Source organism: Homarus americanus, unplaced genomic scaffold (assembly GCF_018991925.1).
Source record: "Homarus americanus isolate GMGI-L3 unplaced genomic scaffold, GMGI_Hamer_2.0 scaffold46197, whole genome shotgun sequence".
In the NCBI taxonomy this organism is placed as follows: Eukaryota; Metazoa; Arthropoda; class Malacostraca; order Decapoda; family Nephropidae; genus Homarus; species Homarus americanus.
In genome coordinates this window covers 35,635-107,723 of record NW_024723050.1, presented here as the reverse complement: position 1 = coordinate 107,723, position 72,089 = coordinate 35,635, and the positions used below count along the sequence as shown (strand labels likewise).

The window sequence follows — 72,089 nt, the reverse complement described above, 5'->3', positions numbered from 1 at the left end:
CATACTTACTGGCAGTGTGTTTGTGGTAGAGCTCCTTCGTGATTATTTTATGTACTATAGAGGGGGGAGGGAGGGAGGGAGGGAGAGAAGCAAGGTATTGATATTAAAACAGTTTATTTAGCCAGAATAACACAGATACAGAGTCGGCAAAAAATAACAATATTGAACCTGTTGAGTATGGGGAGAGTGTCACCTAGCAGGGGATTAGGTTAAGGCTGGTAGGTTATTTTTAGTACTGAGTTGAGCCTTAACCAGAGATGTGTATATCACGTGGCGTCCTGCAAGGTGGTTGTCTGAGTCAGTGTAAAAGGTCAGCGCGTGGGAACAGTGGTGAGTGTCTTACCTGGCCATCCACCCACCTGTGCTGTGATGTTGATGTTTTTGTTATTATTGGTGTTATTGTTATTGTTGTCGTTGCTGTGTATGTTAGTGTTGTTGTTGACGATGAGTTCTATGGTATCGACGTTTTATCAGTACTAGTATTTGGAATTTTGATATACGAACCCTTATTGGAGACAGTGTATATTAAAGACGATTTCCGTAACGATGGCATTATGTCTGCAATAGGTTAGGTTAGGGATCAAAACATCCAGTCACTCTATTCAATGACCCTTCCCCTACAGTTCTCTCTCTCTCTCTCATCAACGACAGATCCAATATAGTATAAAATACCTCCACCAACAACTAATGCTAATTGTTCTAAAAGTTTTCCGCCTTAACTCTACCGTATAATTCTTACCTACGGGCTTAACTATTAACAATAAATAATAGACTAATAATAACTCGTCATTAAACTGTAACATAATCATAAATATCAAGTAAATATTCGTATAATTTCAGTACATGATTATTTACCCAATGATGTTTAGATACGTTTTAGTCTTATATCTCTCATAAGTGAATAATATCTACCAGTAAGGTCAAGATTCCTAAAAGTATATCATTATAAGAGGGATATTCATGCAAGTATATACCAGAATAAATTGTAGACGTTTTACAATATGTAATTAGTAATATTTATCAGTTAGCTCATAGGAAAAGTGGATAAACTATTGGGACACTATCCCCAGGTGACGTCATGGGTGGGACATTATCTCAAGGTGACGTCATGGGTGGGACATTATCTCCAGGTGACGTCATGGGTGGGACATTATCTCAAGGTGACGTCATGGGTGGGACATTATCTCAAGGTGACGTCATGGGTGGGACATTATCTCCAGGTGACGTCATGGGTGGGACATTATCTCAAGGTGACGTCATGGGTGGGACATTATCTCAAGATGACGTCATGGGTGGGACATTATCTCAAGGTGACGTCATGGGCTGGCTTAGTTCCGCGCCTGTGTGACAATATAATTTGATTAATCTGTGGATCGATCATTTCAGGCCCAGGTCTTGGACGATGAGATATATTGAAAAAGTTTTAAAAGGAGCTTCCTCTTCTCTCCCACCTTCCCCTCCCCCACCACCCCTTCTATTCTCTTAACCTTCTTCTTTCCCTTCCTTCATTTCCCTCTCCCCCTCCTCTCTCCTCTTCTTTTCTCTCACCCCTTTTCCTCCCCCCACTCTTTCACTCTTTGTATTTCCTCTTTTCTCTTTTTCTCTCCTCTTTACCTTTTGCCCCACCCCCTCTCGGTCGCACCTGCTTCCTCCTCCTTCCCCTTTTCTTTCTCTCTCTCTATTTCTTCTTCTTCTTCCTCCTCCTCCTCCTCCTCCTCTTTCTATCTCTCTCTCCATTACCCCAAACAAAACTAACTACCCGGATCTTCTCGAACTACCCTGATCTTCTCGAACTACCCTGATCTTCTCTAACTACCCTGATCTTCTCTAACTACCCTGATCTTCACTAAATACCCTAGAATCGATCAAATACACTACAACTACTTCACGTCATCTTTTCCAGGGTTTGTAAATACGATCACTGTTGAAACTACGAGAGGCCAACGCACTACCACAGAAAATAACATCTGAAAGTAATGTTTGTTTTGCCTTTTAGAATGTTAAGCGAGTGACATTATTTAGTCGGATTTTTAAATTACGTAATGAAGTTTGGTGGGATTTTGACCTCCCAGATAATGGAGGTGTCGAGTGCAGTGTATGTTGTCTCTCAATGCACAGAAGACTTAAGTTTACAGTGTACTCTCTATCTACACTGCCTATGGGACCAGCTTTCACTCCACTCATGACATAGATATTTAATACACTTCTTGTCACTTTTTTTTTTCAATTCTTTATCACATAAAAATTCCTGAGAAAATTTCTTACTCAGTTTCCAAGAAATTTTCACGTCAACACTTAAGTAATTTTACATAAAACTTTGACACGTTAACGACTCTTTCAATAACATTTTAAGTCTCCTTTTCTTTCCTTTTTTAATTGTATTTTTATAATATTTTGTTATCAAGAAAGTCGCCCCCAAGACCCGTCACACCACTACCGGACCGACAAACACACACACACAAAAGTTAACTCCCGGAGGTCAAGAAGCAGACTCTCCCGCTCTCTCTCAGTAATCAACATCCCCTTCCGTACACTTTAACAGCTGGCGTCCAAAACCTATTTCCGGCAGCGGGTTTGGTCATTCCGCTCATCCGTCACTCTTACATAATGGACACTTACAGAAACTGCCAGATGCGAATTCCGTGTTTCCACTATGAGCGTTAAGCTACGGATGGTACCTATGTTCTCATATGTATAGGCAAGACGTGTAGAACCACAATCAGTAAACACAGCTGCTACTTTTGTGGTTTGATTTTAAGTACATAGAGATCTGTCCATCCCTCTGTAGTACCAGATACCTTCTATAGAAAAGCTCAAAAGCTATATTGTTGGATTTATGATCTGGTTCAAGCCCTTCTAAGACATTCAGGAGTATCCACAACCTGATACCATCCACAAGAACGCTACATCCACTCCATTACAAGTGGAAAAAAGAGAAAAACATCCACACGCTCTTACATAGGCAGCACCTAACTGCAAGTGCCCATAATCGGCTTTCAGACACAAACAGGTCCTTAGTTCTCTCGCCCTTCAACCGTGGACAGCTTAGGCCGGGGTGCTCACCAGCCCAGAATAAGTCGAGGAGAGCAAACATAAGCGGGCATGACAGGAATCGTTATCAAGTGTGTGTGTGTGTGTGTGTGTGTGTGTGTGTGTGTGTGTGTGTGTACTGTATTCTGTTCACTCCGTGTTGGGTACGTAAACTTTGTGCGTGTAGAACATCTCCCTGACGTGAAAAGCACCGCCTACTTCCTGGCACACTAACGTGAAGAGCACCAACAACTCCCTGACGTGAAGACCATCACTTCCTCCCTGACGTGAAGACAACAACCTCCTCCTTGGCGTGAAAGCCATCACTTCATTCCTGACGTGAAGACCATCACTTCCTCCTTGCCGTGAAAACCATCACTTCCTCCCTGACGTGAAGACCACCACCCTATTCCTTGACGTAAGGAGTAACACCTCCTCCCTGGCGTGAAGAGCCTCACCTCTTCCCTGGCGTGAAGAGCCTCACCTCTTCCCTGGTGTGAAGAGCCTCACCACTTCCCTGACGTGAAGACCACCACCTACTCCCTGGCGTGAGGAGTAGCATCTCCTCCCTGGCCTGAAGAGCCTCACCTCTTCCCTTGTGTGAAGAGCCTCACCACTTCCCTGACGTGAAGACAACCACCTACTCCCTGGCGTGAGGAGTAGCATCTCCTCCTTGGCGTGAAGAGCCTCACCTCTTCCCTGGTGTGAAGAGCCTCACCACTTCCCTGACGTGAAGACAACCACCTACTCCCTGGCGTGAGGAGTAGCACCTCCTCCCTGGCGTGAAGAGCTTCACCTTTTCTTTGGCGTGAAGAGCCTCACCACCTCCCTGGCGTGAAGAGGACGGGGAGACACTCCGTGCCTTCACAAGCAGCAGCTCATGTCTTCAACCACTCAGCCGTCGGGGACGAGAACTTTACCTTCATCTTACATGTAAAATTCAGGCCCCCGGCGTTTGAAGGGTCAATAGAAGGTAAGGTAAGACGGAAACACTGTTCTCCACGCGGCTAGTTCTCTATCTCTCTCTCTCTTTCACTATCTTAATTATCTTTACTATCTTTATATTTAATCCATTAATCTGTTTTTCCTCCCATAACAACCAGTGTTCATTATTAGCAGTACTTTACACCGCAAGTTTACCATTTCAATCACAATTTCCTTTCATTATCGAATTATTTATTGTTATTTTTTCTAATACTAATTCCCATTTTTTTTAAGCATTATTATCCTCCTCCTCCTTCGTCTTAGCTTTCCACTCAATCGCCGTTTCTACATTTATATAATTTTTCAACATTCATTTTTTCTATTCGTCATCTTCCCACCAAATACGTTGTCTTATTTCCCTTTTCTAACATCCTTCATCGCTCACTTGTTCAACCCTCTTCAAATTTACTGATTTTTTATTTTCTTTCCCCAATTTTCCCCTTTCAATCTAATGTTTACTTATCCCTTTCATACGCTCGTTACTCTTTCAAATAGGCATTCATATTTCTCTTTCATTTTATTTTAATATTATTTGTTTGTTGATGTTAAATTAGGTGATTTTTTCTGATTTACCTTTCAGTTTCTAGGTTTTACATTCACACCCCCTTCCTTCCTGATGTCTGTTTAATATTCCAGCCTTTTCTTTTACTCTCGCTTTTTATTTTTTGAGAGAGAGAGAGAGTGTAATGGCCCCTGTCTCATCAACAGAAGTATTATATAAATGGGTTCTTTACATTTGATTTATATTCAAATTCATCCCCTGTAACTTTCCACTAGTAATGAGTTGTCATGATCATATCACGTGAGTGGAAGCTTCCTTGGAGTGCTTCTCATGTCACATTTAGATTACAGTATATGAAAACATTTGTCAGAATCTGTCCTCTTTGAATACTGTTTTTATCATAGAACTTCAATTAGGTTTTGTTACTAAAGCCCACTGCTGCCATCTACATGAACCGGCTGGTTAATTCAAAGTTAACCAGGTTGGTACACATATATAATATATTGGGCTTTAGTAACGAAACCTAATTGAAGTTTCTTCTTGTATTAAAAAGTATTGTTTGTATAATTCCTGAGTGTAGATCAACCGTAACTTCCACTATTTATGAGCGAGAAGAGAGAGGACGGCGTCTATGTATATCGACATGAATCAAAGTCCGTATGAGGTAAGTTTATGAGTCTGACTGGAGAGGAGCGCCAGCTTATGCGCGCTGATATAAGAGAGAGAGAGACCCTTTTCTTTCAATTTTCTATTCTGATCGTTCACTTTTCACCCAACCTCCACTCCTTTCTATTAAATTGCCTATTCCTTAATCCTACTCTTTCATCTTTTTATCTTTATTATTTTCGGATTTTCCTATTTTCACTATTCATTATTTTTTTTCTTCCATCGTTTCTCCCCGTTTTGTTAAGGCTTCCTCCACCTCTTTCTTTATCATCTATTTAGTCATATCTCTCTCTCTCTCTCTCTCTCTCTCTCTCTCTCTCTCTCTCTCTCTCTCCTTTCACTCTTCTATATCTCTATTATTATTAGTAGTAGTATTATTATTATTATCGTCCGTTAGCCCTAAATCTCCCTATTCCCATTCTCATCTCCTAGTTTAATGTTTGAACCTTCTCAAGTGACCCCCTTCAAAAATGAGTGTCCTTACAGCCCTCTCATCCCCCCCTCTCTATCACGAATTCCTTCTCATATGACATTAATTACAGGTGTATGAACTCCAGGTATATATAAAAAAAAACACCTGTCTGGGATGATTACTCTTTTCCATACAGCCAACAGGTGTATTCTAACCCTATCCCCTTGTGTTCATCATCATCATCATTATTATCTTCCCTCTCCCCTTTTACTATTTACGAATCTTTGTATTTTTTCCTTCTCCCTTATTCCTCTTCCTTCCTTCCTTCCTTTCTTCCTTTGATCGTCTCCTTTGTTCTTATGTCATGTGATATTTCCTAATTTGTCCTCTAGAATATTTTCCCTTTGTTTCCTGTTGCCAGTTTCCATGTATTGCCTTCACCCTTACTTCTTTCCCTCGCTATCTACACTTTGTTATTACCTCTCTCTCTCTCTCTCTCTCTTGAACTGTATTTCAATTATGTCTTTCTCTCTCTAGTCCTTGAGATCTTTATTATTCTCCCCCTCTCTCTCTCTTTCTCTCTTTACCGGAGTGCCTTTGTTGTTAATACACGTCAGGTAAAGGTGACTTAACTCATTATATAATACACGAGAGAGAGAGAGAGAGAGAGAGAGAGAAAATTAAAATAAAAATAAAATAAATAAAAAGGAAAAAACGGAAGAAAAAAAGAAATAGGAAAAATAAAGAAGGAAAGAAATTGACGTAAACACAAGACAAGAAACACTCGGGTATTATTGTGAGACATTTTCAAGGGAAGTGTGTGTGTGTGTGTGTGTGTGTGTGTGTGTGTTGGTGAATTCGTGGCGTGTGTCAGGTATACATTGTCTCACCTCACTAATGATAGATGACTCCTTTATATTATTTTTCGCGTTATACAATTTGAAAAAAATATATTTCAGTGGTGTTTGCATCACCTGAAGATTCCCCCCCCCCCCGCAGCTCAATTCACCTGGAGGGAGATTGATTCTTAATAAAATCCTAATCACGAATCATCAAAAATCCTAATCACGAATCCCTTAAAATCCCCTAAACAGGAAAGGACAAAATTCCCTGTACAATTTCAGCCAAAATCTGACATCTACCTGAGGGTCTGGAAGGTAAAGTTGATTGGGTTTTTAAGCATCAATTACCCGATATATTTATTCGATATTTTTACACTTTATTCCGATATAATAAAAAAAATCACCAACCATAAACCAATCAATCACAGATACGACCCACATGATGCCAATAGCTCCGGATTTAGGGGGAATTTAGCCGGAAAAATTACCTCAATCACGGTCGTTTAATTTCCATGTGGTTTAACCCTTTCACGCTGGATTGAAATTGTGAGTGAATGTTAGTTAATATAATGTCATTGAGTAACGTAACCAGTCATATTATTAGAGGTCGTTTTGCCTTCACACACAGACACACACACACACGCGTACGCGCACACACACACACGCGCACGCACACACGCGCGCGCACACACACACACACACGCGCACACACACGCGCGCACACACGCGCACACACACCCACACACACACTCAACACCACGGGGATAATAAGCTTTCCCTCATTTGCATAACAGAATGATCTAGTGTAGGAACTTTGTCTCTTTAACTCTTAAGATAACACAAGTTTGTAAAAAAAAAAGAGAAAAATAAAAAATTCTCCACAAAAGGCTTCATAAAACAACAGCTAAACGTTAACCACACATAAGAAAATAAAATAATCGTCAATAATAAACTAATTAAAAAACAAAACAAAAATATTGATCATAAAAAAATGAATATCGATAACATCTTCCACAAGTTGTTTAGGGTTGAGTGACTGCCGCCCCCCGCCCCCTCCTCCTCAGGTTAGTTAATAAGGTGAGTGAGGAGGAAGGAAGAGAGGTGCTTGGCTGATACTTCATATACTGTGAGGGAGAGGTGAGGGAGAGGTGAGGGGGGAAGAGAGGGGAACTGAAGGAGGTTTAAGTGGGTAGTAAGGGGGTGTCTAGTGATAGGGGTGAGGAGGGGTGAGGGGTAAGGAAGGTGTAGAGGGGGAGATAAGGAGGAGTGAGGAGTCAGGGAGAGTAGGGACAGGTATACTTCACCAAGAATAGTTGTTAACCTGTGAAGGATGTCTCGGTACCTGTGCGTCGAGGCGAGGAGGACGTACAGGTGGGGGTGGGGTGGTGGTGGTGGTGGTGGTGGAGAGAGAGAGAGAGAGAGAGAGAGAGAGAGAGAGAGAGAGAGAGGTTCATAGATCTGGCTCTGAGGGAGGGACGTGGCTCAATGGTGGAGAGAGGGAGATGGATGGACAGGAGGGGGTGAGGAGTTAGAGGGTAACTGGAGATGGGTGGAGGTGTCGGGGAGGTTGTTTGGTTAGAGGAATAATGGTGTGGGGGTTGACAATGGAGGGAGAGATGGAGGAGGTGATTTGATGGGGTGGGAGGAAGGGGAGAGGAGTTAACCGGAGGGGGAGGGAAGGGCAGTGCATAGGAGGGAAAGGAATGACAGTAGGAGAGAGAGAAGGACAGTGGAAGTGGAAAGGGGGAAGGGCAGTGGGAAAGGGGGGGGCCAGTGGTAAGGGGGTGATGGAAAAGGAAGGAAGGTCTCACAAAAGAACAAAACTGTCAGAGGAGTTTCCCCATAAGTTTCTTACTCAGAACCTCAGGGAAAGACACACATACTTTAATAATCTCTCTCTCATTCTCTCTCTCTGTCTCCACCTCTCCTCCATTCCTCTCCCCACGACCATAAACCACCATCATCCTCTCTCCTAACCCCACCTATCCAACTAATCTCTTCAGTCGACTAACCTCCTTCACTCAGACCTACATCCTTCACCCCAATCCACCCCTTCCCATCACCCCACCCCCCTTCACCCCAATCACCTTCCATCACCCCAACCTCACCCAACCCTCCTCCTTCACCCCAATCCACCCCTCCCTTCACCCCAATCCACCCCTCCCATCACCCCAACCCTCCTCCTTCACCCCAGTACACCCCCACCTCCTTCACCCCATCTAACCCTCCTCAGTAGGGCACAGTGGAGGGCCGCAGGAGCTATTACTAATGGTTAAGTTAGTCTGCCACAAGTCTTCCGTCGACCTCTGATGACTAGGTGTGTAATGTTAATGGTACTTAGTGGAAGGCAAGATAGATAGATAGATAGATAGATAGATAGATAGATAGATAGATAGATAGATAGATAGATAGGGACAGAAAAAGACAAGACAGACAAACAGACACAAGGAGAGAGACAGAGACACTTAGGCAGACAGACAGACAGACAGACAGACAGACAGATAGACAGATACATTCAAGGGGTTAAATCATCGCACTTAAGGAATTATATAAGTCAGGGTATTCAAGGAAGTTTAAGTTACCATCTATAGACCCAAGGAGGAGGAGGAAGGGATAAGATTTTTTTAATTAAAGATTCATTTGACTCGAGGAGGAGGAAGAGGAGGTAGCGACATACTGAAGGAGTCAAGTACCTTTTTAACTCTGTAGAAATAAGGTCAAGACTTTTTTCTTTTTTTTACTTATCTTATTTTTTTATTTTTGTTACATATTCACGTTTTTTTTTTTTACTTCTGTTTTGTTATGTTAATTTAGAGGAGCAATTAAAGTATATATTTTATATTACGATGAATAAAAATAATAAAAATACGTTTAATTTTAGTTTGTTAAGGTAGGTAAGAAAATATATTTGATTAAAAGAATAAAATAATGAAAAAGTTGAAAAAAATACAATACAATACAGAAAATACAGTAAACAAATGAAAAACAGATTCTGTATATAGGACAGAGAAAGAAGCAGGGGAGGAATGATAGTTATTGTGGTGAGGTTAGGTTAGGTTAAGTGAGAGGAACCAACTTATACGGGGGAAGGATAATGGAGAGAACGGGAGGGGCTGTAGCAAGGGGGAGGAAAGGAAGTGGGGAAGGGGACAGTGGGACCGAGAGGGGAGGGAAGGGAAGGACTGTGGGAGGGGAGGAGAATGAAGGGAAGTTGGAGAGGAGAATACCAATGAACTGAGGAAATTTACGACAACTGCCAGACACCAACAACAACAATATTGAAAGTACGAAGGTTAATGTGAGCAGATAACGAGTACCACAGGGCAGATGAACAGCAGGGAGACGTATAGACGACAGCAGAGAGAAGATCCAGTGTGTCGGGAGGGAGAGGAAATATTGGTTAGAAGCGGAGAGTTACAGGAAAAGATGGCGACGCTTTGTGAGGGGGCGCTCGGTGAATGAGTGTCAGTGATTACAGGTGTGGAGGGTCACGTATACACCTGGTAAGTGACAGTGCCAGTAATTACAGGTGTGGAGGCTCACGTATACACCTGGTGAGTGACAGTGATTACAGGTGTGGAGGCTCACGTATACACCTGGTGAGTGACAGTGATTACAGGTGTGGAGGGTCACGTATACACCTGGTGAGTGTCAGTGATTACAGGTGTGGAGGCTCACGTATACGCCTGGTGAGTGAGTGTCAGTGTCAATGATTACAGGTGTGGAAGGTCACGTATACACCTGGTGAGTGAAAGTGATTACAGATGTGGAGGGTCACGTATACACCTGGTGAGTGACAGCGTCAATGATTACAGGTGTGGAGGCTCACATATACACCTGGTGATTAACAGTGATTACAGGTGTGGAGGCTCATGTATACACCTGGTGAGTGACAGCGACGAAAGAGAACTAATTCCCTCATGCATTTTTCATTTACTCATTCCTCTCCCTCTTCCATTTTCTTTTACTCGTCATACAAACACAATTCACTTTCACTAGAGTCACCCCAGACACGACATACACGCAACAAAACATGGGATGCCCTCTTCTTGATTCTCGCCTCCGGGGTCAATACATCATTCATCATTATCGTGTCATCATTAAGAACATTATTCACTTGTCCTAATGAGCTCGGGTGTAAAAGTGAGTTCAGTGGTTTTAGTGGTTTAATGGTTTAATGGGTAAGATTTCTATTCGAGATGTAGCTTAAAATTCCCCAGGTGTGAAATATTAACGTGGTGAGGTTCTGCCAGTTATCATATCTGGCCCTGTGCTATATTGAACTGCTATATTTGAGGATTTCTATATGTACCTAGATATAAATAACTCTCTCTCTCTCTCTAACGTGTCTTTGAAGTTTATATGGAGAGACAGCAGGAGCCAATCAGCCCTTCAGGTGTTGTTGAGGTAATATCACGGGTAATGGCACAGGTAATGGCACTCAGGTAAATACCAAAGGTGGCACTCGTCTCCCTCAGGTTGTTCTCCAATGCATCATTGTTTAACCGATATATGATTGCCAATTAAGGTCCTGAGTGTGTGTAAGTCATGGGTGTGTGTGTGCGTGCAAGTCCTGGGTGTGTGCGTGTAAGTCCTGGGTGTGTGTGTGCGTGCAAGTCTTGGGTGTGTGTGCGTGCAAGTCCTGGGTGTGTGTGCGTTTAAGTCCTGGGTGTGTGTGCGTGCAAATCCTGGGTGTTTGCAAGTCTAGAGTACGTACAGTCGCAGTCAAAAGTAATCATCGACACCCTCTTACTACCATACCCGTGAGCCTTTCTACACGACGGGTCACACGAGGGTGGGGAGGTATCGATGGGGGGAGAGCTGGGGGTGGCAGACCTGGGTAGGATAGGAGGGAGCGAGTCGAGGGCCACATATATACATAGTAAGAGTGTATGTTGTCTTAGAACTGTCCTTATCACCTGAACGTATTAGTTTAGTGGCTGTAGCTTGACGTTGACGGCCTTAATGACCCTGGCACTCAATAGGCCTAAAGCCCAAACAACTAACCAACCAGGAGGGCGGGTGTCCGGTAGGTGAGGGGGCAGTGTCATGTGGACTTAAGTTATCTTTGCCTTTACTTGAGATTCTGGGGAGAAATGCGCGTGAGCTTTTGGCAGGTAATGTGTCACTGGGGTTAATATGGCGTCTGGCTTCCGTGAGGGAAAGCCTCTGATATGACAACATAAAAGAGGAGAGGGATTGGCCTGCTCACCACCAGTAACACTAAAGTAGGTTGTTACCTCTCGCCACTACCGTTCATGAAAACAAAAACTTTTAATTGATAGGATAAAATAATAATGACTTGTCTACCCTGTAATATGTTTATTAGAGTTGTAAAAATCATTGCCACGTGATGGGGTGGTGGAGGCAATAGTGTTTGGCCGCTGCTCCACACCCAGCCCAGGATGGATGCTGAAGACCCGTCGATTGGCGAGTCGCAGGCAAATTATTAGTTTGTGCGCGGCTGGCTACAACGTGTCAGAAATTGCAAGGGAGGTTGGTGTCACCAGGCAGACTGTGAAACGTTGGTTAACCCGCTGGGAGGAGTCTAGGGACTTGGCAAACCGGCCGCTGTGAGTGTTTCTATATGGTGTGTAATGTAAACTAAACATATTTGAACTCTTAATTTTGTATAAATTATATAATTTTAGACTAGAAAGAGACCAAGATTTAAAAGTGAGGAGGACAACGCTCAAATCCTAGCAGAAGCCGAACGTCACCCGTTCACGAATGCTGTGGCCGTGAGGGAACGGCTCCACCTGGGCGTGTCTGCTAGGACAGTTCGGTAGTATCTACACGAGGCAGGCGTCCACCTCCGCGTACCAGCTCGGAAAGACAAGCTGCACGAGAGACACGTGATGGCACGGCTTGCGTTTGCCAATGAATATATCGGTAAAAATTTGGATTATTGGTCCAGAGTTATTTTATCGGATGAAAAACCTTTTCATCAACAAGTCACGGGGCCCTTCACTGCTGGCGCACCAATAACTGCCGCTACGAACTTCAAAATACCCTGTATATACACAGAGGCCAGGAGTGAGAGAACAATGGGGTTGGGTGAACCTCAACACCTTGGGGCAGTTGACAGACATAAATGGTCGGTTCACCTCTGACGTTTACCTCGAGCTCCTGGAAGAGGTGATGCTGCCCACCGTGCGAACTTACATCATATCCCCCCCCCCCAACAAAAGGTCCTCCCTCAAGACGACCATTCCCCGTCTCCACCCCAGGTAACTTACCGTGACCCAGCCAGGCGCAGGGGTTAGGTGGATGATTACCTTTCACCGCGACTGTACATGGGCTGAACCCCTTTGTCAACCTAGGGATGTGTTGAACGAGTGAGTCACATGGCGCTAGATACCATTATTTTAGTGTGTGTTTTGCAAGTCGTATCACTAGGGGTCGTTTCGGGTAGTAAAGACGGTCTTTGGTCGTTATTTCGAGTCTTTCTCGGGTACTGAGTGGGGTCGTTCTGTTTCACTACGGGTCATTATTGAAGTGGTTCCAGTTATTTCGGATCGCTAACTTTTACTGGTAGTCGTTTTGGTGTTCTGAGATGTTATTCAGTTCTTTCTCTCGGTTGACCATTGTTTTTCTTTGTTCTTCTCAGTCGTTTTTCTTCGTTCTCCGCTGCTTCGAGTTGTTCTCAGGTGTTCTATTCATTCTAAGTTGATTAGTTTCGTTCTGATCTTTTCGAAGAATTTGTGAGTCTTTGTGAAGCTTATATGAGTCTTTGTGAGTACTTGTGAAGCCTAGTGTAGGAGTCCTTGTGAGTACTTGTGAAGGCTAGTGTAGGAGTCCCTGTGAAGTTTATATGAAGCTTTGTGAGCACTTGTGAAGCCTATATGAGTCTTTGTGAGTACTTGTGAAACCATCTTGGTCACTTTGGGTTGTATCGACTATCTGTGGGTTCGTTGTGTGGGTTTCCTTTCCACTGGGTCGTTTGGGTCGTTTCTGGACGTGTACTGTTTATTTAAAGTCGTACTGTCAATACTGAACATGCTGGAGCCGGGGGGGGGGAGGGTCATGTAGAAGATGTTGTTGGTTGTGGTGATGGTGGTGGTAGTAGAAGAGGTAGAGGTTGTGGTAGAGATGTGTGTGTGTGTGTGTGTGTGTGTGTGTGTGTGTATGTGTGTGTGTGTCGTTTTCACCTGCTGCTGATGATGGTGAGTATTGACACAAGCATCTACCCTCTCTCCCTCCTTCCCTCCCACCTTCCCCCCCTCCCTCCATCCCTCCCTCCCTCCCTCCTTCCCCCTCCTCCATCACTCCTATCAACCTGTCCTCAAGTTGTTGTCTGTTAAATGTAGAGAGACTGTCTGTTGCTGTCTGTGTGGGCTGGTGGACAGACAAGAGGTATATCGTGCACTGTGCCGACTCCCCTCCTCACCCTCCTCCAGCCCCACTCTTCCTCTCCCCCTCCTCCACCACCTTCCACCTCCCCCCAACCCCATGCTCTTCCCTCGTACTCTTCCTCTCCCCCTCCTCCACACCACCTTCCACCTCCCCAACCCCATTCTTCCTCCCCCTCCTCCACCCCCACCTTCCACCTCTCCCAACCCCATGCTCTTCCTCTCCCCCTCCTCCACCCCACCCTTCCCTCCCAACCCCCATGCTCTTCCTCCCCTCCTCCACCATACCTCCCCCAACCCCAATACTCTTCCTCTTCCCCTCCTCCCCACCACCTTCCCTCCCCCCAGCCCCAGCCTTCCTCCCCCCTCTCCTCCACTCCCTCCTCCAGCCCCATTCTTCCTCTTCCCCCTCCTCCACCCACCTTCCACCTCTCCCAACGTACTCTTCCTCGTTCCACCTCCCCCAACCCCATTCTTCCTCCCCCCTCCTCCACCACCTTCCACCTCCTCAGCCCCCGTACTCTTCCTCTCCCCCTCCTCCACCTTCCCACCTCCTCCAGCCCCCGTACTCTTCCTCTCCCCTCCTCCACCCCACCCCCTTCCACCTCCTCCACCTACTCTTCCTCTTCCCCTCCTCCACCCCATCTTCCCTCCTCCAGCCCCCCATGCTCTTCCTCTCCCCCCTCTCCACCCCACCTTCCCCTCCTCCAGCCCCCCATGCTCTTACCTCTCCTCTTGCTCTTCCTCTCACCCCGAACTTTCTCTTGCTTCCTCTCCCTCCCCTATTTCTCTGCCCAGGTGTTAATTAGCAACACCGTGGACACCATACCTGCACATCACACACCTTTAACTTATGCGCGCGCGAGTGTGTGTGTGTGTGTGTGTGTGTGTGTGTGTGTGTGTGTGTCCAACCTTATACCCTAAACCCACATCTACAAAGGTTTGGAGAGAGAGAGAGAGAGAGAGAGAGAGAGAGATAAACCAATGACCACCTGTACACTATCAGTATTTTTCCGGAGACTTTATTACAGGTCTCTTCTCGTTACGTCAAAATTGAACTTGATCACAACAAACCATCCCTCACTTCCCTTCGTCAAAGCCATCGAGGCCTTTATGTTTATATATCAATAACATTCTTTACATTACAAACATTTCTACTCATTTTAATCACACAACAATATTTGTAACTTTCACTTCTCTATTTAACTGTCCAATTTATTTGATATGAGAGAAATTAAGTCGTTTTTGTTTTTCTTTCCCATTTTCTTCGAAGGGGGAAACTTACTCATTTAACTCAGTGTGGGGGATAATTATAATGAAATAGATGGTGACGATAATGACAAGAAAAATCATAATGTTACTACCACTACTACTACTACTACTACTACTACTACTACTACTACTACTACTACGAATAATAATAATAATACTAATCTGGTCAGGCGTCGCAGTGTACAAAAGAGACAGATTAAGACCAACTGGACAAAGGGAGAAGAAATCTGATACTGAGAACAGGGATTGGAGATTGGTGACGAGTGATTAGAAATACACGTGGACGACGTCAAGGAAATTGTGTCATGTTAAAGATTGGTGATTAGAGATTGTTTTGACTGGTGATTAGGGATTAGAGACGAGGAAGATGAGGTTTTTAAGTTAGAGATTAGTTACTTGGATGACTTGATTGGAGATTAGGGATTGGAGCAAACAAAACAGAGGATTTAGATCATTGAAATGAGACCCTAGGATAAGGATTAGACATTAGAGATTTGGGATGTGACTATGCATGAGGATGATGAAGCTGGATTAAGGTTAAGGATTAGGTATGACAGATTATGGGAGATTAGGGATTGGAAATAGAAGATAATAAATTGGACATCAGTAGGTAAAAGTGGATTAGCTGTGAGTATTAAGTTACCCGTTGAAAGATCACAAAATAGCTAATTAAAAGATCCATCTATGTAATAATTAGAGTAATATATAGCTTTATATATAGCTTGTGTTTTTCAAGAACAAATTATACCATTTTCAATTATTTTATGACATTAAATCTTAAACAAAAAAAATCAATGCATACTGAAACACAAGCGTCCTTCTGAGACTCGAATATCAGACGCGGAGTAAGTGGTATTTTCTGAAGCCTGTGTGTGTGTGTGTGTGTGTGTGTGTGTGTGGTACGGAGACAGACGGACAGAGGGCAGCACATCCAAGACTCGATTTATTGTGTATTTAAGGAAAGTCGTTCACAAAGCTAATAGGTACTGTATCTCGTTCTTCACCATACGTCATACAGTGAAACCTACATTTAACGGACTTCGTACTCTATGTAATCCGTTAGATAGGGGTTTCACATCTTACGAACCCTCGATGTAAGGGACTTTCTTCTCCATAAAGTCCGTTAAATAGAGGTTTCACTGTACCGGTTAACACGTTCACAACGACCAATCGTCTCACACAGACTACGGAGAACTTCACTACTTAAGGCAGCACAATTTCACATCACTATCCTCTCCATGTTGTTCTATACTCCACGAAGAACACCTGGGCAGTACCTGGTGTAATTATCAAAACTATTGGCTGATAATTAAGAACCTACAGTACTATACAAAGTTAAACGCCCTTGTGTGCTCATTTGCCCTCTTCTCACACGTGGGGTCAAACTACTTCGCATGCTCATTTGCCCTCTTCTCACACGTGGGGTCAAACTACTTCACATGCTCATTTGACCTCTTCTTACATCCGGGGTTAAATCTCATATGCAAAGTTTGACCTTTTACCCACGGGGTCAAACCAGTGCACAACTCAGAGGAAAATATACATACCTCAACTATTTATTTACATGTGGTTAACCCAAGGACCGAACAAACAAACACACACACAAAGAGGCCAAACTAAATACGCTGACCTTTCCTTTCTTGGTGTCAGGTCAAATAAGGTCAAGGAGCAGTATTACGTGTTACACCACTGGGTTGGATTCTTGAGGCCGTGGCTTCGGGTGGATCTATCCGAACGGGGATTTAGGGACTGAAATATTAACCGACTTAAAGGCGACGAGAACCACTGCAGGCGCCGAAGATACGACAAACGCTCACCGCTACTGAAGAAGGCGAGGCTGGGGGAGTCCTGGACTGGATGGGATAGTGTGTGAAGGAGAGTCAGGGGTAACGAGGGAGAGTAGGGGGTGAGAGGGAGACACTACGAGGGAGAGTACTGGAGAAGAGGGAGAGTAAGGGGGTGAGAGGGAGACACTACGAGGGAGAGTACTGGAGAAGAGGAAGTAGAGAGGGGGACGCTACAGGGAGAGTACTGGAGAAAGGGGGAGTAAGGGGGGGTGAGAGGAGACACTACGAGAGGAAGACACTACGAAGTACTGGAGAAGAGGAGAGTAAGGGGGTGAGAGGGAGACACTACAGGGAGAGTACTGGAGAAGAGGAGAGTAAGGGGTGAGAGGGAGACACTACGAGGAGGTACTGGAGAATAGGAGAGTAAAGGGGTGAGGGGGAGACACTACGAGGGAGAGTACTGGAGAAGAGGGAGAGTAAGGGGGTGAGAGGAGACCACTACAGGGGAAAGTACGGGGGGAGACACGACGAGTACTGGAAAGAGGAGAGTAAGGGGTGAGAGGGAGACACTACGAGGAGAGTACTGGAGAGAAGAGGTAGGGGTGTGTGTGTGTGTGTGGATAGTGATGCTATGGTTAATGAAGACAGAGAATGACGAAGTTATGTTAGGTTACGATAGCTTGGATTAGGTTAGGCTAGGTTAGGCTAGGTTAGGTTATTGGAGGTTTAAACACGTACCAAACATAAGTAAAATACACACATGAATTACAATACAAATGCTGCTTCAAGATATTCTAAGTGACTCAATAGTGACCAAAAACAACCATGGAATTACTCTCTCAGGGATGCTCCGTCGCCCCACACATTGACGTGAAGTTAATTATTTTACCTACAATTTCCCCTAAACGATCTCTCGCCACTACCCTCCTTCCTACTCTCCCTCGCCTTACCCTTCCCTCTCTCCCTTTCCTTACCCACTCTCCCTCTCCTTCCCACTCTTGTTTCTTTTCCCCTCTCCCTTCTCCCCCATTCACCCTACCTCATCCTCCCTACCCCTCATCCCTCCAACCCCCTCCCTCTCCTCCTTCCCTTCTCATCCTGCCCCTACCCCCCCTCCTTTCCGACTATTACGAACGTCACCCGGAAGACGTCATCATCTGGGAGAGTTTGGTGACAATTGCCTCAGTGTTTCCAAGAAGAATCTATAGGACGGACCAAGGAACTCTGGACCATGGAACTCTGGACCATGGAACTCTGGACCACGGAACTCTGGACCATGGAACTCTGGACCACGGAACTCTGGACCACGGAACTCTGGACCATGGAACTCTGGACCACGGAACTCTGGACCATGGAACTCTGGACCACGGAACTCTGGACCATGGAACTCTGGACCATGGAACTCTGGACCGCGGAACTCTGGACCATGAAACTCAGGACCACGGAAAATGCCCTCCTGGTCCAGAAGGTTATATATTACGAAAAAAATATGAATAAAAGATAGGATCCAAAGACATACATTATGCATAATTGGGTCGGATCTCACGATATACATTATGCACACAATCACGAGAGAGAGAGAGAGAGAGAGAGAGAGTCGCCCATCTGACCTCTTCCCTCAACGCTAAATAAATGTACATCCAAAGATCATAAAAATTCTAATATAAACTTTAATAAATAATAAAAAGTAGTAAAATTAAATAAAAATAATATTGACTACGAAAATAAAATAAATAAGTGCTGTAGAAAAAAATATAAGTTACCTAACCTAACGTAACCTAACGTAACCTAACGTAACCCAACCTAACCACTTACTGGCCTGCTCACACGTCGTGTTAACTCAAGTGTCGATTTACTGTCAGGAAACGAACTTGTTTTATCACATACCAGGAAACTAATCTACAAGTTACCTGTACGACACACTTAACATATGAATGTTTTCAGAATGTTGGAAAATGTGTACACACACACACACACACACACACCCATATGATAATGGCTATCATAACATCAAACTGTGGACAGGTAACTTTAGCAATTAAATGATTTTACGCAGGTAAAGTGGGAAGTTATGTTGCAGATTGTCACCAGGAAATGAACTGGTTAAACTCACACTCGCTCACGTACACGAGTTGACTGCAAGTTGCATATCATATCAAGTGAGCAACTGACTTAATTGTGCTTTTGCAATCTATATCTTGGACATTTTCATTACGGAACTCACGCCGCTAAATTGAAATTATGTCCGATAGTTTATTTTTTTATTAAAGTAATATGATGTGACCGTCCTGAGTTGCCCGATACATACTGTACACACACACACACACACACACATATATATATATATATATATATATATATATATATATATATATATATATATATATATATATATATAGAAAGAGCTTTATAAATTATTAATGAAAACGTAAGATAAATTTGATAACACATGGAAAATGGAAACAACGTTGCTTCCATTTTCCCGTGTGATATCAAAATATATATATATATATATATACATATATATATATATACATATATACACATATATATATATATATATATATATATATATATATATATATATATATGCTATATATATATATCTTTATCCACGTTTTCATTGTGATTTACATGAAATATATATATATATATATATATATATATATATATATATATATATATATATATATATATATATATATATATATGCAAGTAAATCACTGTAGGTGCGCGTGATCTAGGTATATGCTTGTGGTTATCAGCATATATATATATATATATATAGAGAGAGAGAGAGAGAGAGAGAGAGAGTTCTCCGTTATAATCTTCATCAGTATGGTCTAAGAAACACCATTAAGTCCTATAGACAACACAAAAAATACCAAGAAAACAACTATCTTCTATACACGCAACACCTCACCCATAACAAGTGCCGGAATGAAAAAAAACAATAGTTAGATAGTATAATGATCATCTATCAGGAGGCTGTAAGTGACCTGTTACTATGACGACACAACACAGTCAACCCCCGTGCAGTATGGTCGCCAGGTGAGGGGTCAACAACACGCACACACGACATCTGCCTCAGAGGGAAACACTCTGGCCAAGGATCACTGACCACTCTTTCCTCTATAGCACCTCTGGCAGTGTACACAACAACGCTGGTTTATAACGATGGAAAAGATTATAACAGTTCGTGTTTGACAAAAATAATCACGCTGTTGTATATACAGTACATTAATGTACCAGTAGAACCTCAATAAATCGGACTTATTGGGCAGACCCCAGCCCGAAAAATGTGAGTCCGAAAAACGCGAATATATGGGGAGGGGGCTGACACTGCTGACCTGATCTGCTTAAAGAAAATCAGTTGTTGTTATTATGTTATTACTGCACTTCAACAACTAAGGTCTTTAGGTGTACAACAAGGTTATTTAAAGAATATTACATCAACAATAAAAAAAATATGAAACAGAACTCTGGGGTGAAAACCAGACAGTCTGGTTGTCAATAACTGTTTTCACCGAGATGCTTGTTATTTATGTAAGTAACCACAGAATTTGTCTTATGAATAAAGATAAAACTGTATAGTGTATAGTACTATAAAGATAAAAATAAAAACAAATAAGTGTAGGAGTATATTGTATGTAGTAGAGGAATGTATATCTGGGAACAGCTGGCAAAGGGGATGGGATGGGAGAAAAGGCAGGTGGGTAGCTCCCTCCCCCAAGGTCCCTTCAACACGTCTTCAGATTATTACACCATAATTCTCATATAATTTAAGTTCATTTGGTGCCAGGTTAATAAAATATTATCCTAAAACATTAACTTCCCTGACAAAAAGAATCCCACACTCATCACCACGAGTCATTTGTTTACAGAGGGCGAACAGCTGATCGGCTTAGTTCGTTCACCACTCTTGCTTACCTCAACGTCTGTCTTCCACACTAGTACAGTACAGTAGTGTATTGTTCATCAGTTAATAAATACTATTGTAATGAATTTATTATCACTTAATAAGTAATATTGCTGTGTACAGTATCATGCATTTGCATATACCCTGATTTAATCATTAATCAGCTGTACAAATAGCCAAATTCAGCCATCTTGTATCACCCAAAGGTAGTAAATAACGATGTTAGGAAGGTATTTTCATATCAAATACTACACAGTGTGTTATAGTGATCCACATTTCTTAAAATATTCATTATTTCAGTATTTGTGGTGACCAGAGCACCTCAGTCCGGAAAAAGCGAATTCCGATATATTGAAGTCTAATTTATAGAGATTTTACTTATGTAACTGAACTTAAAGATATCAGAACACTTAAAGTAAACTGGTGTTGATACTGAACCATAGCTAAGATAACTTAACCTATGCCTGATCGGAACTAAACTAAACATAACCTAACTTCAACCTAACCTAACCAGAAACTAACCTCAACTTAACCTTTTCCTGAAACTAACCTCATTAACTCGTCGCAATATAACTTTACACCTGAACTAAAGAACAATGTCTCCGTCTACACAGCCATGTAGTCCCCTTCAGTAGTGCGTTTACAGGGGCTCGTCAGGTCTTGTGCAGTGTGGCAGCCTTGTGTTTGTTTACATTCAACAGAAGAAAACTCGCAATGGTAAACATATGGACTCAAAGTAAAACAATATTAAAATAAATATCTCACTGTAATCATCTGTAGAATGTTTATAAGACGAGCCCCTGTAAACGAACTAGTGAAGAGGACTGTAGGTAGACACATATAATATACAAGTAAAGTAGAGCAGCACGAACAACAATTATACTTACCACACTTACACAAATGGCGTACATGTGTAAGAGGGTACACCAGCCCACACAGCCACACATACCAGTACTGTAACGTGTTAGGGGTAGGAATTTGGCCAAGTATAAAAACGCTACTTAATAATAATAATAATAATAATAATAATAATAATAATAATAAAATAATAATAATAATAATAATAATAATAATAATAATAATAATAATAATAAAAATAATAATAATAATAATAATAATAATAATAATAATAATAATAATAATAATAATAATAATAATAATAATAATAATAATAATAATAATAATAATAATAATAAAAATAATAATAATAACAGAATTCCCTAAACGTGACATACAGATAAACTGACAGCTCATCGGTATTTCTGATTTAACCTACAAGTTCCAGCTACCTCCCACGCCACAACACATGTACCATGCCCACGCGCACTACCCACGCCCACTGCGTACGCAATAGCCTTCCACGTGTACACCTTCACTTCCCTTCGACTTAATATAAAAAAAAAATTAATTCTATATAGGTTAAATATACTCCTGAAGGTGATGTGTTCATATCAGCGCTGCCCTTCCACCGTCAGATTAACCCACCTGTACTAATGAACGGTACACCTGAGTGGTCATAAATTAGGAGACTAACATACAAACAAAATATCTCGATATATATATATATATATATATATATATATATATATATATATATATATATATATATATATATATATATATATATATATATATATATATTCATTATTATTCCTACTTCTCTTTTCTTTCGCTATAAATAGATGTTCGATTAATAAATTACCTGTAATTGCCTTAATTGGTAAACTAAATTATTTTTACGTTTACGAAAATGTTTAATTCTGATCCTCGTATGTTTACACTTTTTGAAATTTTTTTGGAAATTATAATAAATTAAGAGATACACCTAACACACACACCCACACCTAACACCCACACCTAACACACACACCCACACCTAACACCATCTACACCTAACACACACACCCACACACCTAACACACACACAACACACACACCCACACCTAACACCATCTACACCTAACACACACACCCACACCTAACACACACACCCAACACACACACCCACACCTAACACCATCTACACCTAACACACACCTACCATACACCTACACCTAACACACACACCCACACCAACACCCACCACGCCACCGACAAGTAATCAGAACACCGAGTTCACTAAGATTATAATACTAAATTAAGCCTCGGCATAACACTAATAACATTAATAAAAATGATATAAATGATAAAAGGAAATCGCCCTCTCACTGTCGTTTTCTTCCCGACTGAACAGAAAACATATTTTATTAGAGGGGGGCCTAAGATATACCTAAGATGACGTGTAAAAGACAGGAATTGTCTTAAGTGACGCATCTCTCACGCCTTCCTACAACCGATGACTGATTACACACACAACAAAGGGACCACCGCATCTCTTAGCCAAAAAAATCAACCGAGACGAACTGTGTGTGTGTGTCATTACTAGCGATGAGGCGTGAAATTTCTAAAACAACAACTGATGGACAGGTTGATTTGAGGAATATATAACAATACACACACACACACGCACACACGCACACACACACACACACACACACACACACACACACGGTGGCTTGCGTACCCGAACTAACTCCAATCTTTTAAATAAATACGAAGAACTGGAACATCATAGAAAACGAGATTATTTGGACGTGGGGGAGACTCAACTATACCTTAGAAGGGATGATGTGCAGTAGGTAGCCAAAGAGTACTGTATGAGTGAGGCGAAAGAAAGGGGATAATCGCCCAGGTTGTTTTATAAATATGTCGGAAGGAAGGAAGGAAGGAAGGAAGGAAGGAAGGAAGGAAGGAAGGAAGGGTCCAAGTACACTACGAAATCAAACTCATTAAGAAAACGGGAAGCCTAAAGAGAATAGGGGGAGGAGAGGGAGGGAGGGGATGGGGAGGGATGGGGAAGAGGGAGGAGAAAGTCGAGCTAATGAGAGAGTGTAATAATCAGTGTGTTGTTGTTTTTGGGGTAACAGTAACAAATGATCTAATGGTCACGTACTAATGATCCAAGGTCTCTATGGGGGTGATGGGGTACAGGAGGAGGGTGATGGGGTAGGGAGGGAGGGGGGCGATGGGGGTTAGGGAGGGAGGGGGTGATGGGGTAGGAGGGAGGGTGATGGGGGTGCAGGAGGGAGGGGGTGATGGGGTAGGAGGGAGGGGGGTGATTGGGTGGAAGGGGTTAGGATGAATGGGGGTGGGTAGGAGTAGCTGGGTTAGTAGAGGGAGGTGATGGGTTGGGAGGTGAAATGGGATGGAGGGTGATGGGTTGAGGGGTAAGGAGGGTTTAATAGGGTGGGGTATTAATGGGGTTGGGATTAAAGGTAAACCAGAGTAGGGGCAGGGAACCAGGGGGAGGGTGGGAGGAGGGAGAGGGGGATGGGAGGGGAGGGATGGAGGGGGTAGAGGGGGAGGGGTGGAGGGAGGGTGGAGGGAGGGGTAGAGGGGAGGGGTGGAGGGAGGGGGTGGAGGGAGGGAGGGGTGGAGGGGGAGGGGTGGAGGGAGGGGGTAGGGGGAGGGGTGTTGGAGGGAGGGAGGGGGTGGAGGGGGAGGGGTAGATGTGTAACGAGTCATTATCTGATTATCGACATTTACCACGTAATTGAGGGACTTCTCTTATCATGATATTAGCCATCCAAATATAGTGTTGCTACTGTTGTGTTGTGTTGCGTTGTGTTGTGTTGCGTTGTGTTGTGTTGTGTGTTTGTACCGAAGACCAGACCGACTACTGGGTGGTGTTATCACAACTCCACAGCAATAAAATATATGGAGGGATTAATGAACTTCAATTCTCTCTCTCTCTCTCTCTCTCTCTCTCTCTCTCTCTCTCTCTCTCTTGTGTCGGTAAGAGAGACATAGTCAATAAATACCTAATAAAGCAACAAGCGACCAAAACATTACAGCCTCCTCCTCCTCATCTACCCCAAAGACCACTATATAATTCCTACAACCCACACGAGGCGCCAGGTACAATCATCAATTAAGTTTCAATTACTGTCAAGAGTTAAAACTTAATTGAAGACATTCCCCACTAAACAACAACTTAAGATTGGCAATTACCTCCTCCGGCCTACCTTTGCCTCCAGCCATCAAGAGAGGAAATACCTTCTTTGATCGAATCCCACTTATCAAATAAAACGTTCATGTAATCCGGCCCATCTATATATAGCACACACGGTGGGAGAGGGGGAAGGAGGGAACCAGGGGAACGGGGGGCAGGGGGGGCAGACAGGGAGAGGAACAGAAAAAAAAGACAGATTGGTAACCTGTAAGGAGAGGTGCCAGGTCCCATTTTTGTATTGTATTAGACACCGCGAGCGCCGTCACTCCGGTTACTCCACCTCGATCCTATTATCTAATTACGTGTACCTTGTGCGTTCTCTCTCTCTCTCTCTCTCCTTCCATTATATATTTATCTAAAGCCTTTGACCTTTTGAGGACGATGGCTTAATCCCTTTGTGGGTTAGAGCTTAAACCATCGCCCTTAGAGGGCTATAATTTAAATCATTGACATACAGGTGTCCAGCCCACAGTTATAACGGGTGTCAAACCCACAGGTATGAGAGATATCCAGCCCGCAGGTGTGACAGGTGTCAAACCCACAGATGTAACAGGTGTACAACCCGCAGGTGTTACAGGTGTAACAGGTGTGTAACCCACAGGTGTGAGATTCAGCCCGCAGGTGTAGTAAGTTCACAACCCGCAAGTATAGCAGGTGTGTAGCCCTTGGGTGTAACAGGTGTACAGCCTGCAGGCGTGGGAGTGAGGAGGAGAGGGAGGACGTAGGCTGCACGAGTCAGTGCATCGGAAATATTGTGATGGTTCTGTTTTTGGCAACTGTGTGAATTATTCCTGCGAGGGGCAGCCCTGACCCGCCAGGCCTCAGGACTCGGGGCTTAATGGTCAGGCTCAGTACTCAGGGATCAAGACTAAGAGCTCAAATTAGTAATTTAGGATTAAGACTCAGGACTTAACTCAGGGCTCAAGGATCAGGATACATGACCCAAGGCTCGAGCTTGTGGATACTGCTGGTGCACGTTGCTGGTTGTCACTCACGCCTTTATATTACAGGTCACTAAAGGTCATAGGGTGATAATACACACTCTCTCTCTCTCTCGTAACCAAAAACAACTAAAGTTGAAACTCACTTCGCAAAAAAATAAAGAATCCCAAATACTTCTCTTGCGACACCAACACCCACCCACATACTCTACTACTACTGCTTTGCTTTCACTCGGAATCGAGTATGACGATCATCCAGCTATGATACAATGATATGAGTTATTGGTGAGTCTGAGGTGACTAAAGAAGCCGATACGGGACCGGCAGAGTCGGTTACAGATGTTGCACATGTGGAGGGCTACATCTAGTGCGGGAGGGGCGGTGGCGGCGGCACCGTCTTACCGACGTTGGCGCTTGTCTGCCTTGGTTTGCAGTCGAGCTAACTCGAAAGTATTGACACCATCTCGTGTGGTGCTCCTCCAAGAGTTACGGTGTGGAGTAATCGTCTCCCAGGTGAGGGGGTCGATTTGGCACTTTTTAAGGTTGTCTTAAGACTATCCTTATACCTTTTCAGTTGTCCGCCAGTGTTACGTTTCTTATTCGTTAGGTGACTGTAAAGTAGCTGCTTTGGCAGTCAACTGTCGTCCATGCGGGTAACATTGCCAGTCCAGCGTAGTTTTTCATGGATAATAGTAGTCTCGATGCTCCTACAGTTGGTGTCAGCAAGAATACTGGCATTTGTTCTCTTGTCTTCCCAGCGAACTCGGAGGATGGAACGTAGACTACGTTGGTGAAAGTTTTCAAGTGCCTTGAGATGCCTTCTGCATGTGACCCATGTCTCGCTGCCATTTAGCAGGGTGGGGAGGACCACTGATTGATATACGTGTAACTTTGCAGATAATTTCAGCTCCCTTTAGCTGAAAACACGGGTACGGAGTCTGCCAAAGCCTTGAGATGCACATCTGATCCGATGTTGTATCAGTTCATCGATGTCCGCGGTGGTGGACAGGTGGGAGCCGAGATACCGCAGTGGTCAAAATTAGAGAGGGTAGTACACCTAAGTATATTCTTCCAATCTTTCCCATTTCTCGTTCAAACAGATATCCCTCGTTCATGTATACATTCCTCAGCTAACCAGCTTTCGCTAACTGTTACCTTTAATCCATTCCTGTCTTCCTCTCTACACCATAACCCCTTTCTATTACACCTTATTTATTAATATATCGCTTATTTACTATATTCTTATCTTAATTCCCTGACAACAGTGATAAGAAATGACCTTCTGTTCTTGTTGTTTTATTGTATGTGTGTGTGTGTATGTGTGTATGATGTGTATTTCTTGTTTAACCTTTTTGATCTTTTGTTTTCATACATACATACATACATACATACATACATACATACATACATACATACACATATACATACATACATACATACATACATACATACATACATACATACATACACATATCTATCTGCCCTTCTTGTCTATTCCTAAACTTCAACTCATACCAATACAGACCAGTCCTCCTCTTCCTCTATCTCCTCCTCTTCCACCTCTTCCTCTTCCACCTCTTCCTCTGCCTCCTCTTCCTCTACCTCCTCCTCCTCTACCTCCTCCTCCTCTACCTCCTCCTCCTCTACCTCCTCTTCCTCTACCTCCTCCTCCTCTACCTCCTCTTCCCCTCTACCTCCTCTTCCTCTACCTCCTCTTCCCTCTACCCCCTCTTCCCTCTACCTCCTCTTCCCTTACACCTCCTCTTCCTCTACCTCCTCCTTTCCTCTCCTCCTCTTCCTCTACTTCCCTTCCTCTACACCTCCTCCTCTACCTCCTCTTCCCCTGCCTCCTCTTCCTTCCCCTCCTCCTCTCTCCTCCTCTTCCAGACCTCCCTTCCCACCCTCTACTTGCCCCTCCCCCTCACCCCCCGTCTCGTTGTACTACATGTTAGTGTCCCTCAACACACTGCCTCTACCCCATTTCCCCTACTGCTGACATGGCCATTTCCCATGACGACGATAGCTTCATGACGATACCTCCCTGACGATACCTCCCTGACGATACCACCTTGATGATACCTTTCTGACGATACCACCCTGCCGATACCACCTTGATGATACCTTCCTGACGATACCACCCTGACGATACCTCCCCAGAAGCCATCACTAGCTAATACTCAACCCACTCGCACGCGTCTACCACCTTCAGGTTCATTGCCAAAGTCGTAGGAGGAACTAAGATTACGTCTCTCTATAGTTCTGTATTGTGTGTCTATGTAGTTTGTATCTCTATGAGCACACATACACACACACAGACAAACACACACATACAATGATAATGACTTAAACAAACAAAACAATTACATAATGGCGCTATCAAGCCCAAACATGACAAGTATTATGACACCTCGTTAACCGAACTATCGACAGGTGTCCGGAAGACCTCTAATAGTGTCACCTCGAGTAAAGTATTGACACCCAAGTTCCTAGTGACTAAGTGAACGAAGAGAAGACTAAATGTTTAATATATCAACTAAAACGACCTTTAAGTTACCAGTGAAGGAGCAGGTAAAACATCACCTGAACATCACCTCCAATGGTCTATTTTCACCAATTAACGTCTAAAACATTACCTAAGACACACTTGTATTTTGAAACATAATGAGATATCTAATTCCATGTTGAAATGTCGATCGTGTTGCAGACAATATCATCCAATATGATTCTTATTATGGCACACACACACACACACACACACACACACACACACACAAGTAACACAGTAACACTACTCCACTGTCACTATGTTGAAATGAACTGTAGTTTGAGCTTTTCCCCATCTAGTTATTATATATCTTGTTGTATCACTTGTATTTACTTGTGTAATGGCTAACAGTTAAGAAACCAATTCTGATATGTAACTGTATATTTTCAGCCTTCTGGCTGCAAAGCTCTTTCAATAAACCGTTAATTATTATTATTATCTCACACACACACACACACACACACACACACACACACACACACACACACACACACACACAAATCACGAACGAACTCACGAATGTTTTTAATAAGCAAATAGCGTTTGGTCCAGCCTACATATTTTTCACCCCAAGGTCCGAGTTATTCGATTTCATGTTATTAAGTCCTAAATATATCTTCGTATTCCATTTTTACCTTTGGATGTAATTATGAGTTTCATATTGTGTTTAATCCGTCCAGTGAAAACCATAATTCCCTGAACACTTGGTAATACTCGTGGGTTATAGGTGATTGATTTTCATTATAAATTATACCAGAATAACAGCAACAAGGCGGTGTACCTCCTCTCCCTCAGTGGAACGGGAAGCCCCACACTGGTGATGTTATTTTCACTCTTCGCTCTTGCTTCATGAACCGATGAAGGTCCTACAAAGATTTGATTCATGACGTGTAAATAAAATTAACATCCATGTATATATTTAATGCGTCAATGATGTCATTTATCGGAGACACGTAATGTTATAGGAATCAAATGCAGCATGTCCCAACCCTCCACGAGGATTCTTTCTAAATTCATCAGGAAAAAAAATAACTTTCGATGATCATGACCTTTGACCTTAATCCTCCCAAGGATTACAGTACTTAATGTATACCAAACGTATTTCACCCACTACGTTTGGCCAGATTTGGTGCAGATAAGGCTGAGGTTTGGTTCGTTACATTATAGGTGATGGTGCAGACACACACATACACAACACGTCATTCCAGCACCTTGCTAACCTCTTCAGGGGAGGTAATTGGAAATGCTTGGAACTAATTAAGAGGCCATGAGGTAATCGGTAATTGTTAATTAATTCCGACGTTGAAATTGCATCAATTGATTAGATCCAATCATAAAATCCTGTCAGGGACACCGAAGACCAGCGCTGTGGTGCTCTACATGCAGTACCTCCCCTCATGGGTCACACAGCATGTCACTAATTCACTGCATGAATATATCACCAAAATGTTTTATGAAAAGAGAGAATTACACGTGAGAAAAACATTCCATCACTAGTTTTAAAATAACAAATTTATCCGCATAAAAACACAATGCCATGCTTATGTAAAACAAAAATTTATTTTCAGCCTTAGTCGGAATATATGGCCATGTTACGACACATATGGCCATGTTACGACACATATGGCCAGGTTACGACACATATGGTCAGATTACGACACACGTATGGCCAGGTTATGACACGTATGGCCAGGTTATGACACGTATGGCCAGGTTATGACACGTATGGCCAGGTTATGACACGTATGGCCAGGTTATGACACGTATGGCCAGGTTGTAACCATATGGCGGGTTATGACACGTATGGCCGGATGACACGGCTGGCCGGGTTATGACACGTATGGCCAGGTTATGACACATATGGCCAGGTTATGACACATATGGCCGGGTTATGACACGTATGGCCAGGTTATGACACGTATGGCCGGGTTGCCAGCTTTTTGTATGGCCGAGTTATGAAACTTGCGTATGGCCAGGTTATGACGTATGGCCAGGTTGCGCGGCACATATGGCCGGGTTATGACACGTATGGCCAGGTTATGACACATATGGCCAGGTTATGACACATATGGCCAGGTTATGACACGTATGGCCAGGTTATGACACGTATGGCCAGGTTATGACACGTATGGCCAGGTTATGACACGTATGGCCAGGTTATGACACGTATGGCCAGGTTATGACACGTATGGCCAGGTTATGACATGTGACACGGAGAAAAGTACAGCAACAGACCATTAGCGGATGTTTCTCTACTCAACAGAACAAACGGATGAAAGAATTAGACTCTCTTTAAGTCTTCACGTAAGCGGGGGATGGAGTCAGGTAAATAAAGCTGAGAGCGAGACCGTGTCAATAAACACCATTAGTATAAAACAACTCCTTGACACCCACCTACCTACCCACACGCCCATACACCCACACACCCATCTGCACCCTCGCACGCCCACCAACCCACCCACACCTGCACAAAAGGCTCCAGGGGGCAGGTGAGCGGCGGTGACCTACAAACAGTCATCGATATATCATAAACCGATAACAATTATCATATTAACCAAGAGCCGGTGGCGTGGCTCCCTGGTCATGTCACTCAACATCGACAGTCAATTACTTCAGTACATAACACTGATAACGAGTCACGAACGAGACTTGGGAGGATAAACATTAAGTTCCAGGAAAGGTCTTTTTTCTTTAAACCTTCAACCTCACGATTTGGGATATTGTCTTTAAGATGGCTACAAACATTTATAATTATTTACCATAAAATAATATTAAACACTGTAAAAAGCGTAATGTTGAAGAATGTTTATATAATCTGAAACGTAGTGGTAATCCCCAGAGACTAATTTAAATATTTATATGAACATTTCTGCACCCTCATAAAACTAATTAACACACAGAAAAAAAAAATCCCAGCACGAACTTTAACATCACTTCAAAACACAAGATAAAGAACTACTTACCTTTATCCATTACTGATTACTAACAAACACACAAATAAAACAGTATCCACGAAACACAAAAAAATAAACACAGCATAATGGATACTTACACGAGGAGCTGGATAACAAGATACATCCAGTCCAGTGAATCATTCCAGGAACTTGAAGACACAGAATTAATAAGAGTCTGTAAACATGATGAAGAACCTGATGTACAAGAGACGAGAGATTGTCGACGGAAACAGAAAGAAAAGAAGACAAAGAAACACACAAAGATACACGTAAATAAAGATAGAAAACTAAAAAAAAAAGGATAAATTAACAGACACTTAAACAGAAATGAGAGAGGAAAACGTCTAAACACATTCAGAAAGTAATAGAAGTAAAGAAATGAGATGTTTACGGAGATAGATAAAGCTGCCGATGAGTACATAATTAAGATGGATCAAGAAAAGTAAAGAGAAACAAGAAGCTTCGACTGTAAATGAAAATATAAACAAGAAAAATCAAGAGGAATCAAGAAAACAAAAAACAAACAAGAAGCTTCGACTGTAAATGAAAATATAAACAAGAAAAATCAAGAGGAATCAAGAAAACAAAAAACAAACAAGAAGCTTCGACTGTAAATGAAAATATAAACAAGAAAAATCAAGAGGAATCAAGAAAACAAAAAACAAACAAGAAGCGGGTACTCACACAGAAAAGTGGTAGAGGAAGCATTTCCATCCAGTTGGTCGCTCCAGGAAATTGTACACTCGGCCTTGGAAGGTTGTCTTGACAGTCTTGCGCTCCTTCATCACATAATGCGCTTCCCAGACGGTGCGAGCGTCCATAACAGAGGACACCAGGCCACCTGTAACACCCATGTCAACTTGTGTCAAGAGCCATCACGATAATTAGACCAAGATAATCCTCAACAAGATACATAAATAATCAGATAATCCTAATAAAATACAAAAATAATTCGATAATCCTCAACAAGATACATAAATAATCAGATAATCCTAATAAAATACAAAAATAATTCGATAATCCTCAATAATACATAAATAATCCGATAATCCTAATAAAATACAAAAATAATTCGACAATCCTCAATAATACATAAATAATCCGATAATCATAATAAAATACAAAAAATTCGATAATCATCAATAATACATAAATAATCTGATAATCCTCAAGAAAATACATAGAAAATCTGAATAATCATAAAACCAGATTTCCATAATGGGTTTTATTATTTACATGTTATAATCCTATGATCTACAAATCAAGAAATCTGAAATGTCTTACAGTAACAGGACTCTCATTTGACTTGTAACTACAATATATAATGACTTTGTTAACGTATAGCAACATTCTATAGCGCCAGATTTGTCCAGATTTCAACTTTATCCTAAATGTTCGCGTCATTCTCTTCTCTCTTGATAAATCTTCTGACCAAATCCCAAAATTTCTGATCGAATCCAAAATTTCTGATCGAATCTTAAATCTTGAAGTTGTAAAGTAAACCTTACTGAGATACACTGGGGCGTTCAGGGGACATATATAATGCCAATCTAATATTTGTTATATTTTCAAGTCCTTCAGTAAGTCAGCAACCTGGGTATTGTAAACCTCTGAATAGTAAAAAATTACAATTGAAAACGAAAACTTAGATGTAGGTGTTCAAGAAATTATTTGGGATCTTATGTACACTAATAATAATAGTTATTATTATATTGCACCCCCCTCAGGCCCTGATGTGGGTCAAGACCAGTGTGTCCAGGTGGCTAACCCCTGCTAAAAAAAAAAAAAAAAAAAAAAAAAAAAAAAAAAAAATAATAATAATATTAGAAAATTATATATATATATATATATATATATATATATATATATATATATATATATATATATATATATATATATATATATATATATACATATATTCAGGCTTACATATACACTATCTGGTAATTTAAGATTGAAGAATCATAGAATGAACACTGTGACCTCCTGTTGTCTCGGTAGGTTTATTAAAATCCTTCAGTCCGTTGTGTAATTTTTTCAACACAATTTTTAAGTAAAATTTTTTTACTCAACGTACATAATTGCCAAGAATATCTTTTTAATTTAATCATGAGAAAAATTGAATAGTGTATTAAACGCCGAATGAAATACTCGAGCGCTTATACATTATAATACTGGACACTATAACTGCATGCATAATTTGCAAATATCAGCAGTGTGTAATGTTGTGTTACCATATATAATAGGAAATACAGTATTATCAATATTTTAAACTGCACAGTAACCAAAAGAGATTATTTTTTTGTTTTTTTACATCATTACGGGAATTAAAGTCAACGATCCGCTACTGACAAATGCTAAGTTGAATAAATGAGTCTCATGATGATAAATATATGGAAAAATTAAAACAAATAATATAAACCTTACTTGATATTATTGGTTCAATGAAAAGACATAGCTGTTTTTTACCTTCCATGGTTCCAGGCAAAGAAATTAGCCAAATATTCACGCAGGGAGCATTGTTGCCCCTGGACTATTTCTCACACTAGCAGCCATATGTCTAGCTCTGGGAGAGATCACGGTTTTAGGAGGATGACTTAGGGAGCGTGCAGCCGTTCTTGTGGCAATGACAAGGTGCCATGTGCTCATAAAAATCTGGCGTTCTTCACCAAGGCACATGGCCAGGTGATTCAATTTTTGACTCCGAACCGAAAAAAAAATCTTACAAAATGGTAAAAAAAAAAATTATATATAATTAATATATGGAAATGAGGTCAAATATACGTGAGACTATATAAACTGAGGTAGGAAATAGGTATATAATGGCTATAACCTTCATGGAGGCTGGAATACCCTATACCTCAGCGTACATAACCTGTCCCTGGGCTACATGGGTTGAGATGGTACTGTTGTGTGTGTGTGTGTGTGTGTGTGTGTGTGTGTGTAAATATCAACAAGTTTCCGATAGGTCCTCAACTTCTGATCGTCACAGGATAACACGGAGGCAACAGAATGATAACTGTGTACTAACTGTGTGTATTAAGCGTTAATAGGTGTGGTGATGGTTGATGCCTCTGTGTCCTCCATCACCGTTAAGACAAATCACTTCCTGGGTAATAGTGTTTGTCCTTCACTGCCTCAACTTTCTTATGGAAGCTTTTGAGGAATACAAGGACCCCCCTCCCCCCACCAAGAGCCTGTATGTATCCCCCAGTTGTTATAAGATCACAGCAGGACCAAGTAACCCATCAGGAGCCTCAGGTCACGATATTTAACCACATTATATTATTTTAGATATATACAACTCGTGTAGGAATAAAAATAATAATAATGAATAAAAAAAACTGGTTCCAGCCAATGATGGATCCACATACGTCACCAAACACATTAATCTGTGAAGTTTCATAAAAAAAAATAATGTATATAATAGTTTTTCAGACATGGCTCTCAGGAAATGTAAAAATTTGGTGGAAAACAGAAAAAACATCAGACCACTAATTCTTTCAGGAGGATAATGCTAACACCAGCAGCCCTCATCCCTAGTGTGAGATATATTCATTGTCCGGTTTTAGAAATCTGGGTCTTAAAAAATAAACAATAACTCGGGCCACTGAGACTTAAACGTTCACTACTCTGGAGAATAATGTTATTTTTCAGACAAAATTTCATAAAATAATTATTAATCATTTCTTCGCCCGTAAATCTTAATAAAAAAATCAAAATAAATAAAATAATTAAATCCATTAACTGATTAAGTGAGTCACTAGAGTAAGGTGGTCGCTGTAGTGAGGTGGTTGCTGTAAAAAGGTGGCCGCTCTAATGAAGTGTTCGCTGTAGCCAGGGGTCACCGGAGTAACGCAACTATTCGATACCGCCAATTAATAACAAACTGAATCAACCAGAAAAAAAATCGCTATATATTCGAGTTGGTGGTGTAACAATATAGACCAATCAGGCTGTAGTAACCTCACTCTCATGCAGCGGCTTCATGGTGTAGCCTCAGCCCAGGTCTATCCACAAGCACTTAGGATCTATAGTTGATCAAAATTGGACCAGACTTAATAAAAAAAATATATCATGCAGAAAGTGTCAACCAAGCCGTTCAAAGCAATCATAATAAGGTTAATCAGAAGCCAGAGTGCGTGAGGAGTGTGCGTGAATCCCTTGTTGAATTAATTAAGGTACCTAAACTATTGTATGTGATAAATTCTACTAAAATTCCATCGAGTTTTTATAAGAATATTAAACTTTCACTAAAACCTTAATTTCGGTAATCACAAAATTCAATATATCTGCCATTGCATCCAAATTAAACACCGGATCCTAAGTAAAATTACACAAGGTTCTTCACGGACCATTTCAATAATATCAGTGTTAAAAGTTTCACGAAAATGTACGTTGTTATTTGAAAGGATATGCTGCAGTGTAGACGGCACCCCCCCACGCACGACAAAGACCATGACTATAACCAAGCCTAATCCAGCAGAGCAAAAAAAAACATGAACAGAACAAAAACATGAGGGTGTTAACTACGCTCATATGTTGCACCTCTGGTCTCTCAACTTTGCACTAAGGTCTTTTGCCACCTTTCCTCTCATCTCTATTTTTTTTCCCTATTGCTTTAAAAAATTATAATTATTCCCCCAAATTTTATCCCTCATCTTCCGTAACTCATCTCCACCTCACGTGTAATTTTCTCAACGGATTTCGTTTATAAAATGTGTGATGTATCAGTTGTTGTTGATAGACGGATATTGCAATGCAGTAAGGAAAAAAATATCGCTAAGAAAATCAAGTCGCTACCGAATGCAAATCAGGTCTGGGGAGTCACAAGATAGAGCGATAAAATCAGTGATGTGCTACAGTCAACTCTTAAGGTCCGTTCGTCTCTCCCCCTGAACTACGAACCCAGGAATTCAGACTCGTGGACCCGAAGCAGTAGACCTATACATTATTCTTGAGGATGACCTATTTCTCCTCTTTCGCAAGTATACGATATTGTACTCAGAAGATTCTAAGTCATCATTTCAAGGGTTAAGTTAGTTTAAGGGTTACGTCATCGTACCCAAGAGTAAACATTTCCAGACAAAGCTTGAGACAGGCGCTAAGTTTACCACATCAGTGTTACCCCCCCCCCCTCCCCTTCAGCCGTGTCTGGCCATGCGCTCACAAATAACAGTAAGCGTCGCTAATCACTACATAATGAAGCAACAGTCAACGTAACACTCCTGTAATGGCTGCTGAATCCTTGTGATGTGGAATAATTAAATGTATTTATTCTGTGGTGTAGTGTTTAACATGCTCGCCTCACAAGTAAGATAACCTGGGTTTGAGTCCCGAGTAAGGTGGAACTTTGCGCGGGTTCCATTATGCTACGTGTGTCTATATGCAAAGCAATGACTGGGAAGCTGAATGTAAACAGATTGGCTGATCATGTTCCGGAGAGAGTGGCTGACACTACTCGCTAACAGTCTGGTCCACCGCGGCGTCTCATGCAGCAAGTCCCCGGGGATGAGGGAGGTCTTCAACCACCAGCGGATGACTGATAATAGATGGGAAAAAATCTATTCCTCTAATAATTCAAAAACAACCAATTTACTTACAGATATTGGGAGTTCCAAGGCCTTTTGGAGTTTGAAGAGAAGAAATTTAGTAATTAATAGCTTAACATTAACCAAATTATCTAAGATGTAATGTATCAACAACAGAGTAAACAACAAAATTTAGTGAGACATTTTTGTTTAGAAGACTCAAGAACGTGGCAAGATAATGATTTAGTTTCTTAAGTTTAAGTGGAACAAATGTATAAACGACACTTACAAGGCAAAACGCATGCCAACACACACCAAGTGCTCACTGTGCTGGCTAGACCTTGCACCACTTCACCAAGGTATCGTTCTAGTGAGCTAACTAAAAAAAAAAATCTAAATAAGGGTTTAATTATTTTTTTAATTTAATTGCATGCAAAGTTTAAAATTTATTTGACAATTCTTTGAGACAATTGTGTGAGTAAAGGGCTCCGACCTAGCCTTAGTTAGTTAGTAGTTTAACCAGTTAGTAGGCAAACAAGGGAGTCAGAATGAGTGGCAAACCAACAGTGGCAGAGCAGTGGCGGGTGACAGTGATGCCCAAGGGAACCCGCTGCAAAAAAATAAAAAATGCACGCGTATTCGGCCATACTGTTGTTTCACCAACGTTTATTCACCACAACGTCCTCAGGCGCCTACTCCATCACAAGGTTAGGTTAGGTTAGCATGTAGTATTGGACAGGATTCGTGGGAGGCTCATCAGCTGACATTATGGTGAGTAAAGTCTCATTCCCACACACACGTGCATTCTGCGACAGTGTTCCCCCTCTGCTCCACCACCTTCTCCCTACCAACTCTTGTCTCCTCTTATACTAACATATCGATATACATTGAGCTTGACCACGCATGAATGACAGCGTCTTGTTCAATTCCTCTATAATACTCTAAAACATTTCAAAATAGGCGAAGGAACCAAACAAATAGAATATCATTTAATACCTATGGCAATAATGTCTCTCTGATGTGTGTTCAAAACTCACTTAATAACCCTAGCACTCTCTTCCCATCATTAGTAAGAACCCCAGAGATGCGGTACTCAAAGGAACACCACTTGCAATCTCTTATAATATACTGGCGAGATGCCCTAAGTTACTAAGTTAAAATTTTCCCGTAATTAGAGATGACAACGCACAAAAGTGATATACTTAAGTTACAGAAATAAGACGTCCAGATGTTACTTCGCCTCACAGAAAGTCGTCCCTTAGAGAATTAGATGAGTTACATACGGTGTGGAGATCCATATAGCGAAATAAAAAAAAAAAAAAATCCATATGATTAACCTCAGGTCCGCACCCTGAAGACACTACACCGCTAAACTATTTCTAGCAACTGATAAAACGAACCAACTGAACCTGACCTTACCGATCCTTGTTTTCTTAGGTTCGTATCGTCTGCAATGAGAAACAAATTAGCGATGTACTGTTCTGCCCGTGTGGCGAAGCAGCATGTCGCCCACTATACTGGAAAGGCCAGTCAGGAAGGCGCTGAAGTCTTATTAACTCTCTTGCATTATCCCTTACGCTGTCTTACTTCCAGTTTAGGGAAAAACGGACCTAAGACCCCAGTACACTCTCACATGACCTCACAGTCCCATTCGCTCACCTAGCTGTCATGCAGGACGGTCTCACACACATTTATCTCTGACTCGAGCTTAATTTAACGTGCAAGACGTCCATCTAGCGTGTCGGGTTGTTCATTGGTGAGTTACGAAGGTCTACAGTTACTGATTAACCATGCAGAGTTGAACTGCAATTACTGGTTAGTAAATTACATCAGATCTACATTTATGGATCAACCAATAAGAGCAGAGCTATCGTTACCGGTTAACCAATAAAAACAGGTCTACAGTTACTGTTTAGCCAATAAGCGTAGGTCTACCGTCACGGGTAAACCAATAACAACAAAGCTGTAATTAGTGGCAACCCAATAACAGCAAGGCGACCGTAAATAACCAACCAACAGGAAAAAAATAGGGTTACTATAAAACCTGCAGGTCTGGCTACCCCAAGTGACTGCCGGAATCTAAGTAATTATGAACCCCACAAGAAGAAACTCTACTTGTTTTTTTCTTAACATATCATGGCTCAGGAACGTTTCTTTATTTCGCTATTAAGCAGAAATATTATTAAGAAACTATAACTTAATTTTCGATATTCCTTCTTCATGGAATTCAGTTATACTAACAGTTAAAGGAAGTGCCAAATAGATTCCCGGATAAGTTACTTATAGGAGCAGCCCAATAGGTTTTGTGTAGCTAGTAATTTAATACCATGTAAAATATCTAGCACGTCATAGTTATCTAATCTATTGATTTAGATATAAAATAGATTTTATGGAAAATTTTAATAGTGAAAAGAGGGTTTTCTGCAGAACTATTTAAGTTATTCTGTCAAGGTTAATGAACGTTTTCTATAATAAGGGGACCTGTTTTCTCGACATTCCGGAGGGAACTAGTCTACCTTACGATGAACTTACGCAGAGTAAATATACTCGGGCGCTTCTCTGAAATGATAATAATTTGGTGTTAAATCGTGAAACATATACTATAGTTACATTTTAATTGATATTAAGTTTAACATGGAAAGGAATAATTTATTACTGATGTAAAACATAACTAATTGGCCTAATTATTACGTTATTGGTACACGGGATTGCCAATTTGGCTTCTTAAAGTAAATAAACATTCTGAAAAGGGAAATATAATTATCTTCTTAGCATATTCAGATAAGCTTATTACCCCACTTAAACAAAATCACAAACAGATTAAGAAAACAAATGTTTAGTAAGTGGTTAATGTCGGACGATGTTTTGAAAGAAGAAAAATTTAAGTTTATTAAACAAATATTATCAACAGTCTAAGGATAAAAAAAAAATGTGCTGGATTCAAAGTTCTCAAACCCTTCAGCGGCGGAAAGCGGTAGAAGGCAGGATTAACCTCACAGAACCTATCCCAAGAGTACTTTTACGAAGTTTAATAGTTACATATTTTGAACCAATCATAGTTCATATTACGAAATAACTTTTGTTATATATAATTATGGCTAATATTGACGACTACACAGCCGGTAATTGTTTTGATCTTTATATTCTTACAATATTTCCATAAGTGAGTCCTGATATGATAAATAATTTTTTAGGGGGTTTCAATAGGTTAGGTTTGGTTACTTTAAGATTAGGTTAGGTTAAACTTTTAAATAAACACTTTTTTACACATTTGCCATAACTACAGCAGTCTCCACTATAAAACACAGTGAAATTGTTGCGTTTTTAAACTCGTTTTCTATGAAAAATAATCGGGTGGTGTAGTCGTCAATAATTACCATAATTATTAACATTTTAAAAAGTTTTACAAGTAACGACAGATTATACTCCCCAGTAAATTAGTGGTGTGGATGTGGCTATGTCTGCAAGTGTCTCCTATCACAATGAACACAACTATCAAACGACTATCACATCAGACAAAGGTTTTATTTCAGATACTGCAATGACTTATTTCTCCTCCTGGTAATGGTGGACAACACGGCAAGCAGTGGAAATAACTTATGGAATTGAGATACTGTGCTATCTGAATGATGCTGAACACGAAAATGGAAACGAGACTGCCCAGAACCTAACAGAACCTGACCTAACCAATGAAACCTACCTAATTTCACCTAACTTCCTAGCCAGCCCCCTGGCCCCCCCCTCCCTCCCCCCGGTATATTAGGCAGAAATAACTTACTTTGATATCGGGTACCAATGAAAGCAACTATCTCGAAGCTGCATGGTGTAATTTAACGTTTTTTTGTGTGTGTGTGGACGTGAGATTACGATCGGTTCTGCACTGAAACACATATTTCTTCACTGTCGGTTCTCGGATACATTTTGAACACTTGCACGTCCTGCCAACTAGTCCATGTTAACAGATACTCTCTTGGAAGTGATCTTCATTCCCCACAAGCACAGATAACTTGTGATATGATACCGAACATGACGTGATAAGGATGCCATTAAAAAACGATGTCTTCTCCCTCAAACCTCCTCCTTGAGGTAGAACAATAAGTATACGAACATGCAGTGCACCTACAATACAATCCAATGCTACTCGAAAGGTATTGCAAATGAATAAAAAACCCACATAATATAGGTTTCGATTCCAAGAATAATTGTGCTCATCAATTATAAAATGAATGGGTTTAAGAACCTATTGCGCAAAAAAAAAAAATATTATTTATATATACTGTATATATATATATATATATATATAGAGAGAGAGAGAGAGAGAGAGAGAGAGAGAGAGAGAGAGAGAGAGAGAATTTGCGTAGGTCATAGACACACGACTCCCGATAGTGACGGCTAAAAAAAAACACCCAAGCCTATAATAAAGGCAGTAAAATCCTCGATATGACGTTCCATCGTTTATTGAAAATTTAAGCGAAACCGGATTCAGAATTTATTTATTTACGATCGGAGGACAACAGTTGCCGACAAGCTAGAATTTTCGGAAGAATTTTTACGGTAAAATTTTAATTTCTTCGCATACAAAGCACGTAGAGACTTGACTTTAGTGTTAATTGCACCCGAACCTCGCCATCAAGGTAATTGGTTTGCCACAGCGAAAATCGGCTGCAAATACCGAAATCGTTATGTGTACTATCGGCTGGAAATACCCACTTCGAAAAAATATATATAATGAAAATAAAAAGTTCGTATCGAATTTATTAATTAATATCATCCAAACTGGAAAATATAAATAAAATATAAAAACGCGTTCTGGTGCTAACCGTCTCCTCCATCTTTACCCTTTTAAAAACATTTCGTATATTCAACCATTTTAAGATCACTTCCTCAGAGCACCAAACATTAAACTTACTTGTGAACCAAAGCAAAGGTTCGAAACTTAAAAGTGTGCTTCATCATTCTGGTCTCACAATGTAACGCTCATTTACTATAACCGGTTTACCGTATATTTAGGTCTCTACTATACCTTAACTTTAGCTCTACAATATAAATAGCAATAGCATATTTATCAATCAACCGAATATAACACATCTACATTTTCCTATTGGATGAAGGAACGAATCACCTACCGAGCTGCTTCGTTCAAATAGAAAATACTAGTACTTTTTTTTTCAACTTCGAACAAAATTCTTAGTGAAAAAGGCCAGACAAAACCTCGAGTCTTGACTACAATGAAGAGTATCTTGCCCCTAATAGTAAAAGTCTTCCCTTGAAGAGGGTCGTCGTGTTTTAACCCGAGTTTTAAACTAAGCGAGTCCTGAGGGACACCGCAGTACTGTACTAATTCCAATATTATAAATGAATTTTATTGTAATTAGTTCATTTTACCGCCACACCACCCTGTTAAGTACAGTACTGTGGTGTCCCTCAGGACTCGCTTAGTTTAAAACTCGGGTTAAAACACGACGACCCTCTTCAAGGGAAGACGTTGTTTAATAATAGGGGCGTCAGTATTTATAAAGCATCCCAAAGATACATTGTCAATTTCATTTCTACATACCATGCTTCACATAGGTCATCCGTAACAGCTCCGGTAAAGGTTTGGTCTTCCGAAACACCATCGAAATCCAATATAAACTGTAGTCCAATCTTGTCTGTATTTTCAGTGGTTGGTGCCGTAGTACACACAAGTGTACCGTCATGCTTCTCACAACAACGTCTGCTTTTAATATCCATAAACACTCACTATAAAAGTACCAAACATTCTGCTTGTGACACCAGCGTAGCGACTGACCTTCTCTAGTATCAAGTATCAACAACAGGCTGGACCAAGAAATATATATCTAATAAGGAAGTGTAACTCTCCCTTAAAACCATTAATTTTAATGAGTTGTCACAGCGAGACCGTAGCGCCACCTGACGGCAGAGCGCCCAACTTTCCAAGGAAAACGTCCACAAAATGAGGGCATACTATTACTGTTTATTGAGCTACATTTTATATTTCTTTGAGCCTCAATGAAGAGGTATTCATTAACATAATAGAAAAATTACAGTATGAAATAGTTTACTGGACTAAATTAACTATAAATCATAACTAAAGAAGATATTAATAGGTGCTTTATGAAACTACTCGGCATTAAACGAAATTATTAATCTCTTACACTTTATTCCTTGGTACAGAAAAGGTACAATATCTTCACAGCATAAATGACATTTAATTTTCTTATTAAATACTCGGGAAAATCAGGGATCACCTCAAGTTGAAGAAGTCACAAGTTCAGAAAACTGTCAGGGCCAACTTTTTTTGAGTGAGAGTTGTGAATTCTTGATACAACCTGCCAGTGGTGTGAGCTCATTCAAAACAAGACTTGACCAACACCGGCGCAGGTAGAGATACATTTTGGAACCAGTACATACCCAGTACTTGCCAACAGCGTATAACAGAGACGTGATCGACCGTCCATCCAGGTGGTGAAAAATATATGTTTGAATATTCAGTAAGGATGAAACATGGTGCGTATGAATGTTATTTCAATTCATATTTTTCATTCGATACATATTTCAGCATAACACAATTAATGTACAGCCATTCACGGTGACGTCCGATTTTAAATTCGTAAATTATTCTTGAATGTCCCTGAGCGATAATCTGTGGTTCAATTTGATTTCGTTTGAAAATAGATAAAAATTTCAAAACACGAATTGTTCTTACAATATTCTCACTGAAAACTGTTTCAGCATTTATCAGTTAATTTGTGTTATCATTTCACAAAATTGTATTCTTCTTCCAAAATGTAAACAGAGCAGATGACAGCTGGTGACAGGCGCCACCTTACACCAGAGCAAATAACTAGAACTGACTTAATTCGCACAGCACTCTTCTTTGGGAGGTATATTTCCTTATTGTTCATCATATCTGGATAACAGTTTTCACACTAGATCACCAAACATCGAGAAATTTTCCGCATTACAAACCATAATTAAGATATACACTTTCTTACTCCTGTAATTTCATCTTCCACCATCTTGGCCATCCTTGATATTTCTTCTAATCAACTGAGACGCAGCTCATAAAAAATAGACACGGGTTAGAAACAGTAAGTTTCTTGATAATGTATATAACTCCACCCTCTGTCTCCTCCCAGTGGTTGAATTAAGCTTCACTCATCTCCGTCTCCCTGTAGTTGTAGACAAATGATCTGTGACGAGTTAATGTATATTTAATTGTTGCACTGAATTAAAGCTAACGTAACTCTATACAAAAGAGACATCTAATTATCTTTATATTTATCAATTTAAATGTGATGCTGATATCTATACCCCGACTGTCTTTCTATAAGCCATCATTTGTATCTTAGAAATTATCAAACTGGTTATAAAGTGTTGATGGTGTGGCCTTTCCAACGGCAACTTCTTCAACTTGGATTTATCGATTATTAGTTTTTTGTCGTTAGGAATATTTTCTTCTTATTTGCATATACCAGGTACATTATCCCTCATAAATCCCTACTATTATAATTAATAGATCAACCTAGCTATGTTAATAAAACACAAATGATTCCCTTGTACACGAGGGAGTAAACAGTATACGAAAATATTAGTTTCGCCTTAATGAAGAAAGAAAATGGATTTTTATGAGGTAACTAAAGAAAACGGTCGTTAAATATATCGAGCGCCGACTTCCTTATTAAACGAAGGAAAACACACATTTATCATTTAGAGCTGTGTACTTTACCATTAAGATCCAAACAATAATCCAGAAACATTAGAAAAAAACATCGGTAAATTTTTACTTTAGGACATGAGTCCCTAGGGGTTGACCAATATGTTTTTCCAGTGTATGTTGGTGTGTTTTAAGCGAATCTGACCTTCATTTTTGTCGGAAATTACTCGTTTTTGCTCCACCCCGACCCCCCAACAATAATGGGGGAGAGCCTGAGAAATTGGGGTTTTTGGGTGGGGGAGTTCACGAAAACGAGTCATCGAACCTAACCTAACCTAAACAAAAACTTAACGTAACGTAACATAACCTAACCTTATCTAACCCCTAACCGGGGGCTTTGCCCCCGAACCCCCGGTAGGCCTAACCTAACCTATCCCAATGGATAGCATGATTGTCTTTCTCGCAAAACTAGGCAATAAACTTAAAATAATCGTAAGAGCACTTTTCACACCCTACCTCCACCACGGCCATTGTCAATTTTAATGTGAAAAAATTCAAATGTGATTGGTCGAGAAAAAAAATCGCGTGATGAGATCGATACATCATTGGTCACGACTGGATAATGTCAGTCAACATTGCTCATGCGTGATGTAAACACACTCATAATTTGCTCGGTATTAGGCAAATATCATCTCATCAGAGACGAAGACTGAAAAGTACGTAAAATCAATTAAATTAGAATGTGTCGCTATTATCCATTTCCGAATAGTAAAAATGGGCTTCAAAGTGCTCAGAATAGGGAGATCTAAATGTTTCAGTAGTTTATAACTTTGGGGCACACTACAGTAAGTCCGAAAGTAAAATGAAACCAAAAAAATCGTTAAACACCAAAATAACTAAACCACCAAGTAAAATAAACCAAAACCCTGGGACCATCAAACGAGAGTAAATTTTTTATTTCATTTCGTCACAATTAAAAAAAATCAACGGCTACCATTCACGGGGGAAACACACAGCTATCGTATTAACATTTCCCTTCTCACTGTAACAAGACTCTAGTTGAAGCTTTGTAAATTACGATATAAACCCTGATTAGCATACACTTAAAACACAGTTGTCCACATTGAGCTAACTACAATATATATTTCTAACATGTACAAATACCATCTATCTATCAATCTATATACCCATCAATCTATCTCTCTATACTCTGCATTTGTTTCGAGATCTTGTTGACTTAAAGTGACCCCCCCCCCACACACACACACACACACTGGAGAGCCTAACCGAATGTAAACAACCTGAGGAAGAGAGAGGCTAAGATAACATCCTTCACCACATTACTTTGGTTCTTTCGGCACCTGACCAACATAAGTTAATTTTGTGTATTTCTCTTATATCTTGTATTAGCTTTACTGCCCCCCCCCCTTAGATAACACCTCGGGCATATAATACAGGTATAATTGATTACAAAATAATTGCTTCTATCCCATACAAAAGTTTATCATGTAACACCTGAGTTGATATTATTACCTTTACGGCTTAAAATTAATCCCTGATTGTTTTGTTTTTTTAGTATATACAAGCGATATATTCATCAAGTAATGTGTTTAGCAAAAAATAACTTCACTATGGCCATCTTTCTTCAAGATATAAAAAAACTAGTGATGAAAGACTTAAAGACTTAAACAATAGCCCCCAAAACAAAAAACAAATTCCTTCGTATTTTTTCATCAGTACGACTATTACTCAACAACGTTTATAATAGATTAAAAATTATAATCCTAAAAAAAATTAAAAAATCACAAAAATTTCAAATTCAATTATTTTACCTACAAGGCCATCATCATCCCTCTCAATTTTTACCTCCGAGGAAAAATATTTTATCACGTTCGGAGCTGTATAACCTGGTAACGATCATCTATCACGGTCTCACAGGATAGCCACGGCAGCTCGGTACAAAGAGTCCATATTAGCCAAAGATGAGCGCGCTAAGTATACACTCGCCTCCCCTGAAAGCGCCGTTCATTATCCCGATATTAAGGCTGGGGCGAACGTTTTCCAAGGTGTGTACAAGAAGTGGTGATGGTACACGTCTTTCAGGGTGTGCACAAGGAAGCGGTGGTACACGTCTTTCAGGATGTGCACAAGGAAATGATGGTAGTGTCTTCCAGGGTGTGCACAAGGAAGCGGTGGTACACGTCTTTCAGGGTGTGCACAAGGAAGTGGTGGTGCACGTTTCCCTAACCTAACCTAACCTAACCTAACCTAACCTAACCTAACCTAACCTAGGAGGACAGATTTACAATGACACACTGACACACACACACATACACACACACACACATTCAACTATACACAGGTGGAGGGAGATTTTGCAGGTAAATAACACGGCATCACTCGGGTCATAAACACAAACACAAAGGTGAGTTGGTACCTGAGGAGTCGAATGGCGTGGCTAGGGAGTGAGTAGAAGACTTCCGTGAGACAGCGGTGAATTTTTGTCATAATTGGTCGGTTATCTCATCAAAATTGGTTCGTTTCTGTCATCATCTGTCGGTTCTCTCAGTAAAACAATCCCACTTACACTACAGTCGAGAGCCTTTCCTTCAGCCTACACAAGAGATCAATATCCTTGTCAAAAACTAGGTGGTTATATCAGCAAACAATATTATTATTATTTTTTTTCTTCATGCCATTAAATAATTCTCGCAGCAGTACAAAGGTTTACCTAAGTCTGCCCCGCTGGTTTCTTTCCCACAATTAAACAGAGACGTTTTTGCCCCCCCCCCACCCCCCCACCCCACCCCACCCCACACCCCCCCACACACACACACAGTTAATCCTCTCAGGAAGAACAATGGATTATTTCAGCCACAAAGACCACTTTCCTCAGCTCAGGAAGACAGTGAAGAAAGAAATCTGAAGAAAAACAAGACAGGATGAAGGATGGGGAGCGGGAGGAGGAAGAAGAATGAGGGAATGGGGATTAGGATTAGGAGGAGGAGGAGGAGGCTGAGGATGAGGAAGAAGATAAAAAAGAACAACAACAACAAAGAAAAGTGAAGGTTTAAACAAAAGAAAAAATAAATAAAAATAACTAAGGAATAAAAAAATGAGAAAAAGAAAAAAGAAAAACAAATCACAGAAAGACAACAAGAACAAAAAAAACACGAAAGCAGATTAGTTTTTCCCCTAATCACAGGTCCTATTTATCTGATCCTCTTCTGACAGGCATACCACTGCTCCTGATCCTAAATTCAATTACGGTATCGGGGCGTTATGATGATCCGTAGTGTTGGGGGGGGGCGATGGAGAGGGGTAGAAGGAGAGGGGTAGAAGGAGAGGGGTAGGAGAGTAGAAGGGAGGGGGAAGGAGAGGGGTAGAAGGAGAGGGGTGAAGGAGAGGGGGAGAGGGGGAGAGGGGTAGAAGGAGAGGGGGAAGGAGGGGGAAGGAGAGGGGTAGAAGGAGAGGGGGAGGAATAGAAGGAGAGGGTGGGGGTAGAAGGGAGAAGGAGAGGGGTAGAAGGAGAGGGGTAGGGAAGGGGGGTAGGAAGGAGGGGAGGGAAGGAGAGGGGTAGAAGGAGGGGTGAAGGAGAGGGGTAGAAGGAGAGGGCGAGGGGTAGAAGGAGAGGGGGGGTAGAGAGGGAGAGGGGTAGAGAGGGAGAGGGGGTAGAAGGAGGGGTAGAAGGAGAGGGGTAGAAGGGAGAGGGGTAGAAGGAGAGGGGTAGAAGGAGGGGGTAGAAGGAGAGGGGGTAGAAGGGAGGGGGTAGGGGTGGAAGAGAGGTAGAAAGGGAGAGGGGTAGAAGGGTAGGAGAGGGAGAAAGAGAGGGGTAGAAGGGAGAGGGGAAGGTAGTGGAGAGGGGTAGAAAGAGAGGGTAGAAAGAGAGGGGGTAGAAGGAGAGGGGTAGAAGAGGGAGGCAGAAGGAGAGGGGGTGAAGGAGAAGGAGAGGGAGAAGTAAAGGAGAGAGATAGAAAGAGAGGGGTAGAAGGAGAGGGGAAGAGAGGGGGTAGAAGGAGAGGGGGTAGAAGGAGAGGGGTAGAAAGAGAGAGGGTAGAAAGAGGGGGGGTAGAAGGAGAGGGGTAGAAGGAGAGGGAGGCAGAAGGAGAGGGTGAAGGAGAAGGAGAGGGAGAAGTAAAGGGAGAGATAGAAAGAGACACATTTACGGGGGGGATGGACGGAGAGGCATTATAGGTGGACGGAGAGGCATTATAGACGAAAGGGAGAGGCATTACAAAAAGGAAAGTCATCACAAGGGAAGAGAACCAAACACACATTAAGTGGTTTATCATTATGTTCCCCCAAGTCTTCTTCTTAACTTCCATCTTCCACCCATTTGTTTTTCCTCTTCTTCGTGTTGTTTCTCCTCTTGTGTCCTGTTAAGAGACTCGAGGGATGAAGAGATGCACAGGACAGTCGTGACCCAAGATAATGACAACAGTACTCGACTCCATCCACTAAATCAAGCAGTATTGTCCGGCAGTTCGTGGAAGAATATTCAGAAATTCATACAGTACACACGTATAGTATTAATGTTAGTGTATGATTATCCTTAGAGTTGAAAATTATCCGGAAAGTTGGCGGAGTTTGGGATTTTTTTACTGCTAAATTGGCGGAATTTGGGATTTTTTACTGCTAAATTGGCGGAATTTGGGATTTTTTTACTGCTAAATTGGCGAAGTTGATTTTTACTGCTAAATTGGCGGACTTTGGGATTTTTTACTGCTGAAGTGGTTATTACTGAGTCTTTGAGATCAATGTACTATATACCAGATACGGATAAAACCAAGAGAGAGAGAGAGAGAGAGAGAGAGAGAGAGAGAGAGAGAGACGAATTTTTATAAATGAAAAATATTTTAATAAGGAGAAAAAGGTAAATTATGTCACGTGGCAACAATAAAAATTAACATAAGAAATATATATATACCTGTATATATATTTTACCGCAATTCTGGATAATAACACAAAACATTATTGATTAAAAAAACAAAAACATCATATACTAAGAGACAAAAGGAGAAGTTGAGAGATAAGAGAGAGAGAGAAGGAGAAAGCAAGAGATATTGTTTACTTAACCCAGTGACTCGCCATTAGCTCGAACCCTTGAGGCCAGGTAAGTGCAAACAAAGGCCTTGGACATAACGTTGATGAGACTCTTAGCCTTGGACATAACGTTGATGAGACTCTTAGCCTTGGACATAACGTTGATGAGACTCTTAGCCTTGGACATAACGGGAGGTGGATAGTGATGAAAATAGATGTATAGAAAATGGATTGTGTACAGTACTATCTCGCATATTTACAGGGGTAACTATTTGATTAAATAGCTATAATGTTTCAGCTTCTGGGGGTCTAAGAGTGCTTATTTGACTCCTCCATTATTTACACAGGAGAGGGAGATGCATTTACATAGGGAAAGGCATTTACAGAGGAGAAGGCACTTTTTAGAGGGAGAGGTTAGGGGAGAGGGAAGAGGGAGAGGCACAGCAAGAGAGGGAGAGGCATTACAAGAGAGGGAGAGAGGCATTTACATAGGGAAAGGCATTTACAGAGGGAGAGGCATTTACAGAGGGAGAGGCATAACAGGAGAGGGAGAGGCATTTACGGAGGAGAGGCATTACAGGAGAGGGAGAGGCATTACAGGAGAGGGAGAGGCATTACAAGAGAGGGAGAGGCATTTACAGAAAGAAAGGCATTTACAGAGGGAGAGGCATTTACAGAGGGAGAGGCATAACAGGAGAGGGAGAGGCATTTACGGAGGGAGAGGCATTACAGGAGAGGGAGAGGCATTACAGGAGAGGGAGAGGCATTACAAGAGGGAGAGGCATTTACAGAAAGAAAGGCATTTACAGAGGGAGAGGCATTTACAGAGGGAGAGGCATTACAGGAGAGTGAGATGCATTACAGGAGAGGGAGAGGCATTTACAGGAGGGGGGGAATGAGAGGCAATAATTTCGTATTATAGTTGAAAACAAGTGATCGTGGGCCCTTCGTGCCTGGTAAAAGTTTGAACGCTCATGCTTGGCTAGCGCGCAACCGCTGTCCGGCTGACAGCGACATCATTTTCCAGCATAAATAAAAAGGTTAATTAATGCCTTCCTAAAGAAACCATCGACATGGGACCAGCTTTGTTCCACTCTACGATTTTTGGGATTTTTCCACCAAATTTGATGAAAAACGATTGTGCCTTTTCGGCTGCCTAGAACAGACACACAAACAGACACACGCCTAGTCCTATAGTATATTAGATTAACAAATAATAAGCACTACATCTAACGGACCTCGACATAACGGACTATCCTTCAATATAGTCCGTTAATTGGAGGTATCACATCTAACGGACCTCGATATAACGGACTATCCTCTCTCATATAGTCCGTTAATTGGAGGCATCACATCTAACGGACCTCGATATAACGGACTATCCTCTCTCATATAGTCCGTTAATTGGAGGCATCACGTCTAACGGACCTCGATATAACGGACTATCCTCTTCCTCATAGTCCGTTAAATGGGGTTTCACATCTAACGGACCTGGATAAAACGGACTACCCTCTCCCTCACAGTCCGTTAATTGGAGGTTTCACATCTTCCTTTCCTCAATATAACGGACTATCCTCTCTCTCATAGTCCGTTAAATGACAGTATCACTATTATATGCCCCCCCTCCCATTAACGGATATTATAAAAGGTATCTGTACCACATAGTGCATTATGAAATTACGACTAGAATGGTTCAAAGGTTTTCAATGAGACCTTTGTGTAAGGAACTCCATCCTATTATACTCTGAGCCTGCAAAGGTAACGTGTGTGTGTGTGTGTGTGTGTGTGTGTGTGTGTGTGTGTGTGTGTGTGTGTGTGTGTGTGTGTGTGTGTGTGTGTGTGTGTGTGTGTGTGTGTGTGTGTGTGTGCGTGCGTGCGTGCGTGCGTGTGTGTGTGTGTGTGTGTGTGTGTGTTCAATAACTCAACTAAGACAACTCATGTAATACAGTAAAACCTCCATATAACGGACTTCTCTCTCCATATAATCCTTTAGATGGAGGTTCCACTATACATACATACATACATACATACATACATACATACATACATACATACATACATACATAATCCTTCCCAGGTAACATTAATAACATCACTAATACGACAGCTTATAAATTCACCACCTCCCTGTCTTTTTTCCTCCTCCTCCTCCTCCTCTCTTGCACCTGCTTCCTCCTCCTCTTGTTGCTCTTCTATGCTATCCTCTTCCAATTCCTCCTCCTCCCTCCTCCTTCCAAGAACATGGTATCTTAGATCAAAGTCAACCTTCTACATTTCACAACTGCTTTAAAATATATCCCGGACAGTTTCTTACACCTCGGTAGTGAGGAGCAGCACAAATTTCTTCTGCCTCCCTTTCCCCTGCCACTCCCCTTCGTCAACTCTCCTCCCCACCTTCACCTCTTTCCTCCCCCGCCACCTCCCACTCTCTCCCTTCACACATCTCTCCCCCTGCTTCTGCCACCTTCCTCCTCACTCTTCCCCCTCCTGGTGTCTCTATGTATTTACGTCTACCATCATCATCTGAATAAAGAAATGTGAAGCAAAAGAGAGAGAATATTTTGCTGGTGTGGAATGGTGGACATATTTAGGTTTGGTAGAAGGGAGAGAGGAGGAAGGGGAGGGAGGGAGGGAGGGAGGGATGGGGAGGAGGAGGGAGGAAGGAGGGAGAGAGGGAGGGAGGGGAGGGAGGGAGGGAGGGAGGAGGAGGAGGGAGGAGGGAGGGAGGGAGGGGAGGGAGGGAGGGAGGGAGGAGGGAGGGAAGGAAGGAAGGAAGGAAGGAAGGAAGGAAGAAGGAAGAGAAGAAATAGATTGACATTGGTACACGAGGGATTCTTCTGAGCCCAGTGTGGTATAACAAGTGTGTGACCCATGAATAGGTACACTGAATGAGGGAGGGAGCCGGAGGAGGGAGCCGGAGGGAAGAGAGGAGGGAGGCAGAAGAGGAGGAGGAGGGAGGGAGGGAGGAGGAGGGAGGGGAGGGAGGCAATGGGCCAGATGGAAGGAGAGAGGGGTGGAGGGAGGAAGGAGGCCTGGATAGAAGAACCGAGACAGATTAAGAGAAGAAGGAAAGGAAGGGAAAGAGGAGAGAGAATGGGGAAATAAAAAGAAGGGAGAAGGAAAAGATTACAGCGAGGAAGGAGGGGGAAAAGGACTAGAATGAAAGAAAGGATTTAAGAGAGAGAGAGAGAGAGAGAGAGAGAGAGAGAGAGAGAGAGAGAGAGAGAGAGAGGAGACATTTAATGAATATTTGCTTTTGGAGGTCAAGATCAGATCCTTTGTGTCTGACGAAAACACACACACACACTATCTCTCTCTCTCTCTCCCATCCTTCCCTCCTTTGTCTCTCTCTTCCGTCCCTCCCCCTTCCTCCATCCTTCCCTCCATTCTTCCCTTCATTTCTCTCTCTTCTCCTAGATAAACCAACCAGAAGTCGTTAATGCACGCAGACGTGAAAGATTACGTCAGTTCTCAGCGCAACCAGACAGACAGACAGACAGACAGACAGACAGACAGACAGATAGCTAGCTAGCTAGATAGATAGATAGATAGATAGATAGATAGATAGATAGATAGATAGATAGATAGATAGATAGATAGATACAAACAAACATAGGTCATAATAACTTCAAATAATTTAACTTAATTTACATATTTAAAAATTTACGGAAAAAAAAAAGATTACATTAAATTCCAGAACAAAAAAAACTTGAACTTAATGCAACAAAGAATTTACCTACAGTAACAGTTGGCCCAGTTCAGTATTGTAAGTTTTAGTGAGTGTCCAGAGTTATGATTTTATTTCATCAACCAGCTGGGAGTTGTTGTTGTTTTAATAAATCTTTAAGTTTTTTTTTTTCACCCAAGTGGGTAAATCAATGTTGCTTCGATTGGTGTCGGTATCAATGAATGAGGATTTTAGGATTTGGGGATTTGGGTAGATTTGGGGATTTTTAGGATTTGGGGATTTGAGTGGATGGGGAGATGTGGATATTTGAGGATTTGGGGATTAAAGATTAGGGGAATGGGATATTGAGGATTTGGGGATTTGGGGATTTTGAGGATTTGAAGTGATTTTGGGGGGGATTTAGGTGATTGGGAATATTTGGAGGATTTGTGATTTGGAGGATTTGCGGATTTGGGGGATTTAGGAGTGAATATTTGAGGATTTGGGGATTTAGTAGATTTGAAGTGACTTTGGCGGATTTAGGGGATTGGAATATTTGAGGATTTGGGGGATTTGGAGATTGGGAGATTTGGGGAAATTTTCATGAAGAAGAAGGATTTACCTGATGAATAATACTAAAAAAATATTAAAACTAAAAAAAAAAAATATTATACATAGTTAACATAAACGGAGAATAATTAATGTTTTTAAGTCAGTTCTAGACAAATGAAAACAAAGACTTAAAATTATATGGTTTTTCTTTGACTGTATATATGTTATGTCCTAGTCGATATAGGAGAGAGAGAGAGAGAGAGAGAGAGAGAGAGAGAGAGAGAGAGAGAGAGAGAGAGAGAGAGCCTTGTGTGTTGGTGGGGTCGGGAGAGGAAAGGAGAGTAACAGTAATAATAATAAATGGGAAACATCCGAGCCGTCAAGACCGTCCTCGGAATAATAGTCTATGTTCATCCTGGAAACACTACTCTATGACCGTCCTGGGAATAACAGTCAATGGCCGTCCAGGTAACATGATAGTTGACGATCGTCCTGGGATATCTAATAACCTTCAGTCGTCCTGGGATACAATAGTCACTATCATAATGAACACACACACACACACACTTTCATAAGCCCATTAAAAACCCCTATACCCCAAATCCAAGTAATATTACCATCATTAACATACAAGTCAAACCAGCTTGTTTACCACAGCTAATTATCACAAGGAAAAATTAAATACCTTAATTAAAAACAGGTAAGTTGACTATCAAATCCGGAATGAAAGACAGCATACAGTATTAACCAAAGCAGAGAACATCGCACCACTATGAAAAACTTGAAAAGAACAACGAAAAACTAGAGAAATTCAAAAAAAAAAAAAAAATCGAATTTGAAAAAAAGAATGAGGAAATATGGAAATAGGAAATTGGGTTAAGTGATTGAAGGTAAGGATATTGCATATACCACACCACCTTACACCCGTTTTATACAACACACCACCACCTTACACCCGTTTATACAACACACCCACCACCTTACACCTGTTTATATAATACACCCACCACTCACCCGTTTATACAACACACCCACCACCTACACCTGTTTATACAACACACCCACCACTTACACCCGTTTATACAACACACCACCACCTTACACCCGTTTATACAACACACCCACCACTTACACCTGTTTATGCAACACACCCACCACCCTACACCCGTTTATACAACACACCCACCACCTTACAACCCTTATGCAATACACCCACCACCTTACACCTGTTATACAACACACCACCACCTTACACCCGTTTAACACACACACCACCTTACACTGTTTATACAACACACCACCACCTTACACCTGTTTATACAACACACCCACCACCTTACACCCTGTTTACAACACACCCACACTTACACCCGTTTATACAACACACCCACCACCTTACACCCGTTTATACAACACACCCACCACCTTACAACCCGTTTAAATAATACACCCACCACTTACATCCCGTTTATATAATACACCCCCCACCTTACAACCTGTTTATATAATACACCCACCACCTACACCCGTTTATACAACACACCCACCACCTTACACCCGTTTGTACAACACACCCACCACCTTAAACCCGTTTATACAACACACCCACCACCTTACAACCTGTAATACAACACACCCACCACCTTACACCTGTTTACACAACACACCCACCACCTACACCCACAACACACCAACCACCTTACACCCGTTTATGCAACCCACCCACCACCTTACACCCGTTTATGCAACACACCCACCACCTTACACCTGCTTACACAACACACCCACCACCTTACACCTGTTTACACAACACACCCACCACCTTACAACCCGTTTATACAACACACCCACCACTCTACACCCGTTTACACAACACACCCACCACCTTACACCCGTTTATGCAACACACCCACCACCTTACACCCGTTTATCAACACACCCACCACACACCTTTACACAACACACCCACACAAACCGTTTAAACACACCCACCACCTTACACCCCGTTTAGCAACACACCCACCACCTTACACCTGTTTTACACAACACACCCACCACCTTACACCCGTTTATGCAACACACCCACCACTTTACACCCGTTTATACAACACACCCACCACCTTACACCTGTTTACACAACACACCCACCACCTTACACCTGTTTATACAACACACCCACCACCTCACCCGTTTATGCAACACACCCACCACCTTACACCCGTTTATGCAACACACCCACCACCCTTACACCTGTTTACACAACACACCCACCACCTTACAACCTGTTTATGCAACACACCCACCACCTTACAACCCGTTTATACAACACACCCACCACCTTACACCCGTTTATACAACACACCCACCACCTACACCCGTTTACACAACACACCCACCACCTTACACCTGTTTATGCAACACACCCACCACCACAACCCGTTTATACAACACACCACCTTACACCGTTTATACAACACACCCCACCACCTTACACCCGTTTACACACACCCACCACCTTACACCATACCCGTTTATATAATACACCCACCACCTTACACCCGTTTATACAACACACCCACCACCTTACACCCGTTTGTACAACACACCACCACCTTACAACCCGTTTATACAACACGCCCACCACCTTACACCCGTTTATACAACACACCCACCACCTTACACCCGTTTATACAACACACCCACCACCTTACACCGTTTATGCAACACACCCCACCACACCCGTTTATACAACACACCCAGCACCTTACACCTGTTTATACAACACACCCACCACCTGACACCCGTTTATGCAACACACTCACCACCTTACACCCGTTTATGCAACACACCCACCACCTTACACCCGTTTATACAACACACCCACCACCTTACACCCGTTTATGCAACACACCCACCACCTTACACCCGTTTATGCAACACACCCACCACCTTACATCTATTTACAACACAAATGAGATTTCCCAGGCTGGATTCTCAAAGATTTCTAAGTTAGAATCTATGCTCGTAACTGGTGAAAGGAGAACGAATTCACAATAGAATCTCAATGCAATTTCAGTTTAATTTCAGCCGCCAACACTGTGTCGATGGTTAAGAGTTAGCTAACAGAATTCTCAGATTTGCACTTCAGGTGAAACTGATCTCGAGAAACCATAAGAATCTGAGTCCAGGATTGACCAAAGATTAGCAATTATTGTCACGTAAATGAAGACATGGAGAAGATATTAGTAATAGTTGAGTCTCAGTGAGTTATTGATGTCATGTTGGCTGCCATTTTACTAAAGCCAAATAAGGTGTTTGAAATTATATTCGTTCTAACATCGCCAGCTGAGCTTTGACTTAAGAACCATTTGAGAATCAGGAGAGAAATAAAAATAAAAAGTTCACTAGTGGTCAACCCTCACCTGCCCGGCCATTCCTGGAGCTCTCAGGGAGGATGGAGGGCGTGTCCGAGAACGTGACCCCTGGAGAATTTGTCTTAGGTTCATCTACACTTAAGACGATGCCGGGGCTACGGTGAGGGTTGGGACTAGTCAGGGGCTGCACGTTGGATTCTGTTGACCCTGAGGACACGGTGATGGCGAGGGAGCTTAAGGTAGACGCCTCCTTCAGCGTGGGGTTCCTGTGTCGTCTCGGCGGCAGGTCCTGTGGGGGCTTGGGCGGGAAGATGTACGTCGTACCCATTTTATTTAACCCAAGTCCTCCTTCCTCTTCCACTCCTTCTCTTCTTCCCCCACGGCTCCCTCTACCTCCCCCTCCTCCTTCCAGGCCGAAGACACCGGCACAACCATCTTCAGCGAAGAGGCTGCCGTCCATGGCTGTCTCGATGACCTCCTCCAGGTAGTCGCCCCGCTCCATATATCCCGGCGGGGTCTCGCCCATGACAGGCGAGCAGCCACTCCTGAGGGAAGAGGCAGAGAGAGATGACATTTATTATCGTGTCCGGTACTACGAGTGTCGCTGCTCCTGTGATCACCTGTTATACCTGTGATCATTAACAAAAACAGAATTATCATAGTTAAGAACACTGACACTTCTATTCTTAGTACTTATAACTAACATAATTATTATATGCCATCCTTACCTTCCTGCTTTATAAATACAAACATAACATTCACCTTCATCATCAGTCATCATCATCATCATCATCATCATATTATTATTATTTAGCTGTGGCATCAATTAACGGTACACCTACACACGCGTTACCTCTATCACATGTGAAAAAGCTCACCTATTCACCCACCCTATCCATAACCTACCCCTTGACTGGACACATTAGTTCATAAGACAGTGGACACTTGACTTAAGAGTATGAACGACCTTATTAAAAAACGACCTAATCCAACGCAACCATTACAGGCGGTCGGTACTGTATCGTGTGCTCGACTAAACGTTAATATAAACAATAAATAAGTGCATATTTATGTCTATTTTTATACTTTTATTATTGTTCTTCTGTAAACAAATCGACTCAATAAATGGACAATTAATCCAGCTCTCTCTCTCTCTCTCTCTCTCTCTCTCTCTCTCTCTCTCTCTCTCTCTCTCTCTCTCTCTCTCTCTCTCTCTCGTCAGGAAACTGCTGTCACTACTTTTCTGTTTACAAATATTGGCTTGGTGTTTATACTACATACCCAAGGTTGTGTGGGCTCATCAGAGAGAGAGAGAGAGAGAGAGAGAGAGAGAGAGAGAGAGAGAGAGAGAGATTCACCACAAAACGTTATCCTCAACCTCAAGTTTTCCCACCACGTGAATTAAAACTTAATAATATTATGTTAAAGTTATTCGTTATTATCTCTGTCTGTCTGTCTGTCTGTCTGTCTGTCTGTCTGTCTGTCTGTCTGTCTATCTGTCTGTCTGTCTGTCTGTCTGTCTGTCTATCTGTCTGTCTGTCTTATATACAGTACATTAAAATTTTCCTCACTTCTTCCCATTCCACATTTCTTGTAATTTTCTGACCATATAATTCTTTTTATTTCTCTGCTACTTCCTTTCCCATTTTTTATTCCTTTCCATCATATTTTCCTATTCCATCCCACATCGACCTATCCCATTAACCCTTACCACATGGGAGGGTAATAAGGGATTGGATTTAAACCAAGTCACAAGATAATTAATTAAAAAAAATCAATTATCGGATGAGTTTTATGTGACTCCCGACAACGTGGTTAGAAGTCTGGGTCGGGTATAAGTCGGCGATGGTTTGGGTTATTCGGTGAGTCGGGTGCGGTGGGTCGGCTATTGGAGGCTGTAAGTCGGCTGTGGCGGGTCCTGATTCTCGGCTGTGGTTTGTCCTAAGTCGGATGTTGTCTGGTAATGAGTCGGTTACGGTGTGGTTATGAGTCGGTTGAAGTCGGTGTTGAGTCTGCTGTGGTCAGACAATTACTGAGCTGTCTCCCCCTTAAGCTGCCAGTGTCATTTACTGAGATAAGAACTCTCTCTCTCTCTCTCTCTCTCTCTCTCTCTCTCTCTCTCTCTCTCTCTCTCTCTCTCTCTCTCTCTTCCATCTTTCCCCTCACCCTTCTGCTCTCACTTTTCTCGTTTCCTTTCACTCACACTTTCCCCTCTCCCTCTCTCTCTCTCCTTTACTCTCACCCTCTCCATCTCCTCCACTAACATTTCTCCCTCTCCCTTCTCTTCTTACTTCTCCGTACACCTCTCCTTCTCCTTTCACTCAATTCTCCCTACTCCTCTCCCTTCTCCCTAACATACAGGCAAACAGAAACAAGTGGAGACACAGGTACAGGTAAACAAACACAGGTACAGGTAAACAAACACAGGTACAGGTAAACAAACACAGGTACAGGTAAACACACACAGGTACAGGTAAACAAACACAGGTACAGGTAGACAAACACAGGTACAGGTAAACAAACACAGGTACAGGTAAACAAACACAGGTACAGGTAAACAAACACAGGTACAGGTAAACAAACACAGGTACAGGTAAACACACACAGGTACAGGTAAACAAACACAGGTACAGGTAGACAAACACAGGTACAGGTAAACAAACACAGGTACAGGTAAACAAACACAGGTACAGGTAAACAAACACAGGTACAGGTAAACAAACACAGGTACAGGTAAACAAGCACAGGTGAACACAAACAGGTACAGGTAGACAAACACAGGTAAACATACAAGTAGACACAGACACAGGTAAACAAGTACAGATGCAGGTAGACATAGACAGGTACAGGTAAACATACAGGTAGACATACACAGGTAGACATAAACAGGTGCAAAAAGACAGGTGTACAATAATCACCAAGACAGCAATCAGGGAGTCACACACGGCACCTGTGATGCTGTATGGTGCAGCGCTTGGCTAGTGACGGTGCAGGCTGACCTAGTTGTGACAGAGGAAGGGTGGTGAAGCAATTAAACGAGGAGAGAGAGAGGTGGCAGGCAGGCAGATAGATATAGATAGATATGGGCCCACTCCTCCCCTTTCCTCTCCTGCCCCCCTCCCAGCCCCCCCTCTGTATCTTTTGGCCTTCACCTTTAACCAGAGGGGACTGTCAGATTAACCCCTGTCTGTCTGTCTGTCTATTTGTATTCTTGTTTATATGAGTGTCTGTCTATAAGTATCTCAATCCGTCTTTCTCCTTATGTTCATCTGTCTACTTTTCTGTCCATTTATGTTTGTTTGTCTGTCTGTCTGTTTGTCTTCTGTCTATATCCCTCTGTCTACTTTTCTGTCCATTCACCTGTCTGTCTAAATGTCTATCTGTCCATCCACCTGTCTCTCTATCTAACTTACCGTCCATTCACCTGTCCGTCTAAATGTCCATCTGTCCATCCACCTGTCCATCCACAGAGAATATATATTTTTTTACGAGAGATTTAATATGATTGTGGAGTATAATTCGACAATATTGAACATGGCAAGACTTTCTTTCTGGGTTAGAATTAAAAAGGTTTGATTAGTGAACAGTGGCAAGCGAAATGTGTGATTATTATTATTATTATTATTATTATTATTATTATTATTATTATTATTATTATTATTATTATTATTATTATTATTATATTATTTTTGTTATTTTCTTATTATTATTATTGTCGTTGTTGTTGTTGTTATTATTATTGTTGTTGTTGTTGTTATAATTGTCGTTGTTTATTTGTAATATAATCCTGTTACTATTACTAAGAAATAATAATCTTGTTTAATTAACCTATCGAACAGTGAAATAATCCTGTCAACGAGGGAAACAAAAACGGTATATAAAATAAGAATTATAGGACTGACAACATTCCCCCAAGGCAGGTGGTGGAAGGTGGTGTCAGGCGAGGGGAAACTGTCACCACCACTGTCAGACTCTCATCAATTACCTGGTATTAATGACTGATTGATTTAATTTCATCACCTGTTGTCGACCATACCTGGCTCACTGACACTGAATACATTAAAAGGATCAGAAATTTAACTTGGAATTAAAATTATGACATAAAAGCTTACGCCAGAGAGAAAGAATTATAATGACAAATGAAAAAAATATATTTCACAAAATTATTACTCAAAATGAACAGTAAAAACATATAAAGGTCAACATTCACTCTCTTACGATGGAGCGATGCAATTTTGTTTTCGTATTAACCCCTTGAGTACGATAACTGCCCCGTGAGTACGATAACAATCCCTTGAGTACGATAACAACCCATTGAGTACGATAATAACCCCATGAGTACGATAACAATCCCTTGAGTACGATAACAGTCCCATGAGTACGATAACAACCCCTTGGGTACGATAACAGTCCCATGAGTACGATAACAACCCCTTGGGTACGATAACAGTCCCATGAGTACGATAACAACCCCTTGTGTACGATAACAACTCCATGAGTACGATAACAACCCCTTGGGTACGATAACAGTCCCATGAGTACGATAACAACCCCTTGGGTACGATAACAGCCCCTTGAGTACGATAACAACCCCGGGTCAGGCCAGGTCAGGTCAGGTCAGGTCAGGTCAGGTCAGGTTAGGTTAGGTCAGGTTAGGTATAGCTTGAAAGTTGGTCACTAAAACAGAGGGCAGAGCCATAAAGTTTACAAGTGAGTGTCATAGAGGCGGCCAGTGTAGGAGATAACAGTGAACATTAACACACGAGACGCCATCATCACACCCACTCACACAGATTTTTGCACAATTTACGACTCTCATAAATTTTTATTACCATCCTGAGGAGAAAAAGGAAGAACTATCATTATATTCGTTCACAAAATTTAGACCTAATGTTTGTACTATTTATTTGCAGGTATTTTAACATGGTAAATCCCTTTGGTAGATTTTATTTTATTTTGTATTTTTTTTCTAATTTGCTATTTTTTTACCACCCAAGTAGGTCAATAAATAGCTGATACGACTTGACCTGACCTGACCTAACCTGACCTGACTTATCCCGTATAGATATATGACCCAACGTGTAAATATTAATGCAACCAATGACATCAAGAACTCCATGAATAGCCCCCTCCCCCCCCAAAAAAAATCGGAATTTGTAAAAAAAAAAAAATACAACAATGGTGACGTCATCAGATATATTCACCACTAGTATGTAAAATAATGAATAAGTTTAGGTAATTCTCGGGGCAGAATATATATAAATAAAACACAAAAATATAAAAACCAAATTCCTGAAGGTATTAATGGAGGAAGAGTTAACGAGCGTAAGTCTATATTCAAGTATTATGAGGAAGAGCAGCCGAGGCAGACATGGAGCCGAGTTAAGTCTCTCTGATAACACACTCGTCTCTATAAGTTGTAGCCCAGGTTTATGTTGAGGGAGAAATCATGTCAAACTGTATTAAGAAAGGTCTGTCTGTCTGTCTGCCTGTCTGTCTGTCTGCCTGTCTGTCTGTCTGTCTGTCTGCCTGTCTGTCTGTGACCTTAACATACAGCTCCTGGAATTAGATCACTTCCTCTGAGGTCTTTCCCTGTCGGTGTATAAATAGCCACAGAAACTGATCATACTGGTTATATAACTTACTAGAGCAGACCCATACACACCCACACTATGGCCATTACCCGATGGTCTATACTTGCCAGTGGGCGTCTACCGTCAGCACAAGATGAGTAAGACTTTTTTACTTGCAGAGTCGAATTTAATATGTGTCTATTTATATATCCCTTTTCTACATATTGGCAGATATATATTGTGTTTCATTAAGAGAATTAAAGGAGATTTATATATGTCTATTGTCTAAATCCACGTAATATTGCGCATCGTCCCGGCCAAGTGGTTATCTGACTGCCTCCATTTGCATCTGCTTCCGTGTCTAGCTAGAGGAAGTTTTCTGCTTCCGTGTCTAGCTAGAGTAAGTTTTCTGATATAAACATTAACTTCATAATATATACGACGTGTAACCAGTGTAAGTGGAATAGTTAAACGCTGAAAATATACACAAGAAGACTGAACTTTGGGGATAACTTTACGTTTACAGCTAAAAGAAGGTTTAAAAGCAAGCTGGAATAAAGACCCGTGAAAGTAGGTTATGTCCGCAAGATCTTAACTTTTATGTAGTCATTTATTTACATATGTATACTCAGTTAAGGTTGTTTAGATTCAGTTGCTTCGGCTGCCACGGTTTATTAGACACAGTTCACTAAGTCACTCTGTTTCTATGCCATACAAAACACGACTTTTAAATTAACGTAGTCAAGCAATGGACAGCGAGGAAGATTAAATACAGATAAATATTGTTTTAATGAGTTCAAGTTCTTCGTCGACGCGGGGTCTTGGAGAAACCTTCATCTGATCTTAATTCTTAAACACATGATAAAAAAAAAAGACTATAAATTCCTTTTGAGTTTAACAAGAAAATACTGAGAGTTTTAAGTACGTAAACATCATCGGGTTACAAGACAAAAACTTTAGAATATTAAGAAAAGTCTATATACTTTTACTGTCTAGGGGAAAAGTAGAGCAAAATCTTTAAAGGCAGTGGATGAGGATGTGAGGGAGAGAGAGGGAGGGAGTGAGGGAGAGTGAAGACGTGAGGGAGAATGAAGACGTGAGGGAGAGTGAGAGAGAATGAGGGAGAATAAGGACGTGAGGGAGAGTGATGTGGAAGAGTATATCAGAATGCAGGAAGACATTGGCAGGCAAAGTTTGGTCAATTCAGTTCTGCACCAATCAAATTTGACCCGAAAATGAGGTCAGGAATTGCGGTAATGGAGCCCGTGAACGAAGCCTTGGGGGGGGGGGGGAGGGGAGGGAGGAGGAGGAGGGGAGGAGGGAGGGAAAGGAAGATTTAAAGGAAGATTTAAGGAGGAAGGAAGGAAGGAAGGAAGGGAGGAGGGAGGGAAGGAGGGAGGGAAGGATGATAAGAGAAAGATGGATGGACGGAGGGAAGGAGAGCGAGGTAAATTGAAAGGAGAAAGGAAAGTAAAGATGGAAAGGGGGAGTGAAAAAGATGCAACAGAAAGATAGAGAACAGAAAGGGAGACTGAGGATGAAAGAGCAACAAAGAGAAAGAGGAAACTGAGGGAGTAAGAAAAAAGGAATTCATATAAACAGAATAAAGAGAGACGAAAGAATAAGAAAAAGAAGTAGAAATGACGAAGAGAAAGATTAAAAAGAAAGGAGGGAAAGAAAATGACAATAGAAAAAAAAGAAAGAGAGGAGAGGGGAATAAAGCGTAAAAAGATGAAGAAAGTAAAAGAAGAAAAAGTAAAGAGGAAAAGATAAAAGAGAGAGAGAGAGAGAGAGAGAGAGAGAGAGAGAGAGAGAGAGAGAGAGAGAGAGAGAGAGAGAGAGAGAGAGACCTTACTGAATTATAGACACGTGTATGTGAGAAAGCTGTCCAGTACACGTAAGGGAGATATTTTTTTCTGACGTCCGGTGTCTGGTGTCTGGTGTCTGGTGGATGGTGTCTGGTGGATGGTGTCTGGTGGATGGTGCTTGGTGGATGGTGTTTTGTGGCTGGTGGATGGTGTCTGGTGGATGGTGTCTGGTGGATGGTGTCTGGTGGATGGTGCTTGGTGGATGGTGTTTTGTGGCTGGTGGATGGTGTCTGGTGTGTCTGGTGAGCTGGTGGATGGTGCTTGGTGGATGGTGTTTTTGTGGCTGGTGGATGGTGTTTGGTGGATGGTGTTTTGTGGCTGGTGGATGGTGGTTGGTGTCTGGTGGTAGCTGGTGTCTGGTAGCTGGTGTCTGGTAGCTGGTGTCTGTAGCTGGTGTCTGGTGGTAGCTGGTGTCTGGTGGTAGCTGGTGTCTGGTGGTAGCTGGTGTCTGGTGGTAGCTGGTGTCTGGTGGTAGCTGGTGTCTGGTGGTAGCTGGTGCAGTAAGGTATGGAGGGGTTGGTAGTAAGGGGCAGGGAGTGATTTTTAAGGCATATAAGGTTAGGTTAGGTTAGGTTAGGTTAGGGGTTAGGTTAGGTTAGGTTAGGTTAGTTAGGTTAAGTTAGGTTAGGTTAAGTTAGGTTAGGTTAAGTTAGGTTAGGTTAGGTTAGGTTAGGTTAAGTTAGGTTAGGTTAGGTTAGGTTAGGTTAAGTTAGGTTAAGTTAGGTTAGGTTAGGTTAGGTTAGGTTAAGTTAGGTTAGGTTAGGTTAGGTTAGGTTAGACAACTTTGACCTAATGTTAAAACCATAACACTTCACAAATACACAACAATCAACACCCATTTCCCCAAAGTTAACAAAACCAATACAATCAATAACAATAACATCTTCAAAAACCTGTATTTAATTTTGCTTTTCCTTTTATAAACACAAACTCAAACTCACTTACTATAATGAAGTTGAATCATACGTGTTGCATACCAGATTACGGGTCAGGAGGTCAAACTAAACGATAACTTGCTTTATACGTGTGTGGGGCCAGAGTTAATCTCATTCCACGCAGTTGGTTCACACATTCATAAACACAACATCCAACATCACAACATCCAACATCATAACATCATAACATCCAACATCACAACATCTAACATCACAACATCCAACATCACAACATCCAACATCACAACATCACAACATCCAACATCATAACATCTAACATCACAACATCCAACATCACATCACAACATCCAACATCACATCACAACATCCAACATCACAACATCTAACATCACAACATCTATCATCACAACATCCAACATCACAACATCCCAACATCCAACATCAGAACATCTAACATCAGAACATCCAACATCACATCACAACATCCAACATCACAACATCTAACATCATAACATCCAACATCACAACATCTAACATCACAACATCTATCATCACAACATCCAACATCACAACATCCCAACATCCAACATCAGAACATCTAACATCAGAACATCCAACATCACATCACAACATCCAACATCACAAACATCTAACATCATAACATCCAACATCACAACATCTAACATCACAACATCTATCATCACAACATCCATCACAACATCACAAACATCCAACAAACATCTAACATCACAACATCCAACATCACAACATCTAACATCACAACATCCAACATCACAACATCCAACATCACAACATCCAACATCACAACATCCAACATCATAACATCACAACATCCAACATCATAACATCACAACATCCAACATCATAACATCACAACATCTAACATCACAACATCCAACATCACAACATCCAACATCACAACATCCAACATCACAACATCACAACATCCAACATCACAACATCACCACAACACAACATATTAACCATTTTTGCCTACATATAACGTACAGTGTTATATCTAACTTATTTCTTCATTCCAGTCCCCATTGTTCATTCCAGTCCCCATTGTTCATTCCAGTCCCCATTGTTCATGTCAGATCCCATTGCACATTCTAGTCCCATTGTTCATTCCAGTTCCCATTCCAATTCCTACTGTACCATAATAAAAATGACTTACAGTTTGGTTAGAGAAAATGGCTCGACTAGAGCACTTATAAGTCAGCTGAGAGGGCGGAGATACGAGGATGACGTCACGTATTAAGTCGCGAATGGTAAAAGAATAGTAGGCTGAGAGGGCGGAGCTATGAGTATGACGTCACGTATTAAGTCGTGAATGGTAAAAGAATAGTAGGCTGAGAGGGCGGAGCTACGAGTATGACGTCACGTATTAAGTCGCGAATGGTAAAAGAATAGTAGGCTGAGAGGGCGGAGCTATGAGTATGACGTCACGTATTAAGTCGCGAATGGTAAAAGAATAGTAGGCTGAGAGGGCGGAGCTATGAGTATGACGTCACGTATTAAGTCGTGAATGGTAAAAGAATAGTAGGCTGAGAGGGCGGAGCTACGAGTATGACGTCACGTATTAAGTCACGAACGGTCCCCAAAATCCATTACTGCCTCAACCATTTTTACTCATGGTAAATATTGTGTATACGTAATTGACCCTGGAAAATGCTATCAAATGATTGGTTACGCCCCTGGAAAGTGCTGTCAGGTGATTGGTTACGACCTTGGAAAATGCTATCACGTAGTTGGTTACTTGTGTGGTTAATGTTATATATAGTTGGGTGATCGTTTGGTTACCATTAATTGATTAGGATGGTGTATGGTTAATTTGGGGATTTTGGATGGTCATTTGGTTTATGTTGGATGCCTGTATGGTCTCCTGGTTAATGCTAGATGCCTGTATGGTCTCCTGGTTAATGCTAGATGCCTGAATGGTCTCCTGGTTAATGCTAGATGCCTGAATGGTCTTCTGGTTAATGCTAGATGCCTGAATGGCCACCTGGTTAATGCTAGATGCCTGAATGGTCTCCTGGTTAATGCTAGATGCCTGAATGGTCTTCTGGTTAATGCTAGATGCCTGAATAGTCACCTGGTTAATGCTAGATGCCTGAATGGTCACCTGGTTAATGCTAGACTCGACATTAGGAGGAGACACGAGGATCGGAGACCAGTTCAACCTTGATTAATGATGGTCTCTACTGGCTGTTTAGTTCAGGGGAGGAGGAGGAGGAGGAGGTGGAAAGGGGTGGAGGAGAGGAGGTGGTGGAGAGGGGGTGGAGGAGAGGTGGAGGTGGAGAGGGGGTGGAGGAGAGGTGGTGGAGGAGGAGTGGTGGGTGGGGAGGGGTGGGAGGAGAGGTGGGTGGGGGAGGAGGGGTGGGAGGAGAGGGAGGAGGAGGGGGGAGGAGAGGGGTGGAGGAGAGGAGGTGGTGGAGAGGGGTGGGGAGGGAGAGGGAGGTGGGAGAGGGGGTGGAGGAGAGGTGGGTGGGAGGAGAGGAGGTGGGGAGAGGGGAGGTAGGGAGAGGGGTGGAGGAGAGGTGGTGGAGGAGGGAGGAGGTGGTGGGAGAGTGGAGGAGAGGTGGGTGGGAGGAGAGGAGGTGGTGGAGAGGAGGTGGAGGAGAGGGGTGGAGGAGAGGTGGTGGAGGAGAGGAGGTGGTGGAGAGGGGGTGGAGTGGGAGAGGTGGTGGAGAGAGGAGGTGGTGGAGAGGGGTGGAGGAGAGGTGGTGGAGGGAGAGGAGGTGGTGGGAGAGGGGTGGAGGAGAGGAGGTGGTGGAGAGGGGGGTGGAGAGGGGGTGGAGAGTGGAGGTGGAGAGGGGGGAGGAAGAGGGGGAGGAAGAAGAAGGGGGTGACCTCCTACTGATGGAAGGAGTTGAAGGGGCCTTGGGTAGGTAAAGGAAAGAAGTTTTGGTGAAAGTTGCCGAAGAGGAAGGAGAAGAGAGGAGGAAGAGGAGGAAGAGGAAGAGAGTGTGGATGAGGAGGAAGAAAAGGTGAAAAAGGAAGAGAGAGGAGGAGGAGGAGATTGAAAAGGAAGAGAGAGGAGGAGGAGGTGGGAGAGGAAGATAGTGTGGAGGAGTAGAGGAGGTGGAAAAGGAAGAGTGTATGAAGGAGGAGGAAGAAAGGAGGAGGAGTCGGACGGGAAGTAAAGTGGGCTAAGAAAATTAAATAACGAAATAAAAAAAATAATAAAAAATAATTAAGTAACTAAAAATAAATAAAAAATCTGTAAAAGTAATTAACTACAAACTCACATATACTGTTCTAAAAAATATCTAAGGCAATTCGGTAAAATACTCAACAATACACCGGAAAGAATTCGCCTAAACAAACAGAAAAAAAATTACCGGTAAAATTGTCATACGAGTTACACCAAGACACGCAGAGAAATGGCCCACAAGACAGCCTCCCTCAACACGTCACTGAGATAACCACAATTTAATACCCACAAAATACCCAACACAAGGAATGATACCACCTATTTAAACCAGACCCAACACAGGGAATAATAACACCTATTTAAACCAGACCCAAGACCTATTTTAGTCATTAATCAGGCCTTAATACATAATATACTGTACAAAACATTATATTCACCTCTCTAATACTTACTAAAGGCAATAAACAAATAATCAAATTCACAATTAAATTACAATATAAAAAAAATATATATCATGTAGAAATTACGTCAAGATACCAACGTAAATTCGACCTTAAATGTGGATTCTTAAACTCAGGTGAAATAAAAAACTAAAATAAATAAATAATTAAATAAATATATAAATAAATAACCTCACGAATCTATTGAGAATATAATAATAATAATAATAATAATAATAATAATAATAATAATAATAATAATAAAAATAATAAAACAAAATAAAATATACCACATAAAATAAGACCCCACATCTGTCCCACATTCCTAGTTGGTTAGGTTAGGTTGGATCAACGACCAGCACCGACTGGACATTGAGGACACGAGAAGATATGGGTCACTTGACACCGTAAAGGAAGCATTAGGAAGAGAACTTTTCCCAAGGTGTTTTACAAGTACCAGATGTCGGGGAGAATAGCAAGTAGGGGAGAGAAAGAGAGGGAGAAAGAGATAAAGGAGAACTGTGAGAATGAAGAAGAGGAGGAGCAGCAAACGAGGGGAGATGGAACGGAAGAGGGAAAGGTAAAGGAGATATGTCACGATGAAGAGAAGAGGGAGAGGAGGAATGAAGGAGGAGAAGGAGGAAAGGAAGAAAGGAGGATAAGGAGGAATGAAGAAGGAGAAGGAGGGAAGAAGGAGAGGAGTAAGAGAAGGAGATAAAAGTGACCTGTCAAATGAAGAGAAGGAGGAGAGGAGAAGGACGATGAATGAGAGGAGGAAGAGGAGGAGGATTGAGAGATGGAGGAGTGGGAGGAGAAGAAAGAGAAAGAGAAGGAGGGAAGGAAGACGGAATATGTCAGGAAAGAGATGTGAGGAGATAAAATGGTTGGTGGAAGTTCTCGGAAAAACAGAAAATAAAAGAATTTGGGGAAAATGTGGAAGGGAAATGAGGAGGAAAAGGAAGAGAAAGAGAAGAATAAAGAGGAGGAGGAGGAAGAAAAGGTGGAATAGTCTGGAAAAATATGCTAAATAGAAATCGGGGAAAAATATTCAGATAATTATGACAAAGATAGAATAATTTAGGAGGAGATGGAAATAAGATGTAAACTAAAAACAATAAAAATAAGAAAATACGATAAACAATGGAAATTTGAAAAAAAAACTAACGAAAATCAGATAAAGAAACAAAAATAAGAAAACTAAAAATAATGGAAATAAAAGTAAAACAATGAACCAATTATAAAAAAAAACAATGAAAATAACAAAAAAAATTTAAACAATGAAAATAAAATATGAAAAAAAATCAATCATATTTCCACTATTCGATTCGATATATGAAAAAGACCATCACAAATTCTAACTCCGTAATCCAACTAAATCAATTTCGCTCACTGTAATCTGTGGGTACTTCCTATTACAGTCAGGCCATGTACTATACTGCATGTCTGTATGTCACTAGAATACACCGTTACAGCAAATGAGAAGGTGTATGTATGCAAATAACTACAAAATCATATACAGAACCACACACACACACACACACACACCTACAGCCGTGGTAACATTCAACATCAATCATCTATTTACTACAGTAGGACCATGTTGCAAAAAGATTGAGGTCACATGATAAACAAATTCATTAGTGACCAAAAAAAAGTCTTTAAACCTGTATCTCAGAATGTCTCTCCCACTGTGACCTTACACCTAACACCATAGCCAAGTCCTGATCTAATTACTGCAACCAATTCAGTTTTGATACGATCGTGAGTCAATTCCTATTAAAAGTTGTATTAATTTTCGTTTGATCTCTTTTTTGGGGGAGAAATTGAATATAAGTATAATTAGTTGTTGTTGTTGTTGTTCTTGTTGCTGTTGTTGTTGTTGTTGTTGTTGTTGTTGTTGTTGTTCTTGTTCTTGTTGCTGTTTTGTATTTCTTCGTTCTAGTTAGTTAAATATTAGTGTTGTTGTTGTTGTTTTTGTTGTTTGTTTTCAAGATTAGACATACAATTTTGACACTCCTCTCTCTGTCTCTGGTCTAATTTTTCACATAGTTATAGTGAGGATGTATTTTCTTAACCTAACCTAACCTAGTAGTTGCTGAACCTTATACCAAATGTACAGTTTACTACTACAGTCCGAAGTTTATTTGCGAACTGTAGTAAATGATGATAATAATAATAATAATAATAATAATAATAATAATAATAATAATAATAATAATAATAATAACACATAGATGAGAATTTTTGAGACAGATGAGAATATTATACGATTCAAGCCACAAACAAAAACAACACCAACAACAACACCCATTCAACAAAAACAACAACAACAACAACACCCATTCAACAAAAACACCAACAACAACAACACCCATTCAACAAAAACACCAACAACAACAACACCCATTCAACAAAAACACCAACAACAACAACACCCATTCAACAAAAACACCAACAACAACAACACCCAAAAAACAACATTCAACAACAACACACCAACAACAACAACACCCATATTCAACAACAACAACAACAACAACAACAACACCACATATTACAACAAAAACCAACAACAACAACAACAACAACAACAATCTATTCAACAAAAACAACAACAACAACAACACCTATTCAACAAAAACACCAACAACAACAACACCCATTCAACAAAAACACCAACAACAACAACATTCCCATTTCAACAAAAACAACAACAACAACAACACCCATTCAACAAAAACAACAACAACAACAACAACAACACCCATTCAACAAAAACACCAACAACAACAACACCCATTCAACAAAAACACCAACAACAACAACACCCATTCAACAAAAACAACAACAACAACAACACCCATTCAACAACAACAACAACAACAACAACACCCATTCAACAAAAACACCAACAACAACAACACCCATTCAACAAAAACATAGACAACCACCAAATTGTACATCAACATAAAAAAAAATAAAGTTTCGACAATCAAAAAAACAAAAAAACAAAACAAAAACAGAAAAATATTTTACCAAACAGACAAACC

General features: G+C 41.4%; 1 protein-coding gene across 1 annotated transcript; it reads right to left on the bottom strand.

Moving 5' to 3' along the window:
* Positions 1-18,000: 18,000 nt before the first annotated feature.
* Positions 18,001-57,625, bottom strand: LOC121863324. The gene is made up of 3 exons (XM_042361947.1): positions 57,133-57,625; positions 31,944-32,098; positions 18,001-18,303 (listed from the first exon to the last, which is right to left on the bottom strand). Exons 1-3 carry the CDS (start codon positions 57,608-57,610, stop codon positions 18,001-18,003), a joined length of 936 nt encoding a protein of 311 aa, XP_042217881.1. The 5' UTR covers positions 57,611-57,625.
* Between the last annotated feature and the right edge of the window lie 14,464 nt (positions 57,626-72,089).

Coding starts and splice junctions, on each gene's coding strand:
- LOC121863324 (XM_042361947.1), bottom strand. CDS start 57,610: ATGGGCGAGACCCCGCCGGGATATATGGAGCGGGGCGACTACCTGGAG. Junction 32,099..57,132: donor CTCCAGGAATGGCCGGGCAG/GTGAGGGTTGAC, acceptor TGGGTGTTACAG/GTGGCCTGGTGTCCTCTGTT. Junction 18,304..31,943: donor GCTTCCTCTACCACTTTTCT/GTGTGAGTACCC, acceptor CTTCTGGACCAG/GAGGGCATTTTCCGTGGTCC.